This window comes from Scylla paramamosain, chromosome 17, assembly GCF_035594125.1.
Source record: "Scylla paramamosain isolate STU-SP2022 chromosome 17, ASM3559412v1, whole genome shotgun sequence".
In the NCBI taxonomy this organism is placed as follows: Eukaryota; Metazoa; Arthropoda; class Malacostraca; order Decapoda; family Portunidae; genus Scylla; species Scylla paramamosain.
In genome coordinates, this window is record NC_087167.1 from 9,390,237 (window position 1) to 9,462,325 (window position 72,089).

The following is a 72,089-nucleotide window of genomic DNA, read 5'->3' on the forward strand; positions in this document are numbered from 1 at the left end:
CCACATGGTTGAACAGTATCCGTCGCACAAAACTGTAACCAGATACAATGGAAAGCGGAAAGGCTCATTGATAACATCAGAAGTGAGCACCAAGAGCTGTACCAGACACTGTTGATGTTCGTAGTATTGGAGCCTTTATGTATGGATCCTTAAGTACATCATAGATGGTTTGGCATGTCTCGGGAATAATTGCAGACAGACTCTGTTTAGATATTCTTGTGTATTGAAGGGAAGTGTAAGAGTACCCGGTGGAAAGGTACATCTATGTTGCCTATAGATGTGCTTCTGGTGATATGCTTTCCCTCATACAGGTGTCCTGCTTCATTATGAAAGGTTTTACCTTCTCCAATAAGTTGTAGAAACCATTTGGGTCCATCCTCTTTTAGTTTGTGAAATCTGACTCATAATACGCAGTTATGTAAAATGGTTGCATGACTTCCCCTTTCTCCGTGTTTTTAACCAGTCCTTTTTGTCACCTTATCCTCACACAGTGCAGCAATTATTATGCCTCATAGTGCAATTTTCTAGGTTTTGTTTTTTTATTTTCTTATGCAGCATGGTTATGTACCACACTAGATGCTGGCAACCACCACCTGTTGCCAAAATCCACACTAACACCGATGTAAATACCTGTGTGTTGCTAACGGATGTCAGCTTCGAACATTCTCTTCCGGTCTTTGTCTGGTGAAGAGAATAGAAAATGTGGTTTACATCTTTACCTGGTACCACTGTTTGTTGCCATATCAACTTCCCTCATTTAAGCACTTATGACATAATCCTGCTTTGCCTTATGATATGGTAGCAGTGTTTGTCTGATGGACACTGTTCAACCATGTGGATGCACCTTAAGAGTGTGAATGATTTGTGTATGAATGTGATGCTTTGTCTGGAACACCCCATGTGGGATTGCTGGCTTGGTACATAGATATGTAGGTAGATAGAATAAAACTGATTAGATTTTTAGATTACAAAAAGGATAATATTAAAACGTTTAACAAAACATCTATTTATATGACTTTATAATATTTTAAAACATAAAACAAGTTTAACAGAAGCTGCCAAGATAGATTTATACATGTCATTTCATCAAAAGATACAGACTGGAATGCTGACTTGAGGTTATGTTTAGCTCATCAGGATACTGGCACCTTGCAGGCTGAGGACAGGCATACAGTCTAATCCCCAGGGTACAATTCTGACACTTTTTTTTTCCTCCAGCATTAGGGAGTAGTGTCATTACAAATGGTTTCATAAAAACACTTAGGTCATGATTACAAAAAGCAGATACTTTACAGGCCTTTCTACAGTGCTCGCATCTAAATATAATCAGCACATTTAATGTATGGGAAAGGGAATTTATATGCATCAGATAAAATAACAATAAATGTAGCTCCTTAGATGATACATACATGTTAGTGTTTCCCAATGTGATTGAATTTACTGATAATAATACATCATGCTTAGATCACTTCCACTTAAACAACCAACACAGTGTTATTGCACTAAAGCCTACTGAGTTGTGTTATTGAAAACCCAAACTAAAAAACTAATTCATAAAGTGCAATTCAAGCTCAAAGATACAGACTTCAGAAATCTGGATTTCATAAATATCGTCGATATCCATACTTGACCTTGACCTGAGCCATGTTGCTTGCAATTGGTCTCTACTCATCCTTCCATTTATTTAGTTCTACAATACGATTTATATTGACTGTTTCAGGCAGTATGCAAATATTTTCATGACTGCCCAGAATGCATAATGTGCTGCTGACAAGAGCCTCCAAGTGGGAGCATACTGATATATATCATGGAATTAAACACCAACAGGTATGTCACTGCCAGGATTCCCTGATCTTTCCATTTTAAAGTACAAATTATCTTCATTTTAATTGTTCAATTAATTTTGTTCAAGTGGTGTGCGCTTACTTCACTAATGGTAGGAGTGATGGGTTGTGGCTGCACACTTGTGGGTGCATTGGAAGTTGCTCTAATTATATTCCTACAATTAGGCAAGATGTCATGTCAAAGTTATCCACCTTTAAGGAGAATTTCAGCCCGATATATATATATATATATATAATATGAGGTAGATACTTCGTTCAGATGTATCAAATCTGTGTGCCAATATATTACAGGTAGGAATGAAGGTACCAAAAATCAGTGGAAAATTAGATTCTGAAGGATTTAAACAACCTTATTATCTTAATATCTTTACCTTTGAGCCTTCATTGCACTCCTAATTAATTATGTGGAAAAGATGTCGTCAAACTTTCACATTACTTTGAAGAAAACAAGATCAATATTTTCTACATTTTGAAATTTATTTCCCACCTAAAAATTATCAGTACCAGTCAGCAGCAAAGAAATGAGTTGCTCCATATTTCTACACACCCAACTTTATTATTACTCTTAAAAATGAAGATAAATATTGCAGCACCACACAGTTTCCCTTTAACTCAACACATTTTCTCCTTCATAAGATAATTCAAATGCCTATGGATGTAATTTGTATCAAACATTTAATGTTAGTGAATCTTTCATATTCATTTTATATATATATATATATATATATATATATATATATATATATATATATATATATATATATATATATATATATATATATATATATATATATATATATATATATATATATATATATATATATATCACACACACACACACACACACTAAAAGTTAACTGAAGATGCAATTAAAATTTGATTCAGAATTTAATGAGCTCATGGTTGTCAATCTTATCAAATGATAGGAATGTGCTGGATCAAATTGAGTTAAAACATTCCCAGAGCACCATATCATCTTGACATGACTGCCCATTTCCTTCAATTACCCACAGCCTAATGCCACAGCATACTTGGTGCTAGGTATCTGGTCCTGGTAAAAGTCAAATTCATGGATGATGCTATCCTTGCACCTTGAAGAAATTAAGCCTCAAAGAAAGTGATGATAAATACAGCTGTAGCTGTGATGCAGTTATAATCACAAGAACAAAAATAAATGTCATTAAAAAAATATTAAAGAGGACCAGTTTGGCAGATTATCACACATCCCATTTAATAATAGCTAAAGTAAAAGAAAAATAGATATTTCTCCTTAGTAATACTTATAAATCACATTGCTAATCATAACTTGTGTAAATTAATTCCAATATTTTTTTTCAAATTCCTGTGAACGGGAATATATAATGATGGCTTTCTTAGAGACGGAGCCAAACGATTTGTACACGAGCCAAAATATGCACTTAGTTAATAATAATAATAAAATCCAATTTGGTCATTATTCTCTGTTAATTCTCTTAAGAGGTGAAAGAGGCACCACCAAAGTGTAATTCATAAAGACAAAATAATACTTTTAGCTGTGAATTTTTAAAGCAACTTGATCCTGCCAATATCCAGCCCTCTTGATTGATATTATAACCCCTAGGAACTAAAAATGGGTTGGATGAAGATCCACTAACAAGTAGGGTTATAATAAAGCATCAAGGAGGAGGATTGAATATAGGAGCCATTGTCTTTTTTTCCTGCATTCATCTACTAGTTTGTGTGCAACTACAGCATGCCTACTTTATTGCCTCGTGAGAATAAACAGAGCTTAATATTTGTTCTCAGCCATTTCTTTGATATATTTTTATCCTAAAGTTAATGGGTGGAGCTTTGCTAATGTTAACAGGAGATAATTAGTTTGAGATGATAATGTCCTGAAGACAAACTTAGTTTAAATGCTCTATATGATGAAGTAGCAGTTGAAAAAGGGTATAATAAGAATACGGGAAGACTAAGGATAATGAAGGTTCTTTTACATTCATCTATATGGAGAGATCACGGATAAGTGATTACTTCCACACAGATCTCCTAAGTCAATGAAATGAGCTCCACTACACATGAACTTGAAAATAAATTAAGGGACTGTATACACCCCCTGGAACCCCGCCTTAAAATTCTCTATAAGAATAACTCATTACTAGCACGTTTATACAGCACTTCACTCAGAGTACGAAAAAAAGGATGACAATTACAGCTAACACCCCAGATAATGCTCCAATGGCTGCCCACTGTCGCCGGTCTGAAATGGAAAGTCAAATTCCATTATAAAATGGTTTATGCTAGAAATAATAAAAAGCTGTTCAGATTGATGATTACCACCCCTCTACATTTTGAAATGAGGCTTATTTTATTAATAGGAAATAATATAAAGTAAAATATATGTTTTGAATGTTTGAAAATTCCCAAGAATTAAGTAATGCATATGGCCTGGCATGGACTGGATGGTGATGGTGGCAATGAAAGGTCGAGAAAACTCCCTATGAGCATTTCTCTATAGTGTGTGTATATACTGTAGGGAGGTTTCACTCACCACTGGACAGATGCATGACCTTAGCCACTTTACTGAGTGTGTTCTCCATCTTGCTCTGTGTGTTCTCCATCTCATGGCCAAAATCATCCAACATCCTGGAACAATTATAAATTGTTGTCACCAATTTCATGTGGGTATCATACAACCCTTACAATGTACCATGCAACTATGGAGATTATTGAGGAAAACTGAGTTAGGAGAACCTTGGATAAAGGCCACCTCATCTTGATTATGTTGTGCATTTCTGGTCCCCATGTTACAGGTCTATTAAAATCAGTACAAAGAAAAATGACTAAAAAGATACAGGGATGAGTATTCCTAATGAAAGGAGATTTAAAATTAACATTCCTTAGAGAGACTAAAGATAAGAAGGGAGCAAGTGTAGATATTTAAGTGGTGAAGCCTTATAGGGGATGTAATATAAGCAAAATTCTCAGGGTCAGTAATTAAGATAGGACAAGAAATAATAGGTTCAAGGTTGACAAAGTTTTAAGTCATAGGAAGAAATTGGTTCTAAAACAGAGGTAGAAGAATGGTATAGATTCAATATCAAGCAAGACACTAAGGAGCTCAAAAAGAAGATTACACAAATTTATGGATGACAATGATACAAGGATATTGGTAGATATGTTTCATACAGGGACTGCCACATATAAGCCTGACAGGTTCTTGCAGCCTCCCTTATTTTATGTTCTTATGTAATATGAAGAACATGTCATGCTATTGTTGCCTGATTCAACTTGACACCCAATGGCCTGTGTAATGTATGCTATACTCTATCATGATAACCCTGGTAATGCTGCTACTGACCAATGTTCTTGTTTATGGATTGACCCAACTATTCCATGTATATAATTTAGTGACTAAGTTAATAAAGTGATTGGTAGGAATATCAAGTCAGTGTACATCTGGAATTTGGAAAACGTTAATACTTGGCCAGTTATTAGACAAGAGCATTGGTCAATAGCAGTGTTACCTTGTTATCTCTCTCTCTCTCTCTCTCTCTCTCTCTCTCTCTCTCTCTCTCTCTCTCTCTCTCTCTCTCTCTCTCTTTCTTGGCAATAATGTTGTAAGATCTATTGTTGGTTGGCTGATGGTGGGTATATAATTTCCAACAGCAAATGAAGACTTACACAGCCTGTTCATCCACCTCTTGTCCAATCTGGCGGGACATGTTTTTGAGGGTGCCCATTGATGATGCTATCTGATCAAGCTGCTCATCCTGCTGTGACATGATCATCTGTTGGGTACAAGAAGGGTGAGCTCATATGATTCATAGGAACTTCTGGAAAAGCAAAGTGTCACCAGCAACATGAAAGTCGTAAAGTAAGGAATAGGTCTAAAATTCTAGCATAACATTGCAATTTCCAAAGCAATTTTGACCATAACTGATGGGTCCATGAAAGATACTACAGGCAGTAGTTATAAAGATTGCTCCAAAATTTTCTCTTCCATTATCTAACAGGCAGGCACACACTATATAGCAATATTTTCAAGGATGCCCCAAAATCTGCCCACAAATCTCATCCCAAGTTACTTTTCTCATGAATAATTCTTTTTAAATGTCCTGTAACTTCTAAACCATGGCATTAAAAATATTTGGCCATATAAAATTTTTAACTTAAAATGACTTGATCCTTCATATCTTAGAATACATGACTTTCCTCCCAGGGCAACCTGTATATCTATGCCATATAAGCTCTTTAAAAGTTACCATAATGACTTCTCTGATATATTCTGTAATTTGGAACTTAAAGAATTCTTTAAGTCCCATTCTTCATTTATCATATATATATATATATATATATATATATATATATATATATATATATATATATATATATATATATATATATGCACTCTGAGATCCAAATGTAATAAATGTATTGAAAACTAATGAGCTAAATTTTAGGTATCTTGATTAAATTCTAAGAAAGCAAGGTGGTAGAGAAAATTATGCAAGTCCTAGGGCATATGATAAAGATTAAAAAAAATTCTTGCAATAGCCAACATCATCCCTTGGAGTTACAAGGAAGAGAAGCATTACTGTTCATAGCTAGGATGTTTAGATAATATGGATTAAAATTAAACCTTTAATGTGTACAATGATCATCACTATGATAAAAAAAAAAAAAACTGTACCTGTTGCTGGGCCATTGTTCTTTCCACAAACTCACTGTTGGGACTATCTGCCTCATTGACCAGCCTGCTATAGCGCGTGGCTCCATGAGTCACTACCTGAGGCATCTTGAGGGGGCTGCTGTCATCCACTGGCTGTGGAAGGTCACGTGTTAGCATTCCCAAGAATTAACAACATAAATTAACTATTATGTGAATATTTAGGTTACAATAAGGTGTATAGTAAAATTCTGCCCTACTACACATTTAAAAAATGCATAAAACTGATGGATAAAGTAACATTTACTCAGTGTGTTCCAGGTCTTGTCTAGTTACAACTGGCACTGAAGCCTACATGTTATCCTTTTTTCATTTATTTTTTTTTTTGTTGCTTTATGTAATCACAACTGGTCATACTGCCTCTCCCTCTCTACTCATGTTGCTACTTAGACTGTACTATCCCTTCTCAAACCTGTTTGAAAATAGTCCAACATGAAAGCTATCATCTTAGATTTACTCTCATCTTATCCACAATGAATCCCAAATAGTTCAACCTTTTTTTAACGTTTCAGGCCTGCTCCCACTAGCCAAACTACACCCTGGAACTTCTTAGGCTGCCCTTCATGCTTACATTTACTATTTCCTCACTGGCTTTTCCCCACTCACATACCTCTTTCTTCAAGTTCTTATCTTCCCTCATTTCTCCTCTTCAATCATTTGTTTCTCTACTGCAAAATTACACATTAATCTCTTTGCCTTACTGGCTGGGCTACACTTGTACCTCTTATGTCTCTTGCATCCCCCTCTTCCATTATAACATTGCCCCCCCTCCCCCCTCCCCCCACCTGTTTCCTACATCCCAGCTCTGGTTCTACATCAAACTCAATCCACCATTCCCACCATCATGATGCTTTCTTTTGACTTATCAATTCTTATTTATTCGTCTATTTATTTATTTATTTATTTTCATGCCTGTTATTATTCACTGGAGTATCTAGCTTTCTATTCCTACAAACATAATCTCTTCACTCCAACTATGGCCCTTCACCTTAAAATCTTAGTCTTTGGTGCTAATGAAACACACTAGGCAATGCACCATGGTGCCATAAATTAAGGGGTGCTGTCAATCTATCTGCATCGAATTGTCACATTGATCCAACTGTTTGTTTAGAAGCTATTTATTAAAAGATTATGCCACATGGGGTCTGAAATGGATGGTAGAATTTTTCATCCCTTTCCCAGAGCTTACTAACTCTATCAGATTCCCTTGATTGACACTGTTAGATAAGTTCCTTGCTGCAGTCACAATCACTGATGCAACATTATCATCAAAATTTTTGCTATGATAAATGAAAGTATTCTTTAGATAATAATAATAATGATTTAAAGCAATTCTCATATTTTGATTAAACGTATATCAACTATTTTGAACTAAGTGAAATTGTCATGAGAACAAGAGAACACACACTAAATGCACTGACTGGACTTCTGCTGTTCATAGCTGGCACTCTAGGAAATTGTACTGGTAGAACACAGGATAAACTTGGTATTCTGGTACTGACTACTGGCACTATTCATAGAGGTAATCTAGTAGTATTTTCACAATAAAAAAAAAATAATAAATTTAAAGTGAAAATGAGGGCTAAGTTCAAGCAAGATAAGACTTAAAAAAATAAATAAATAAATAACTAAATTTAAAGTGAAAATGAGGGCTAAGTTCAAGCAAGATAAGACTTCCTGTTTATGACTAGCAGTGCTGCCACACATTTTTAAAATCTTCATATCTATATTTATTACAGTACATATATTTCCAGAATATATGCCACCATTTTCATTCTGCTAATTTTGTCACTAATTTTCATTCTGCTAATTTTGTCACTACAAATATTGAGTGTTATGATGAACCAAGGTGAAACTTTGAGTAGAAAATAACGAAAATAACTATTGCCTTGAGAGAGAGAGAGAGAGAGAGAGAGAGAGAGAGAGAGAGAGAGAGAGAGAGAGAGAGAGAGAGAGAGAGAGAGAGAGAGAGAGAGAGAGAGAGAGAGAGAGAGAGATCCCCTTATTGTTCTAATCTAGATATAATATTATAATCAGATCAAGGACAACAAGCCTTCATCATGCACAATAAATAATGTGCAATATTCAAACAACAGTAACAGACTGCAGCAAGGACATGGCTAGCATTACTTTGAATTACTAATGAAGAGCCACTTGATACTACTTGCTAAATCCTGACATGAACCATCAAAGACTGCCAAACAAAGCAATAATGCCATCTGTATACAGGTGGGACTCTGTAATATACACACACTTGTATATTCTCTGATTCACTAAAGGTATTCTGTGATTCAGCAAATGTTGTAAGGCCATAAATTTAGTGCTGCATATAAATACTTCTTGGTACAACTCTTAAAAAAGTGCTAAAGTAATGCAACGCTTCAGTGCAGGTGTGACGACGTTCTCATTACATTAATTCTCTAAACATTAATCCTATAAGATTCCTTATTATGAAAACCTGGGTGAAATTTAAAATATTAAAATATAACTGATTAAAATTTTAATGTGTCAATTATATGATTTTTTCATCCATGCATCTGAAAAGTGTGCTGTTCATAATATGTGTAGATTATTACAATTTGCTGCTAAGGAAGAAGTGCTCTAGTGAAACAGAAAGGTAAAAATAACCAAACATTGATCTACAAACAGCTCAAGGGTAAGCTTGATAAAAAGGCACAACTTAAAAACTGGTCATGTACAAAGTGCATAATGTAATAAAATATCTCTTAAATTTGAAAATAAAAATGTGCAAAAATAATACATGACAATAGTTCTTAACTTAAAATGGAGTGCTTCCTTCGCCACTGACTCTTTTCCAGTTAGTGCTGACCACTTTAGCCCTCTAGGCAACAATATAATGAGACTATACAGGCAACGATATAATGAGATAAAGGATAACACCAAAGGTTGTCTCATGCACAAGAAAATGAGCCATGAAGATCTTGTGTGAAAATGCAACATCGTAACTACTTTACTTATTCTTCATTAACTAGGATTCTTAATTCTTTCAGTACCACAATGGGAAGGCACTCTTTTAGGTTAAGAAGAGTCACGCACCAACTCAGATGCAATGAAAAAAATGTGAATGTAAAAACTTCATACAAAAACTTACCCTTACTCTATAGACAAAAATCTTGGTAAAAGTTGCAAGAGTGAAAGAAACAAAACAAAAAGTGCAGTTCATGCATTACCGTGTCCTTGTCTGGTACCTGTCTGGCAGTCACGTCTCTATCCTTCTTGGTCAGGTTGAGTCTCTCTTTCATAGACTGTAAAGAAATGGCATCCAGTTATTCAAATCATAAATTACATTTTTTAGATTTATACAAAAGCATGTCCTTTCAAAAGTAACACATATCATTAGACTAATTACACTTTACAGTAATGGTTCCAGTATTTTCTGCACAGAAAGCAAGAGTGGTTTAATGTTAGACTGCTGAGTGAAGGCAGTGAAAAGAGAACTTAACAGCATCAGTTATGAAATGAAATGGCACAAAGGCACATGGATGGCAGAGATCTAGAACAGTGTAAGCAGTGAGGTAAGCAGGAATATTAAGGTATGCAGAGATCTGTGTATATGCACCTGTAAGTGGAACTCAGAAAAAGTTGGAGATGGAGAAGGGTAATTTTGGTTAGAAATGTAAATAGAAGGTTTACCAGTTGTTAAATAGTACATGTAATAGGAAGTAGATGAGAGAAATGAGAGGGAATTACCTGACACACACGTACAAAAAGGAGGCTGTTACGAGCCAATGCTTTTCAGTAAAAAATTATCAACAGGTACATTCAGAGAAATGGAAATGAATTTGGTGAATGGAGAAGGTTGACAGACTATATAGCAGTGAATGAGACTAAAAGAAAGGTGTATTGACATTAAGACATTAAGAAGAGAGTTTGAGGGGTTGTCAATATGTTGCGTTGGTTAAGACAGAAAGAAGGGATAGATAAGAGAAATGGTAGTAGAGGGAAGGTGAGTACAATAATGACTAGTGAATGTTTAATCAGGAAGATGGACAGAAAGGAATGTGAGGTTTGTGAGACACTGAAAGGAGTTAAGGCAGAAGCCTGAGAGACATTAAGGGGTGTTTGATGTATATAAAAGCTGCAGCAAAAATGGTAGGTAAAGGAGATCCAAGGTCAACAGCATGATGTTTGGTGGTGGCTATAGAATAAGAAATGTCTCACTGGTCAGTGATAGAGGGAAGATGTGACTAATAGCAATGAAAGGGTTAACTGAGGGATAAATGGAAGCTCCTGCTGTGAAGGTCAATGTGAAGCAAAGGATCTCAGACAGGGAAAGATTGTGCACACCAGATTTTTGCAATTAATAGCAGAGGAGTACTTAGGGAAAGTGTGTGTGAGAGATGTGGTATGAGTATCTGTGCAAGTGGTGTGAACTGTGGAGTAGTGAAATGAGTGAAAAGGTACACACTTGAGACAGCAAGGCCAAATTGAGAGGAGGAAGAGCATAGAGTTTGTAAAGACAGTATGTGAATGAAGTTGAAGGTTCTAGTAGGAAAGGAAGGCCACTTGTAAGATGAAAGGTTAGTGCAAAGGAGTACATGTGTGAAAGAGGCGTTAGTAGAGACCACATGCTTGATCAAGCAAGAAAGGAATGTTTGGATAAGAAGTGGAGGCTCTTCTGTCATGGCCATGCCCTTGAGGGGGGATGCTCTCTGACAGATAAATAGACAGCATCAACTATTGGGAAGAAAAAGTGTAGTAGAAGGGCATTATGAAAGATGAAAATGATCCTGGGGCATAACTTGGCTTTGTAACTGACAAATAAATGTCTTCTGAATAGTTGGCATTACATCTCTCTCTCTCTCTCTCTCTCTCTCTCTCTCTCTCTCTCTCTCTCTCTCTCTCTCTCTCTCTCTCTCTCTCACACACACACACACACACACACACACATACAGTCTATGGGTAGTGTGTATGTTCATAATTAACAATACAATTTACTTACAAACATGAACATTCAATATTCAGATATTTTATAGCATGAATTTGAAAGGCAGATTCAGTTCTAGAAATAATTCGGTGATTATACAACACAATTTCAAGAAATGTACATGGTGGCTGCTAAACCAGAGAATAACTGCTACAGAATTGAATAAAAAATGGCATGAAACCATTAACTACTGATCTCATTTACAGAAGAAAATAAATGAATAAAAAAACTTCATTCTCCTTGGTGTAACTTAACTTTTCCTAACTCATCTACACTCCTTATGTTGAGTCCATTAATCTCCCTCTCTCATGTTGTGTTATGATCCATATCACTTAACAAAACCCAAGTTGTGTTAATGCTTGGCCTCACCTTCACCTCCTCTTTGGTGTGCTCGATGAATGTCCTCCTTGAAGACAGTTCACCACCGTCGATCTTGAACTTTCTTGGGTTCTTCTCAACAATACGTGGACACTCAGAGTTAAGGAGCACAAGAAAGATGGTATAGAGTAGCACAGCCGCAGTAACATACATGGACAACTCTGCCTCCAGGACCTGGCACACCAATGGGGGGCTTGGGGGTGGCCACCCAGGGTCTTCGGCCGTGGGTGGAGGTGGGGGATTACGGCACGGGGCCAACGGGGGGAGGAGGTCCAAGGAGACAAAAAGGTCCGACATGTGGATGGAATATGACTACAAAGCCCTACAGCATTCCCCAGCCTCCACACAACTGTTACTGATCTTACCCACACCTGCCCCACACCCACTGCCAACTCAGCGGATGACTGGGGATGGAAGGGTAACTTGCACAAGCCGGGATGGAGATAGGCAGTGGTAATATCACCATGTTGCCATCATTGCTAGTGCCACCACCCTGACAACATCTTGAGTGGTGGTGGTCAAAGGCCCCAGGAAAACTTGGGAGGGACACCATAAGAGTCTCTGGGGAGATGGGTGGGGAACATACAGGGAAGCAACAGTAGGCATGAATACTGCAAAACCTTTACAATATGAGGTACATGACAGGCTATGAAGCTTTAGCGGGTGGGGCTGGCTGGCTGGAGGTCAGGCTGCTTAATGCATCACTACTTATCATGTCCAATTCACATGACAGTCACCACTTGACTTAATGGTCTCCCTTAGGCCAATTTTCTTTGTGGTGGGTAAATGTAATCATCAGTTTACAATTTGTCACCTGTGTTTGTACTGCATGACAGAGAAAATCTGTGTGACACCAACCACAGCACACAGACCCACTAACTGACCACCTCAACACTTACACCAGTTCAGTCATCAGAAAATACATTATTACACTTCTTTGTTTTCTAGTATATCAAAGAATGATTATGAATTTCAAAAGCAATTATGTTATCACACACCAAATTAATTTTCTGCAAAGGAATCATACTGAAGATTATGAAGATAATGGTCATGGTGTTGTGCTTGTGGGTGTGCAATGCTGAGTACCCGTTGCACATTACATCTTGACATTAAACGCAAGCAGCTTTCTAGGAAAAAAATCACTTACAACTCCTTAATACAAATATTAATTTTATTTCCCTCTCGATGGAAGGCCTACCATTGTTAACTTGGCCACACAGCCGTGAGGAAGCCAAGGGCGTCATGCTACCTGGCACTCACGGCCATTATCTCTCTTGTCAACCGGAACACTCTAGTCCCTATCAGGCGTATGTCACTCCGTACTCTCCCTATCAGCATGCTTTTCTTATCTCCTTCCTACACACACACACACACACACACACACACAGCACAACGATTGTCTGCCTAACATACCCGCACTTGGTGAACTTTACTCTGAGCCAGTAATTGAGCTTCGCAACCTCGTGGCCGGGAGCAGCAGTTACTCCCGAAGGTTCAGGAATGCTGAACAGCTTCATGCACGCCAAGAATATGCTGATAAAACGCGAAGTACGAGTATATGTGCACACTACATTAAGTTTCCACGAAGTATGGGAACTGCGCAAACGAAGGAAAGTGAAGTATACATTACCCACGGGGTTGCTGGGGCCATGCACATAACTTCCCCGCACCATGGCACAAAATTTGTTTGATAAATAATTAAATGAGTCCTTGAATAGGATTATGAAAGATAAAAACAAATACGAGGCAGAATTGCCCGAATACTTCGGCCGTGATATCTCGTCCGTGATGACTTGTACTTGTTAACACAACAAGATGAGCAAAGAAAGTGAAACTACACAAGTGCGCACTCGAGCTCCGTCGTGTGCACACAGTAATGTGGCAACGGCAGATTCGCACACTTCAAACTTTATTGAGCGATACTGTAGCGTCTACGGCAATGGCACCAGAAGTGATCATAAATAGTCACAAAACTGAAGTCCACGCACACTGGAGAGAGAGAGAGAGAGAGAGAGAGAGAGAGAGAGAGAGAGAGAGAGAGAGAGAGAGGAACGCCATCAGACGGCATCCAAGTATGAGTGAGTGGCTTGCGTCTCTGAGGGGCGGCGGGGGGCACCCTGTCACCCTGCAGCTGCAGCGGCGGGGCCAGCGATGGGCACGAGGTCAGGCGCCCAATACCCTCCAGGGTAATGAATTCTGCACCTTAGCGCCCCACCTGGTAGTCGCTCCCCGCATTGTTGTCATGCAGGGAAACATGACTCCGGCAACAACACCCTCGCCACCGCGTCAGCACAACGATTGAACTTTACAGCAGAGCAATCCTCTTAATTATCCAAACACGGCCGGCGACTCCCTGGCGCCAGCGGTCATCCTCTATTTTTCTTACGCTGCAAAGATCGCTAATCACATTCTCAACCCTTCACCTCCAGCTACCATAAAGGACCACGGATGAGTGAAAACCGTGGCCACCAGGACCTGACCAGCATTAATTAGGAGTATCCATAAACCACTGAGCCCGCCCAGTCGTGTCGAGTGGGAAGTACTAGCAGGGAGGTGGAGGGTCGAGTTCTGCTGGTGGCGGGCGTAGGATAGACATCACGTCACCTCGAGCACCAACTCAAGTAGGAGTCTCTGCGTTACACCTCCTCCTCCCCCTCACACTAACTGCCCAGGTTTCTCAAGGATCGAGGGGGATTTTACTTACTCATGATTATTTTTAAGCCCTGAAGTAAGAAACGCGACACGCCAAACGCGCTCGTGTGTGTGTTAAATAGATTTTACTGGAAACATGCAAATTATTTGTTAAAATAATAAATAAAGTAGAAGTCTTCAAGTAATAATGATTATTTTAAGATCTCACCTTCCCCTCCTCTCTCTCTCTCTCTCTCTCTCTCTCTCTCTCTCTCCAATCCAATATGATTATAATAATTTTAGAGAGAGAGAGAGAGAGAGAGAGAGAGAGAGAGAGAGAGAGAGAGAGAGAGAGAGAGAGAGAGAGAGAGAGAGAGAGAGAGAGAGAGAGAGAGAGAGAGAGAGAGACTACCTGACGTGTATATATATATATATATATATATATATATATATATATATATATATATATATATATATATATATATATATATATATATATATATATATATATATATATAATTTAATCGGTGACACTTATCAGTTCTTAAAATTGACAGCTATACCACAAGTTGTGTGTGTGTGTGTGTGTGTGTGTGTGTGTGTGTGTGTGGCCAGTGATTACTCAGAGGAGGCGGGGCAGTCCTGTCCATAAAAGGCTATACTTTACTACTTAACACAACGCTTAGAATAACATCATTAGACTGGCACCAACCTTTTAAACCATTTAGCACTGCATGGCTCAGATTTTATTCTCTCCACCACCATCACCACCACCACTAGCATTAACACCATTTCCACAGTCAAGAACAGACCGCCAGCGCCACCACCCGTTATCACCTCCATCTACCACTATTACCATCATCATAGCCTCATTACCACCACTTCTACTGACACCACATCAAACACCATACTCCCTTCCCACTACTTACACATTCATCACACACCAACTCCACCTAGCCTGCGTAGATCACCACCGTTATTATCTATGGCGTCTGAGTCACTGCGCCTTCATCATAAATAAATACACAAATGAATATATAATTTTTTCATTGTGTATCCGCCAAGGCCACATATCACATAAATAAATATAAAAAACTAAAGTATATTCATCACCATTACAGCTTTTTATTTCACGCTCCGACTATCAACAAGAGTTTTGCATTTTTAAGATTCACATTTATTATTACTATGTTGTCTACATGTGCAGGACAGGCTCATTGCATTAAACTTTCCATCCCCAGTGTTGCGTTTCCTAATCATTATCGCTGGCAGGAAAACACACACACACACACACACACACACACACACACACACACACACACACACACGAAAGAAAGAAAGAAAGAAAGAAAATGAATAAATTAATGAGAGAGAGAGAGAGAGAGAGAGAGAGAGAGAGAGAGAGAGAGAGAGAGAGAGAGAGAGAGAGAGAGCTCAGACGATTAAAAGTAAACATATACTCACTGAGTTAAATCAACACCATCTAACTAGTGAGACGCGCAATCTTCATTCCAAAGCCTTGACAAACGTGAAACACACACACACACACACACACACACACACACACACACACACACACACACACAACTATCCACATCTAAATACTTGGAAAACACACACACACACACAATTATCATTCCAGCTTCTAACACAACCATCAATTCAAACTACAAGTGCCACCCAACACATATGACAAATAGAACTGTTTTGTGAGTACTAATGGCCAAAACAGGCTTCAGAAATGCTGGCTGCTATAACTTATATCCTGCAAGTCACGTGGGAGAACTCGAGGAAACACACACGGTCATTCTCACAACAAGATTGCTTCATCATCTTAGTAATTCAGAGCAAACCCACAATCTCAGTTTACACAGTTCAGCTCGGGACTCGCCGCGACCACCGCTATCACCGCCGCCACTCATCCTAGTAATCCCCATCGGACGTCTAAGGAGCAAATGAACGCCTCCCCCGTGACTCCATCGCCACCTCGGGACATGGGAAAGCAAACAAAAGTGGGCAGGAACATCGGGGCTTGGCAACACGACCCGGGAAATCTGCGCACTGGTAAATAGTTCTGGGAAATTGTGGACACTAGGATTCGAATGACGGTAAAAAGAATAGAGGAAAGAATTACGTGAGAAAAAAATGGTGTAAAAAAAAATTGGATGTTCTCGGAAAATAAACATGGTACATTTTTTTTTGCGTTTGTTTGAAAAAATTAAATACATAAATAAAACTTACGTAAAAAGGGACAAAGGGAAGAATTACGAGAGAGAGAAAAAAAAAGCAGCAAAAAAATGAATGTTCTCGGAAAAAAAAACACGGTAAAATTTTTCATTTGCGTATTTGTTTGAAAATATAAATAAATAAATACATAAATAAAACTTACTACGTCTTTTCACTAACATTTTTCCCTGACATCTTCCAGTACCATTTTCTCTAAGGGTACCATAATAATATTCGGAAAGACGCAACTTGCCATAGTAACGACGCTATACTTCAAAATCACTACACAATTACGGCATTTTGGTACCTATTTTCCATACACCCACCACCACCACCACCATCACGTGACCCTCCACCAGCACGTATTAAACAACAGCAACTGAGGCACACCAGAACACAGAGCAGAGGGTAACAACCACTCCAACACAGCGCTGATATCGAGCTCTTCCCTGCAAATACCACCACCACCACCACCACCACCACTAAGGGGCTTGTTCAAGTTACATGATGCTTTGTTTTGCCAGCTGGAAGGGTAGGGGAGGAGGGGAGGGGGAAGGAGAGAGGAAGGGGCCAAGATGGAAAGGGAGGGGGGAAGAGGAGAGAGGGATGGAAAATGAAGCGCACACACACACATAGCAACTGATATCTATTGTTTAAAGCATCATTATTATTATTATTATTACTGTTACTACTACTACTACTACTACTACTACTACTACTACTACAATAAGGTTTAATATTGATATATAACGGCTGCTACAGAAGTCAAGATGCTAGTAGTAGTAGTAGTAGTAGCAGTAGTAGTAGTAGTAGTAGTAGTAGTAGTAGTAGTAGTAGTACTAGTAGTAGCAGTAGTAGTAATGCCGATTGTGACGTAACAACCACTCTCACCACTAACATCATCACGAGAGCCTCTAATTATTGAAGAATGTGCAACAGAGTGACGGGCCTGGAGAGACTGCACGGCTGGGGGATGCGTAGTAATAACATACGTACTGCTTGTGCAAGGCGTGTGTGCTTGTAACGAACGCTAATGGCCCTGTGCTGGCTGTCCCTCGGTGGGTGGGCGGGCGGGGGAATGTTTGGCTGAGTTGAGGCAAGAAGTCGAGGAGGACAAGAAGGAACAGGGATATAAATGGAATGTGATTTAATGTAAGAAATTTAAAGAGAAAGAAGAAAAAATAATAATATAAAAAAAGAAACAAACATCAGAAGAGGAGAAGAAAAAGAAAACGCAAAGGAAATCATTTTAAAACCTATTAAGAGGAAAAATAAGAGAGAGAGAAAAAAACGCGAACCTACTACAAGTGCGCTTCTCTGTCGGAAATGGACAAAAAAAAAAAAAAAAAAAGGTAAGAAAAAAGTCTTGCCACATCAGACCCTCATGAAGGGGAGGGGAAGAAGGTGAAGGGGACGGGGAAAGGGGAAGGGGAGGGGAAGAGAAGAGGAGGGAAGAGAACGGGATAAGAAGAAAGGAATAGGAGACAAAAAAAAAGGAAGGGAAAAGAAGTGAAGAAGGGAGGGAGGGAGGGAGGGGGGAGGAAGAGGAGGGGAGGGGAGGGGAGGGAGGGGAGGGGAGGGGAGGGGAGGGGAGGGAAGGGAAGGGAAGGGAAGGGAAGGGAAGGGAAGGGAAGGGAAGAGAATGAGAGGGGAAGAAAGGAATGGGAGACAGAGGAAGAGGAAGAGAAGGAAAGGTGAAGAAGGAAAAAAGAAGTGGGAGGAGAGAGAGAGAGAGAGAGAGAGAGAGAGAGAGAGAGAGAGAGAGAGAGAGAGAGAGAGAGAGAGAGAGAGAGAGAGAGAGAGAGAGGGGTAAAGACTAGCAGACACAACACCCCCCTTTCCTACACACTGCAATGGCGTCCCAGCATCTAACAACAGCTATCGCACAAGGAATGTTCTTATTCACTTTATGACAGGCGTGTCTCTCCCAACCTTCGCCCTCCCCCGCCCGTCACCCCTCGCCCCTTCAGGAACACAACACACCCGCCCACTCACGCCCACTTCACTACCCTCCCGGATTATGAAAATAAAGTCGTCTCTACAGTCTCTCTGCACGTCTTCTGATTTTACGCGCAAGTAGTGTAAAAGACCGTATTTCCCATCATAATACGAAACGAACAGTGATAAGTGAACCAGGCTGATAATGCGAGGAAACAGGAACTTTTTTTCATTTTTTTCGTTTCCTGCGCTACTAGTGTGTCGACGGATGAACGGTGCAGAGGACGCCGCCGCCAGCACGTGATGCTGTTAAGCCGCGCGTACGTGGTGTTATTCCAATGTTCAGGGAAGTACGTTTTTAAGCTGCTTTATAATGCTCCTAACACACACACACACACACACACACACACACACACACACACACACACACACACACACACACACTCTCTCTCTCTCTCTCTTTCTTTGACGCAGTGATGACTAAAAGGCCAGTGATTCATGACCGTGTAGCAACAGAAACGCAAGAGGGAGGAAATGGGAGGGTGCCAGTGTGCCGCCCTTCGTCACGCCGGCACCTGCGTCAAGAGGTCCGCCAGGTGGGCCAACAAGGGTCAGCGTCTCCTTTACCCAATACCAAGAGGATGCTAGCCTGCCACACCAGCCCCTCTCCCTTTCCTTCCCTGCCTGCCTGCCCGCCTGGCCTTCCCTCGCAGGAGCCTTGTCGTTGGCTCACTGCGCCGCCACTCACTCACTATCTCCAAACAACACCAACAATGAGCTGGTTACAACACACACACACACACACACAAACACAGTGTAGTCATTAATTAATTCTCTCTCTCTCTCTCTCTCTCTCTCTCTCTCTCTCTCTCTCTCTCTCTCTCTCTCTCTCTCATACATAAACACACACACACACACACACACACACACACACACACACACACACACACACAACACTAAGGCATACTGCACTGGTTGCACGTGAATATACGCACAATAACAATATAATAAAGCGTTGTGCGAGCAGCAAGTTTGTTTTGGTAAGTACCCATCACGATAACCTGGCCACCCGCGGGGAGACTTTCCACTAATCCTGAGGAATGGTGGCAGCCCGGCGCCGGCCTGACGCGTGCTGTCCTCTGAGGAAAATACTACGTTACTTGAAACGCTAGAAGATAATCTCTAGGGATTGGCTTAAAACGTGGAGTGCCAACAATGTTGTGGCCATCACCCAGAAGATGGACGTGCCGGGCCTCCCGCTACGCCGCAGCCGCCCGCAGGAAAACATGACAGCGGCTGAGTCTCATGTCAGGTGTGTGAGTGGGCCCGTGAATGATAGGGCTGCATGCAATAACTCTGCGCTGCTAAGTACTTGTGTATACGCATCAAAAGTAATGTTTGTTACGATGCTTTTTATGCGTGACTTACGATCGTGCTGATATTAGAAACCCTCCTTGTATTAGTAGTGATGGTGGTGGTGGTGGTGGTATAACCCGAGTGAGTAATCATGTGTGAATGACGCCATCACCTAACAGCCGATCACTGCCCCCTCCTCGCCCGCGTCAGGAACAATCAGGGTGAAGGGCGGGGGAAGGGTGAGCACCTCAAGCTAAGCGGCACGAGTGGCCAGGCCAACCCTTGTCCCTGCTGCCTCTTCTCTCCTCTCCTCCTCTCCGATTCTCTATCTTATCTCCTTCCACCTCGTGTCCTAATTTCCCCCCTCTCTCTCTCTCTCTCTCTCTCTCTCTCTCTCTCTCTCTCTCTCTCTCTCTCTCTCTCTCGACCGGTTCCTCCTCTCCTCCATCCTGTAGTTACGTGGTGAGTCCTCCTCCTCCTACTCCTCCTCCTCCTCCTCCTTTTCTCTTCTCTCACTACCTGGTCACGCCTCGAGGAAGACCTTGGGGATGACATTCAGCTACTTCCTGCTTCTCTTCCCTTTGCTACCTATTCGTAATCTTCTTCCTCCTTTTTCTCCATCTCCATCTCCTCTCTACCACCTCCTCCTCTACCTCTCTATCTCTTCTCCACCTCTACCTCTCCTCTCTCCTCCACCACCACCACTATCATCCCACCTCTCTTCCTCCTCCTCCTCCTCCTCACCTTTCCACCTTCACCACCACCTCCTCCTCCTCCTCCTCCTCTTCGTCTCTGGTCCGGGATGACACTTGGGGCGGCCATCAGTCTCGCCGCCACCACAATCACACCTCCCACGCCATCATCACCACACCCAAGCCATTGCCTGCACCTCACTCTTCACCACCACCACCACCACGCAGGGCCACGTCGCCACCACCACCACCACCAACACAGATTAGAAAAAAATGTTTAATGCTAGATAAATGCCTAACAAACTATTCCTACTACTACTACTATCACCACCGCCACCTCCAACAACAATAACGATAACAATAACAGCCATAACAAAACTTTAACCACATCGGCAATGAACAACTTTCACTGGTGTCACATTCCTGCGTCTCTACAGCCTTCACCACAGCGCATGCTACTTGGTTACACTTGAGGGAAGCCAAGGCTGATCGCCCTACTTCGGCGAGGGCGACCACCTATCACCGGCCATCACTCCTACACCCATATTCAAGAAACTCGTTGCTCTCTCACCCCGACAATTTTCAAAGGCCGTAACGATAATTAGCAGGGTTTTCAAGAGTGTTTCGCCTGTTAATAATGTAGAAATCTTGTCCCTAGAACCATAAAAAACGCCTTTATATGCCCGTCATTTCAAGTAGAGCCTTTAGAGTCAAGATGCGGCACAGAGAACCATATTTAAAACAGTTCTGCACTGCACCCCGACTACTTTCAAAAGGCTCTATTTGAAATTACATGCTTTTTATTGTATTTTTTCATGGTTGTGATGACATATTAACAAGATTTCTACATTATCAACAGGAGAAACACTCTTGAGAATCAGGCTAATCATCTCAGTGGCCTTAGAAAATAGTCGTGGGTGAGAGAGCGAAGCGTTTCACAATACGGCCAGAATTAGGCTTGAAGCAGCAACACAGTCCTCACACGAGCCCCGAATGACGTAAGCAGCCTGATATGCATGACGAATGTAAACTTGTAAACACCAGTCACGGGAAAATAATGACGTGGAGTATATGCAGCGTGGTTTAAGCGGTAATTGTCAGCCGGTGTTTGTTATTTAAGCTTGGAATATCCTCTCTGCTCATGTCAACGTTTTATATTCATGTCAACGTTTTATATACAAGTCGGGAATACTAAACATGCATTACGATATATAATTTTGAAACATACTCTGCCCACATTGACGTTATATAAGCCGGAAATACGTTCACGTTAATAAGGCAACCGTGTGGGGATTGTTATAGCACACTCTTCACTTACGCTACCATCGATTCATTACGAAAGTCGAGGATACAAAAACCGCCACCGTAAGAGTCCTTGTGTTATGACGTAGTGTTACCAGTCCAAACATTTCCCCTTAACCCACGTCAACCACATCAATCACAGTTTAATGACGACACGCCAGATTAAACACGTGGTAAGTGCATTCCACCGCCTCTTCAATACTGCTGCTTTAAATGCGCGGTAGTTTATCAGTCCGGACTTTTCTTTCTTCTTTTTTGTTCACTCAACTTAATTCACATTCACATACTACCTACTGCACTGTCGGCATTTCCGATGAGATCAAGTAAGTCCTTTAAACGCATTCCGCTGCCTTCACTTTTCCGCAGCCTTGACAAGGGAAACTTTGAACACTCCGCTGGCGAGGAAACAATGCCAACCTTTCTCTGATCTCACTTCATTCACATTTCTTTCCATTGAGGCAACATTCCAGATACCTACGAAACAAATTCATTCATTATCCACTTGATTCCCATTCCAATGATATTCCAGATAAGATGGGACTCGTATAAGAGGTAAAATTACTCTTTATTAAGTTTCCATTCCAGTGACGACTTTCCAGATGAGATCAAACATTCCACTGTCTCTGCACAACACTGCACTACCACCGCGTGACCGAGGGAAGGATTAGCACGCCCGTGACAAGGAAACGACTGAGGCACGCAGGGCAGGAACACGAGGGGCTGGCGCGGCGGTGTGGCGGTGCAGGCAGCGAGGGGCGCGCTCACCCATTCTTCCAGACTTCGCCGCCTGCCTGGACCCGAGGAAACTGACTGACTGACTGACTGGCCGACTACACACACACAAACACACACACACACGTACAGACGGTGACTCATGTGCACTTTCCGGATAGCGTGGAGGCACTGAAGAGGAACACGATCTCTCTCTCTCTCTCTCTCTCTCTCTCTCTCTCTCTCTCTCTGTCTAACTATTTTTTCCTCTTCCGCCTCCTGGTATCTTCCGTCACAAACCACATTTCTTACGCTCCTCCTCCAGGCGAGACAGCAACAAGGGAGAAAGCAAGCGACACTTCATTACTAATCCGTCAACCCATAATTCAGTTGCGAGACAATGAATCACAAGAGCAGGGACACTAGACACTACCCAGCTGCAACAAATGACTGATCTTGCGGCGACGTAATCAATCAATCAGTCAATCAATCAGTCAGTCAACAGGTAAGAGAGCGTGAAGACAGGAACAATCACAGGAACAATAGCGACAGGTGAGCATCGAAAGAAAAAAATAAATAAATAAAAATCACACACATGAAAAAGAAACAAAAGCAATCAACAGTAACAGGTAAAGATAAGATGACAAATTAATTACGTAACAAAGAAGAGACAAACAAAACTGGATAACGACAACACTTAACCACCGACTGCCTCTTTAGATTGGCTAACCACACACACACACACACACACACACACACACACAGCCTCCTCCATCTCTTCACACCTGACTCCTCATGATTTCCGTTCTACTAAGTGGCTTTAGATCTCTCTGGGCGGTGATTTGCGATCGTTGGGGAGGAAGTGATGAGGCTGGCGGGGACTGACGATCTTTTAGGCATGGCAATTGATGTCGTTGGCTTGTTAGGGATCCGACAGGTGGTCTGCGTCGTTTACAGGTGAAGTTATAATCAAGAAATTCCTTTGGTCACCTTGCTTGGGCGGACTGTTATGAGTGAGAGAGAGAGAGAGAGAGAGAGAGAGAGAGAGAGAGAGAGAGAGAGAGAGAGAGAGAGAGAGAGAGAGAGAGAGAGAGAGAGTTAACAGGAAGTAGTGTGAAAGGAAGCATTGAAAAGACAAGCTCTCTCTCTCTCTCTCTCTCTCTCTCTCTCTCTCTCTCTCTCTCTCTCTCTCTCTCTCTCTAGATAGAATTCAGCGTTATCTGTGTTATCAGTTATAAAGAGACGGTGATAAGCGACACACACACACACACACACACACACACACACACACACACACACACACACACACACACACACACATACACACACACATACACACACACACACGCACACACACACACACACACACAGAGAGAGAGAGATGAGGGCCACACCTGGAGACGGAGAGAGAGGAGTGGGAGAGGAGAGGGAAAGGAGGGAAAGGAGAGGGAAAAGAGTAGATGGGAAGGAGGCACTTAGGGTGAAGGAGAGGAGAGGAAAGGAGGGCAGGTAAGTACTGTACTACGAAAACACACAAACACACACACTCTATCTCTCCAACCACACCGAAGCTACCACCACCACATCGCCGCCACCACCACCACCACCACCTCCTCAAGCAGCACGGAGAACGCCTGCACTCCGCTGCCACACACGTGAAGGTATCGGATGTAAGCTTGCAAATATCTGCTCCAACAACCTCCTCCTTCACAATGGCGGTAAGGGGACGCCTCAATGAGGACGCGCCCACAAGAAATCCATCCATTAAGATCAAGTATGGTAGATTACGTAAAAGTTATTAATCTTTTCGCTCTTATTTACAGGATAGGGAAAAAGAGATAATGTTCATCGAGCCGCCTTTTTGAGTTTAGTGAATTTAGTTCATCGATACTTACAATACCATGAAACTACTTTTTTTTTCTTTTTAATAGAGGATTTTACAAAACACAACACATAACTTAGACTTTAAGACAATTCTGAAGTATCATTTGCGTTTTCATCCGAGTCTTAAATTTAGATGAAGTCAGTTCGTTAATTTCACTTCAGATTCATGGTGTACAGATCTCAATTTGAAAAAGCGTCGTAGTTCTTGTCGAGAAATAGATAATGAATGTCTCGAAATTAATCATCCGCGAGACTAGACAAACCTATCAACATCAACATCTAATCTTAACCAATATGAGCTTAATTGAAAAGGCTACGATAACGGATTCACTGAGTTTAGGGGGTGCCAGCATAGTATCCTAACAGACACAAAAAGATGTCTGCATTTCGAATGAGGATGTGGCTGTAGAAATTTTTAGTACTCAGAGATAGTGCGACTTTCTCAAGACGGCCTCTGTCATTTGGTAAGGTTCCACGTAGCGCTCTGTGGTGCGGCGCGGCGGCTTCCTGTCCCATTGTGGTTGCTGTATAGGGTGGTTCTGTCTGACTCAACGATTCATAGACATAATGAGTGGACTGTATTATGATGATTGTTTTGTGTTTGATATCCTGTCAAGAGTGAGTCATATAGGTGTGTGTGTGCGTGTGTGTGTGTGTGTGTGTGTTAGTGAGAGTAAGTAATAACTATTTTGTTTACACGTGGTCATATAAAATTTCGTTCATATAACAGAAAGTGGCTCCTGGGAACAACTTTCATATTGCTTTCCTCTTCTCCTCCCCCACGTAAGCTAGGCATGTCTGGTCTCGTGGGGCAGGGTGGCTGTGTCGTTACGGAGCCAAAAACAGAAAAATGGATAAAAAGGTGATCTTAGTCTCAGCCTCACCTTTCCTCACCACCCATCATTCATTGCTACAAAAGGATATCTATGGTCTCCTCCAGGTCCTCGAGGTCCCACTCAATGGATCGGAGGGCGTTGCGCAGCTCAGTGTTGGTCCAGTCGAGCTCCTCCCTGCTGGTGGCCACCACCACTACCCCGCCCTCCTCCTGCTGCTGCAGCTCCCCCCACCGCTGGTACAGCCCGCGGGTCTTGTTCAGCGCCTTGCACACCTCACTGCGGGCACACCAACACGAGGCATTAGCGCCACAAACACATCACAGAATATCAAATACAAGCAATAATGTAAGCAATAATGAAGATAGACAGTCAGCGTCGCAAGCACAACAAAACTATGCATATGATCTTAACACTAATATCAATAAACCTTATAATGTAAATAATAATCATGATACGGCTGTCAGTCACACACACAGCAGCATGTCACACGTATCACAACAAAGACGATAATAATACAATTAATAGTAATGTAAATAATAATCATGCTGCGCCACATTATCCTGTTGTGGCGGCGAAAACCAATCAGTAAATCAAGCAATCATAATAATAACAGTAACCACCACCACCACCACCACCGTGACCCCTGCGCACCATGCACAACCCAGCGGCGCCCCTCACCTCCACCACCCAGCGAGGCCCCACGAGACAGGGCGCGGTGAGCCAGAGGGAGGCAGTGCGCTGAATAAAGACGCCTAACGTGTGCATAAATAAACACCTGCCAGCGAACTGTTGAATTATTTACCTAAAGACACAAACACAAGACTGCAAGCAAATCATCTGGTAATTATGATCGTGTGTGTGTGTGTGTGTGTGTGTGTGTGTGTGTGTGTGTGTGTGTGTGTGTGTGTGTGTGTGTGTGTGTGTCGGTGAGGGGGGGGGTGTAAAAACAATCTCTCTCTCTCTCTCTCTCTCTCTCTCTCTCTCTCTCTCTCTCTCTCTCTCTCTCTCTCTCTCTCTCTCTCTCTCTCTCCTGACATATACAAGCACAGTCGTTCGTCAACACTTTCACCTCAGCGGTCTGATCCCCAAATGGTGTTACTTGGCAGTGTCACTCCGGCCGTGGCATTATCTTCACCCGCTTCAATACAGGAGTGGGGAGAGAGGGAGACAGAGTGGGGGAGAGAGGAGTGGGGGTTCGCTCAACACTGCCTGTTCCTATCTGACTCTAATAAGCCTCAATTCCATTACTCAAAAACTGCCCCAGCCTGTCTCAGCCCCGCCTTGACCCACTCCCCAGCCCCGTGTCTCTATGCAGGGCCGCGGACTCCAGCAGGGGCGCCGCGCTTAAATCTATCTCCGTCATCGCTAAGTCGGGCTCGTTTCGCAACAGTATATGGCTTATGAGAGCACACACACACACACACACACACACACACACACACACACACACACACAAAGACAGAGATTGATAGATGAGCACACACACACACACACACACACACACACACACACACACACACAACAGGTAGTTCAGAGGAGTCTGTCTGACGTCTACTCCGTTTAATGTCTCTTCTCCTTTATACTTCAATTTTAACTCATTGGAGAAAATAGTGGAAACTCAGTACGTGTATGATTGCCCGTGTGTGTGTGTGTGTGTGTGTGTGTGTGTGTTAGAGGAAGGGAGCGTTGCGGTGCTTGGTGTGTGATGTGCTGAGTGGCGGCGTGTGTGCCCAGCAGGCCGTGGTGGTGGTGGCGCCGCCGCCCGTGGTTTCGCTGGCAGGCGGGCGGCGAACAGGCTGGTTGGTAAGGACGTGACGCCGCGGCCACTGTTCTGCGGGTGCCGATGAACCCTTGGCCAGCTCCTGGGGAACGTGTCTCCTGATGACGACAGTCCCATAGGAAGGGAACCAGTGATGCGTTGCGGAGGTGAGAGTGAGACGATATTATTCAGCGCAGGACTTGGGCGGGACTACTGTGGATTATCAAATAGAGGCAAGGTGATGGGCCTTGTTCTGGCGGGCACGAGGGGGGGAAGGGGGAGGGAGATGGGGCACGGCTACATTCTTGTGTAGGAGGAGAGTTGGGTGTGCGGGGAGCGACTGATTGAAGATCCTTGTGTCGCGGACATCCATCTGGGGACCTCTAGGTGGGCACCGACTGACGACCTGACAAATATTACTTGCCTCGCCACCACAACACACGCATCAGGAACTCTTACACCTCTCACCGGGTTTTTATATGCTGAGACAAAGAGAGTCTTGTGGAGCTAATGCCTCAAGTATCCAATTTCTCCACCTTTCAGCTCGTGAAGATATCACTTCTGAGCCCCACTCTTCCACTTCATTACACACGATCAGCTCAGCCTTCGACACAGACCTTCGCGGGGAAGCTTTACGTCTTGGTCTTTACTCGAGCAGCCCCAGCAGTAATGTTATGCATCCATGCACGGCTGCGGCAGTTCCTCATCAGCTGCCTCCCATCATATACGCAGTCAGGCTGTGCTTCTTGGAGCTTCCGCACAATAAGCTAGTCACCATGAAGCCAACACGGTCCGCCTCACTGTCTGTTATTCTCTTAATGACTCCACACCTCAGGAACAGTTACATGAACCTTCTGTACCTCCGAGCCACAACCAACACACCACACACCAAGAGTCATAATACTGTAAAGCCTTCAGTTCTGAAACAATTCTGTCGGAGCAGAATGATCGCCATGATCAAGTGAAATTTAGTCGACCTTGACTGTCACGCTACTACACAACATTTCCCCATGCATGTGCCTGCCATCCTAGGAAGCCTGCTGCCCCGCCATCATCTTGAGGCTTCGCGCTAAGAGTGGCTCAGCATGAAGCCGAAACTATCCGCCTCACTGTCCATCATTCCGTCAATACCTCCACGTCTAATGACCGATTACATGACTCTTCTGTGTATCAGCAACATAGCCAACAGTGTGGGCGTCGCGTTACCTTCATGATGGGTAAGTTAACTGTCACCTACATTACGGCATGAACACCTCAGCAGAACTCTGATGACAACTTACTCCTCCCTGGAGTTCTGATTTCAAAACCAGTTATTCATGAAACGGCTCACTTTCATGATATAAATATTTTGCTTGATAATACTTAGTGCTTTCTGAGGATTTCCTGGTTATCCATATAATGGCAAAAGAACCTGAGTATGTGGCTTTCTGGCAGAGACACTGAAGGTGATGAATAGACAAAGACTCTCGTAACAGCCACAATACTGAGGTGACGTAAGGTCACAACCCTCGCTCCACATCGCCGCCATGGCCGATGAGGGTTGCTGGATGGCGCGTGCGTAGTTACTGCTAAGGGCGTCAGTGTCCTTGTGTGGATAAAAGCACTGGTTACTCCTCACGACGGTAGTGTCTGTGTTGATTGAGGCAATGAACGGGCTGACCTGGAAGAAACGCCCTCTCAAAGGACACAAGCTTGTATGATGAAGGCTGAATTGTAAATGAAGCTGCATTAGCCTGTAAGAAGCTGTGATGGAATGAAAAAGCTGGTTTGAAATGGAAAATTATTTGAGTCAGAATGCGATTTACTCGGCGGGAGTGGAAGCAGGTGAATCACAGGGTGAAAGGATATGATCAGGATGAGACAAGCGCTGCTGCGCGGGACTAAACATGGCCAGGCCGGGAGACGTGACGAGGCTCCACAAGGAAGCAGCAACAGCTAGGAGGTTCCTTCACCACGTACTTCCTGGAGGCGAAGTAGAGGAGATCAATAAAGCTGGAGTAGCGGAAGGCATTCACCTCCTTGAAGCTCTTGCGTACACTCTTGTTGCGGGCGAGGGCGGCGGCACGCGCTGGCGTGCCTCCCGGGGCGTAGCGCGAGGGCACCCTCCTCACGGCCACAGCTGCCATCACACCTGCGTCCAGCGGCTCAGTGGTCCAGGCGGCGCTGTTCTCCGGCACTTATCACACCACACTGGCGATGGCTCATTTCACATCCTGCGACACCTCACTTTGTCGATTACACGTGTGTATCCAGTCAGTCAGTGACAGGTGCTTCACTTCTTCACTTTTACTGAATTATCGTTGTTTCATTTATGTTTACTGATATTTGTCCTGCATTTATGATTTAATGTTGAAATTTATATTTATAAATACATTTACCCCGATATCCCAGCACGCTGCCCCGCCTCACGCACGACTCCCGCATTACAGTTCACTTAATCTGGAGCCCTGACGCAGCAGCAGCAGCAGCGGCTGTAGCACGCGTCCTCCCTTAAAACCGCTTCTTCACGGGTCGCCAACCATTACATCGCTCGTCCTCACTCGAAACACGTGCATGTACACAATAACACTACATCCACTACAGCATCCGCACTGCTTTACTGAGGCGGGGCAAGCAGCACTGGCTGCCTCACACGCACTGTACGCACACACACTAACACACACACACACGCACACACACACACACACTGTCCGTCACTTGGTGCATCCAGTGTCCGGGTCGGCGCGGCACCAACTCGCCAGGCACGGTCACCACTACCACAGCCCGACTCACACTGACCCACGCCCGCACCCGCACAGAGCCACCCACCTCCCGCCCACCGGCCCACCCTCCACCCACCTGCCCCTCACTCCCTGCCTCGCTGCCCGTCGGTGGAGGGGAGGGCACGCACTGCACGGTCCCTTCACCACCATCTCCCTCCTCCACCCGGCCTCCCTCCCTCCCTCCCTCCTCGTCATCCTTCCACAAGCCTGGTCTGTTTTCTGTTGCAGTGATGAGTGGAAGAGGAGGAGGAGGAGGAGGAGGAGGAGGAGGAGGAGGCAGGTTGGTTGTATCCATAGTGTTACTGGATGTATCATAAAGATGTGAGTATGAATGACGTACATTGTTGTATGACGAGTGGCGGTGGTGGTGGTGGTGGTGGAAGCTGTATGGTAATGACAAGGGGCAGTAAGTGATACAACATGTGCCGCCCCCTGACACATCCCTGCAGCCTGAAGGGTGTTCACCTGTTTCTCCCGGGGCATTGGTGTCTAAGTGTGTGTTTTAAAATGTTATGTTGTGTCTCCTTCATCCTCTACAGTCCCCTCCTTATTGTTTTAATAGTGCCTCGTCTGTCTGTTTGCTTGTCTGTGTTTATTCAGCAGCTTAGTCTCTCTCTCTCTCTCTCTCTCTCTCTCTCTCTCTCTCTCTCTCTCTCTCTCTCTCTCTCTCTCTCTCTCTCTGCAGTCTTTCCCAGTCTCCTCCTTCTTCACTCCCCTTCAACCTGCCTTCCTAGTTTTTTTTTTTTTTTCTAATCCTAACACCTGGTCGCTTATTCCTCCCCACATTTTTCTTCCCTAATCGCATACTTCTTCCTCCCTCCCTCACTCCACACCACTTACTGACTCCTTCCTTCCCTGCATCCCATCATTTGCTTGCTACCTCCCCCCCCCCTCACTGCCTCCCTCTCTATTCCCTCCGTAAGTGCATCCAGCCTGTCAGTCTTTAAATGCTTCCCCGAGGTGGACTTTAATAATCTCGACGAAGGAGTGGTGGGAGGGAAGGGAGGGGCACCCTGAAGTGAGTGCGCCCAAGACGAGCTGCTTTCCCGGCTTGTCTCGGAGCTCCTTCATTGCGAATTCTGAATTTGCCTTCTTCGTGCGTGACGCTCACTTGTTTTGCCCCCCGACAAGATCTCTCTCTCGCTCGCTCTCTCCGTGCATGCATGTATAATAATCAGTGCTGCACCTCCTTATCTTCCTCTTGTGTTGCCTAAAATAACATCATTTCACTGCCTTCCTATGTTGCTTGTTGTGGGAAATGCAGTACGCAAAATTCAAAATACGTGTATCACAGGAACACGCATATAATGATCGTAAGTTTTTTTCTCTACGCTGCTTAACCTACCATCTCCACTTCACTGCCCTCCTGCACTAGGTAACCTTGTAGCAACACCAGTACGCAAAACCCGCAACAGCCTCAAGTAAGTAGCACCGGTTCGCTCCAGCGCATTCGTGTTTTTTTTTTTTCAGCATGCAGGTGTAAGAGAACATTCTTCCGCTCCTCGATGTCGCCCGCCTGGCTTGTGTGCAGTAACGTACGTGTGTAACATAAAGCAGGGCAGGTGGCAGGCAGCGCATGAGACAGCGGCGCCGGGACTGTGCAGCGTTGACAATGGTGCTGTGGGTGGCGAGGCGTGTTTGTTGGTGTGGCCCCTTGGAGGATAAGCAAGGTCACACTAGCTTCCTACCCACCACCAGCTGCTATGCCGGGCAGGTTTTTCTCGCCCCCCTCTGGCCCTCCAATATCCCACTCCTCCCCATCACACCAACCTATCTCTGCCTAGCACTCCTCACCTCCCATCCCACCTGGCCCTAAGTATAGTCCCTCTCCCCCATGTTCTGTCTTACTCCTCTGCCACCCCCCTCTTCGCCCCTACCACCTTCCAACACACTGCCACACTGCCGCTGCTTCCCTGCTTCTCCCATTACGCTGCATCTCCTATCCCCTTCCAATACACGGCTCAAGCTTCTCCCCCACTCCTAGCATGACCTCCTGCCTCCCCCTTCTACCCCAGCTACACTGAGCCATCCTCCCCTGCCTCCTGTTACTCTATACCAAGCCCTCACTCCCCTCACGCCTCCCAACATCTTCACGCAGGTCTTTCGTTCCATATGGCCACGACTGCACATCTTACAGAACAGAAGTCATATGAAGGTAACATCAATAACGTAAGTTCCTAATTGGTTGCGGAAAACACAGTTAAGTTTACGATCATTACAGTGTACTGACATGTATCACCTGTGCTTGTCAGTGAACTAAATAAAGCACAGAATCCTGAAGCCTGAATGAACACTTGTCTCCTGCACTTTCTGCCACGTAAATTATCATTCTGGCTAGTGATAAGAAGGTGGGTTAACAGAAAACATTATATTTAGAGCGCGACTACAGGGTGACACGGCGCCAAAAGATAATAAATAAATAAAAGTTAATACGACCAAAAGTAAAGTAGACACACTCGGCTTGACTGCGTGAATGACTGATCCGATGCATCACAACAACGGGATCATTCGGCGCCACTCATACCGGGAGGAAACAAAGGGAACAGAAAGCAAGTCCAGTTTTAAGCTCCTCGTGGTGGTGATGGTGGTGGTGGTGGTGGTGGTGGTGGTAGACAGCCAGGCAAGCATACATATTCCCACCCACCCGTCGCCGCGCAAGGCATCCACAGTAACAAGAACAGGCTGCCCAAGTAGTACACACCCCCGTCATGGCGGCGTCCCCTAACTCTCCCAGCCGATCTAATAAAGTGAACTCTTGCCCCCCGCCCACACCATTCTCTTGCTCGGGGTGTATCAAGTACAACCCTCGGACGCGGAGAGGTGGAGACAGCAGTTGGATAGAGAACCCGTCTTCAGGCAAATTATATGTAGGTTCGTAAGTCTAAACCATGATTTTATCTTATTTATTTATTTTTTTTTTAGGTGTTTCATGATCTGTTATTACCGATACGCCTTAATCCGTGCCATACCAACACCAAAATCACACATAGCGCCATTCATAGACACACCAAGCTCTTCCCCTCTCTCTCTCTCTCTCTCTCTCTCTCTCTCTCTCTGGGGAATAAGACTATTGTACACTCAGCGATAACATTTCAGTCCCTCCCGTCGCCCCCGTGCAACCCGCAGCAATAACGGGGCCATGTGGCGTCTTGAGATGAGGAGCAATACAACACTACACGTAAAATAGCTGCTTAAAGTGGAAGGTACTTATAGAGGTGAGCCAATTCGCATTCCTCTGGGTCGCCTCGCAACCGTGAGAGCAATGACGCACGCCGCATCGTGTGTGCAGGTGTCCGCAGCGTCGTTCACCTGCTCGGCGGAATGGACTGCAAGTATGCGCGTGTGTTCCCATTGCACACCGTACTGTACGCAGCATAATTAGGGAACGACTCAACACCAAAACGATAATTAATATGTGGGTGGATATTTTTAGTCAGCCCCTCTCCTCACCATAACCACAATGTTTCTTGTTTTGTGGACGATCAATACACTGATATTCAAATAAAATCAATCGATTGCTTCTGTTCAGCGTGAGATGCATACTGTAATAATGTTTCACTCATTAAGAACGTTAACTTGATTATCACACACACTGTTTTTCCGCCGAACTTGTAGTGCCTTGACACAATTTGATTCCAAACGTATTTCCCGCCGTGGCTGCTCCCAACCCACCACCACCACCACCACCACTAGCTGTTCTGCCTCACTATGAAAAATGCATTACCCGCTGCATGGAGAGCAGTACACTTCAAAATTTTCAATGTTGTATACACCAGGTTTCAAAACGCATAAATCAAGGAAGGAAGCTCTTAACACGAGAGTAAGCTTACATTTGCATGAGAATAAATTTATAAATTTCACATACACACACACACACACACACACACACAATGCGTTACAGTGTGCGATCAATGAATTACTCCCATGCAGAATACGAACACACTCCGGCACTGAAAGGTTAGCATGTGGAGCAGCAGATCCGGGTCCATCACCAGGACAAAAGTCTGCGGAGCGTGTCTTGGCTTTTCCTAAAATCACAGCACATTCTGAGAAACCCTGAAAATTTTGTCTTCTGATAAAATGAAGAAGTTTAAATTACTTTATGCTGGTCGGTGAATAACTTCGGTTGTATTACGGGAAAGAGTGTTGTACATAAGTATATGAAATTGCACATCTGTGCTGAAACTACTATTTTTTACCAAAACACCCAGTAATGAGGTCCTGACCTTTCAACTTCACTCTTCCTCGTTCTGTATTCGATTTTTATTTACTTATTCATTATTGTAAAGCAATTACCGTTGCTTGTTTTCAGGTGTATGGTTAACGAGAAGTCCCCCACGTCCGTCTCTCTCTCTCTCTCTCTCTCTCTCTCTCTCTCTCTCTCTCTCTCTCTCTCTCTCTCTCTCTCTCTCTCTCTCTCTCTCTCTCTCTCTCGTTCACTGCCTACGAATGTTAGTAGCAGGCTTGCGGGTCTGATATATTGTGCGAGATATTTATCAGGCTTTCAAAATCCTGAGACACAGCGGTCCTTGAGACTTTAAATGTTCAAGGCACTCGGAAGGCACTGTGAATGTTCATGATTTACAACCAAGAACGTTCACGCCATCAATCACAGAAAAAATAAAAAAATCAATCAATCAATCAATCAACTGAGTGATGTGGAGCTGATGCGATGAGTGTTTGAATGACACACGCAACAGAGACAGCCCAGCACACAGCACAGATTTCCTGTCCCTCTCTCAATAAAGGCGGCGACGTGATCACCGAGAGGCGGAGCTTTGCTATCTATCGCCAGCTTTAAAAGTAGTTTTAATATAACTTTGAGGTATTGCTGCCAAACTGTTAGATTATTTACCACAATATATATATATATATATATATATATATATATATATATATATATATATATATATATATATATATATATATATATATATATATATATATATATATATATATATATATATATATATATAATCTTTTTATTGCACTTGTGATAAAATTGCTCACAATCGACAGTGTTTAAAAATACACAGTTCACAATCCTTGCTAACTTCGGCAGACTGGCAAAGCGTATGTTCGCGTACCAGAGGTGATGGAAAGGATTCGCTAACAAGTCACGCAACACTCACAATACTGAGCAAGCTATGGAGCTGTGAACGGGTGCCTGTGAGCCGGCGAGGAGCCAGTGGTGTTGTGCAACCTTTGATGCAACGATGTTATGACCACAGGGCTGGTCTGGCTTCCGTTCACCGGGTTTCCCGTTCACTTGGGACAGGAAAGCTGTAACCTGATTGGTTCATTTTATTAGGAAAACGCTAGGATTGGTGTATGCTCCCAGTGTTACACGATAAAGAACTACTTGAAGTTACAATATGCGCCGAATCCGTTATCCTTTATTGTTAATGCAGCGCACAGTCGATTTAAAGTGTGGCTCAAGATTCTCACAGGCTTCAGCACTGTACGTGCATCACTGTTATCTTATTCTCTAACGCCAGTACTTCTTCTCATGGTTGGCCCCAATGCAGCCTTCCCCATGTGTACTGTATTGCGTCAAGACAGTGGTTCCCAAACTTTTCTGGTCGTTACCCACTTTCCATTCATGATCCTTGTCCATCTCCCTTCCCCCACCCTTCCCCGTGACTACAGTGACTCTACACTCCTTCGCTCATTAGCTTAGTATAAAAACCACTCTAACAAATCCTGTAATTTTCTTGATTCCTTTTGTTATTTTTTTTTTGTTAAGTTCACGGCTGACAAAAATGCAACTTAAACAACAATTAAAATTAAACTAAACTTAAACCTAAATACTTATTTATTTGTTTTCCATAAATATACTATCTCTCAACCTATCTATATACCATGCTGGCAATCCCACATGGGGTGGCCAAGACAAAGCACCACACACACACACACACACACACACAGACAGATACTCTGGTGGAAAGGGACAGTATCATGGACAACCATACTAGTTTGGGAGCCTAGGAATAGCACACCTGGCCACAAACATCCACAGCAAGACCCAACACCATAGACTGGTTCACCCCTACCCCTTCATAATGAGACTGTTCCCTACCCACAACTACCCCAATCCTGAAACCACAACCAAGTACACCCACACCCCTCCTCAGAGGTTGATGGTGAGTCATTTTCATCCACTCACCACTGTTGCTTTCCATTCACCTCTATAACACAATCACTCTTGCTTGCTGCACAGCCATTCCTCTCTCATTCAGTGCTCTCTTCACATAGTTTACCCACTCCCAAGTACAGCCCTCCTCTTGACCTCTCATCGCACACACCTGACCACATTCTTCTCTTCACTAATTTCCTGTCCTTCATTCTCTCCATGTGCCCAAACCATCTTAACCAGCTTTCTCAAAACACCAGTTCTTCTAACCACTTAATTTCTTATTCTGTCTGTCCTTGTTACTCCACACAATTCCTCAAATATTCAATTTCCATAATATTTAACTGTTTCTTCTCTACTACTCCTGTGTTTCATGTTTCAGCACCACATGGCACAGTGGGCACCAATATTTCCTCATATATCCCTCTCTTGACACTCATACTCAGTGCCCTGTTTAAAGATCTTTCAATCTCCACCAAGTACTTTTTCTGCTTCTTTCACCCTGCACTTCATCTGCCTCAGCTCTTCTATCCACTATAACTTGAAACAATCCACCTCCTCCATCTCTTCTCCATTCAATCTTATATACATACTTTTATCACTATTTCTCTTGAGCATTTCATTTCTTTATTTTTACCAACATTCACTTCCAGGTTCCTCCTACAAACATGCCCAAACTCCTCTACCAGTCTTTTAAGCTTTCTCTGAGTGAGCCACTAGAGCTGTATTATCAGCAAACAGTAGCTGACTCAGATCCCATAGCCTTTCCTCTCCACTGATCAAACTCAGCCTTTGCCTAACACAAAAATTATAATTCATAAATGGGTGGATATTTTTAGTCAGTCCTTCTCTATTCACTTCCTTTACTACACCATCCACATAAAAGTTGAATAATCACGGGGACATTACACAATCCTGATGCAAACCTCCTCCGACTGGGAAGAACTCGCTCACACCATCACCAGCTCTCACACATGCCCTGCTACTTACACAAACTCTTCATTTCTTCCAATAACCTGCCTCCAACTCTGTATGCTTTCAGGACATCCCATAGTCCTTTCCTGTCAGTTCTATCATACACTTTCCCTTTCCCCATAAACTTTTCACACAACTGCCTTGCTGCAAAAATCTGGTCCACACAACCTCTTCCCTTTCTAAAACCTCCCTGTTTCTCTTGGATGGCTTTTTTCTGTCTCTTCTCTTACCCTCCTTATTAGCAAACCTGGTACCTGATACCTGGGCAATGAAGTATAAGTATTTCTGTCTATCCCCTTTTCCATTTATACTAAGGAACTACACATGCATTTGTTCAGTCCTGTAGAACCTTACCAACCCACTACTACACACATTTGTTCAGTCTTGTGGAACCTTACCAACCCATCACTCTTCAAGCACTCCAAAGCACATCCAGCCAAACCAACAGTTTTCTATTTCCTCATTTCCCTCAAAGTCTCTCGCACTTCCTTTCTCTCGATTGGTACACTGTTTTACTCTAATAATGAAATGACTCTATATGGATATTTAGACATTTTGCACAAATAAAAAAATATTTTCAATCACACTACTAAGTGTTGCATTTATATGGTTTTTTATATGAAAATTCTAAGTTGGGCTAAAATACTGGAAAACACATCCTCCTTTTTGTTGTGAAAATGTGAAATAAAAAAATAAAATAAATGCAAGTCTTTCAGAATTCATCCTTATTTTCTCCATTCCAGTTATTATTTACAGAATGCATTTTTACACTAAGCATCAACTGTACAGAACACATCACTCACAATGAACATCTACAAGTATGAACTATATCTGTAGATAAAATGCCAAACTGCTGAAGAATTTAAAAGTGCACTTGGATCAAAAAGCATTGATTGTTAACATTATACTGTATCCATACAACCATACGGCTCTGGCCCGGTGTGGCTGCTGGTTAAGAGTGGTCAGTCTATGTGTGATGCTGGGTTTAACCTGAAAATGAACATGGCTTGTTGAATGGAAGTCCTCCTCTTATAAACTGACACCTGATTTAGGAGAAAAACAGATAACAATGGTAAATGGGAAGGAATGCTTTACAGTACCTCTGTTAACTATCATTTATGCATCCAGGAATACAATACATGTCTGTCATAACATAAAAACAGAAATATGAAATAAGAAAAACAAGGCCAAATAAAACTTATTAAAAATTCAATCATTTGTTACATCAAAAAGCACAGATCCACTCCATTTCATACATCTGCATCTTTGTGTTACAGCTGTGAGAGAAAATTTATGTCAAAGTCCTTGACTACAATACAGAAGTGTAAATCATAATTTTTGGAGTTCTCTTAAAAAATTAACATAGTTTCTAAGGCACCATATTGGCTAGCTACACCACCTGCAAGATTGATGAAAAATAAAATCAAACTTTTGTGGTAAAATTTTAAATGAATGTGCAGCATCCACACAAGACATGTGAATGAGGCCTCTGAGGTACCTACCCATTGAATCCATTTCTAAATATCGGTTTTCAAAGGAGAAAATTCACAATACTCAGTCAAATTATGAAGTATCTTATGCACAAACTGTCAACTGATTTGAAATTCTCCCATTTGTATATAAGAAAGCAGAAGGTTGGGAGGCCTAGCACAGGTACCCCCCCTGATCCTGCCCAGGCAAAACTGTTCATGATTCTTCCTCCATGCATGAAATGTTTACTACATTGTTCACTTCAGTTTTTACAGCATCCTCTTCATCTAATACCACTCCACACCAAACCTGTAATGGCTATGTTGCAAATCTGGAGATAACCATGAATGATATGAATATGGCTACTTCTAAACTCAATCCATCCTCAACAATGGGTCCTGATGATATATTGTACACCCCCACATATCAAAATCATGTTTTGAAACATTACACATCCTCTCATGGTGATAAATTGCCTTTAATTTGGAAATCTTAGTTACTGCCATCTTTATATTTTTTTCTTATGCAAGAGGGTCATTGGCCAAGGGCAACAAAAAAATTGTATAAAAAAGGCCCACTTAGTGTTCACTTAAAAAGGGCTCTTGTCATGACCCACTTATGAAATCTCATTAACTTTTGTGAGTGTGAGAAGCATGGAAAGAATTGCTGTGAGGCACATAATATATTAATAAACTGAAAGTCATATTTTGTTGAATTCTGACCAATTCTGATAAATAGAGATCAAATGAAGACCAGCTTTTACTGACCTATAATGATATCAATTATTGGATGGATTGTGGTTATAATGTTGATTTAATCCTGCTTGATTTCTTTGAACCATTTGATATAGTATGTCTTGATATTTTAATTAGCATAAATTACAGAACGCTGGCATCCCTGGGAAAATACCTAAAGGATAGGATATGAGACTTCTAGACTAATAAACCAATAAAAGCTGTTATTAACCACTCAAATGATATTGCCAGATTCATACTTAGCAGTATTCTTGTGGGATCAGCACTTGGGCTCCTCTTTGTTTCTCCTTTACGTAAACTACCAAACATATCAATTCCCCAATCAAAATTTTTGCTGACAATTTGAAATTGTGTACATGTACTAATGGAGAATTTCTATGTAGATGCTTCCAGCTGACATGTCATGGGTTGTTGTACCACTGGCCTGGAAAGCGCCCCTTTTACCTGGACTCTCCCTTATTCATACAAGATCTTTGTCAGATTATCAGTACATACTACAACCAATGTAGTCAATAAACTTCATAGCGAATATTTTGGAGATAAACACAGTTGTTGTATTCATTTCCCAGATTGTTTAACATTTTGCAATACAGCAAGATTTTTCTCTTGTATAAAAGGAAAATAGACCAAGCCAAGTCCTGCCTGGCCTCTAAAATTTTTTAGCTTTCATTAGTCTTTGAGCATATGTACTCATCTTTATCATAAATTTCATCATTAAGTTAAGATTCAGGACAGAAGACATCCTCAGGCTGAGATGAGCTTTCTTCTGCTGTTATCCCACTTCACACAAGTTGGCAGTGAGGAGAGATTTAAGAGCTGCCCCTAAATACAAGTTTAGTTGGGCACAATATCCACCTTCAGTATATCAGAGGAGAGATACAGGCAGTGTAGTATGATGGCATGCTTCATAAGTAAACAATACTAGATCAGAGCTACACTACAGGTGAAGACTGTACCTCAATTGCCTATTGTATATTCCACATACAATTCACTATAGGAACTTTAAGCTGGCATGCTAAAAATTAGTACATTTCTGAGACATAAATGAAAGTTAGATCATTTTAAAGGCAAAGCAGAACTCATTTTGGCCTATTTTTTTTCAAGAGGGAAAAACCTTGTTGTATTGTAAGATGTTGAAAGATATAACTTGATTCTCAAGGAAATACAACTAAATTTTTGCTATGAAGTTTGTTAACTACATAATTTTTGTGTGCTGATACTTTGACAAAGAGCTTCTTGTACAAACATAAGAAAACCAAATTAATTGAGTGCTCTTTTCAGGTCGATGATGCAGTGCAGTGGTGTTGGGTACTGACAGAGAGCTTTCAAAGTCCCCCATTCTCATGTTAATACAACTGCTGGTATGTCTGCTTATCAACATGATATTCATCTTGGATAATCTCACCAATAGCTGCTCCTCACAGAGCAGCCAAATTATGCACATATGGTGATGAATACTCACTGTACAACATGTGAGTGGAAGTTTTGTCTTGAAGTCATGTGTGGTTACATTACTGTGACATGATCTGTCTTGCACTGCATCACAAATTCCATGTCAATGAGGTTTGCTTGGAGAGATACAGTGCAATGCGTGTGCTAATACAATGGTTTCCAGTATGGAATGGTGCATGCTCTCTTGTATCTATTTTGTTCATCCAACGAGAGCTGTCCTTCTGATGGCATATTAGAACATCATTAAATGTCATTTACTTCTGGCCAATATGTTAATTATTTTCAGCCACTCACAATACACCAGGTGCATGGGGGCAAAGCCCCTTGGCTAGATTAGTATTTGGAGGGTCCAGTGGAGGCAAAGCTCCCATGGTTAGGTTAGTATTCGGAGGGCCCACAGGAGGCAAAGCCCCAATGGTTAGGTTAAGTTACTCTCCTTAAAATGGGTCCATCCCTGGTTAGGTTGACTTAAAAATTTCCCCAATTTTCAAAATGTGGTGTATCATCCTTAGACTTTTTTCACAAATGTTCAAATTTAGCATAATTTGGCCTCCCCCACCCTAAAACCCTACTTTCCCACCAGGTCCCCAAGCTTACTGGCCCTGGAGAGGGACGGCAATATAATACACAAGGAGCCACTAATGATAAGATATAACATAACCTTTTATTCAGGCTTTCAAAACTCTTGTGGATTAAAATGAACAGTAATAAAGATATCCATCTTTGGTTTTCTAGAAAAGTAACTGATTAGAGGCTTATGAGTCATACTGGCTGTTATAACTTAGATGATGCCCCTACACCTCTGCGGAACACTGCTGCAGATCTTGGTATTACAGTTGATAAGTTTATGATTTCACCAGAACATTGCAAACCAAGTCAGTAAGGCAAGCAGTGTTGCAATCAATATCCTCAAGGCCACAGTAAACAACCAGGCATCTTTTATGATGCCTCTGTATACCCCTCACACATGTACATCCTCTTGTTGAGCATTCTTCCTGCTTGTGGCACACAGAATACAAAGTTGATTTGAAACTGACTAAATCAGTCCAGAGGTGATGAATACAGAATATCTGAGGCCTTGAAGACATGAATTATATAGAACGTTTGAAAGCCGAAGATTTCTATTCACTGAAAGGCAGACTTATGAGACATGTAAGCGGATTTTTCATGACCATTACTCAATATCATTCTAAACAAGGGGAAGTGTATCTAAGAATTCTTTGGAGCAGATTTCCTTAGACATTAATTATTTCAAAGCTTCCTGCAGGTCAAGGAAGTTGAGAAGTACTGGGAGTCATGAGGAAAGACTTACTGAGCAAAGGAATGTGATCACAGAAAGAATGAATCTTGGAACAACCTCTGAAATACACTGCTGAAGTCCAGTCAGTGTGAGAGGCAGCCATTTGATGACAAAGGCTGTCTAGTATAAAGACGGGACTTGCCGTTCAAAAAAAAATATAATGCAACAATGGTTTGGATGCGAAAAAAAGGCGAGTTGTAATTAACCTTTTAGTTCAATAACAATTTTCTGGGCAAGGAAGCCTGAAATATTGTGTGCACCTCCATAATACATTAAAGACCAAGCTAAAGATCTGGTTAGGAACTGTCAAACAAGACATGCAGCTGAACTCACACCCTACCCTTGTTTGCTCACTTCTCGCTCCCTCAGCTCTATAAAACCCCTGCTGTAGTTTCCCAGACAGCCTCCCAGGCCGCAGTGAGCAGGCAGGCGGCCCCCACACCACCACACAGGTAACAAGAAAATGTTCGACTGCTGGCCCACCACGTCCAGTCCCTTCACCCTCACAATACTGACATTTATACTTACTCTTTAACCACAAAAAATGGGTCTTCCAGCGTCATGTCCTCATACGGCGAGACGTTGACGTCGAGACTCCCCCGTTATCACATGCACCACTGCGAGTCACCACAGCACCACAACACTACACTCCCAATGTAAACACGCCACTGTTCCAACACTGCCACTCTGAGTCGCTCACACACTCACCTCTCTGCTGTCATATGATCATACACCTAAGAAAATAATGTCTTCATTTTCCTTGTCATAGAGTCGCAAGAAATTCTGTGTAATTGCAAAGAGCATCGGCATGGTAGATAAAACGTGAAAAATAAGAATGTGGGGAAAATTATAGATGTATGGAATATATATATTGAACATGTAACTTTTTTTTTTTTTTTGACAAAACATAAACAACTATTAGACATCAGATTTACAAAGAAAATATATGTTATTTCTTGATATGTATTTAATTATAAACCTATCAACCGACAAATATACAGCTCCATGCTAAACACTACGAGTTCCAGTGAGTTATTACTTTATACATATGTTGCCTTTCTCTCTCTAATTGATTATAAAAAAAAAGTGCTATTGTTTCATTTTGCAAAATAGCTTACTTTTTCTTTGACAGAAATCTGTATACGTCACTTTAGCAGTCGTGTTTTTCAAAAGATCCCTATTTGTAGCACCGAGTTAAGATTACGCGCGAAAAATGTAAACAAATCCTTGTTGGCGGTGCTCCTTGGCTTACTGTTTGGAGTCTGCTGCTGGACAAGGAATTACTGGTACGCGTTAAAACAGTTGAAATATCATTAGTGTGATTTTGTTACTTTGAATATAATGTGTAATCTGAAGGACTTGCAAATAAAACTTAAAATAGTGAACGGTTTTCTAAGTGAGTTATTATGAGAGGCTGGCACAGGGCATTAGACATGGGAACCGGACTTTTATTATTCTCAAGAATAACAAAATATACAAATAAAGTACCTATTTCAAATTAATATGTTCGTGCTTATATATTTACCGGCTTTATATACTAGAATAAATCCCACGCATTATTTTTTCTAAATAAATGTAAACTAAGACAAAGATATATGAAGCATAACTAATGTGTTCTTGAAGTATATTTTCTCACATACTATTTTATAAGCTGAACCTGCTGTTCCTAAAATTGAGTTATGGTCACAATGATCTTTTCTCCCTGCAGTGGTGATGGAGGATGCAAGCAGAGACAGTCCCGACATGAGTGAGTGTGATGACATTGACTTGGATACACTGGCTGCAATGCTGGACGAGGACGGCGTGAGTGAGCCAGAGGACAAGGCTGTGAGTGGTCCCAGTGGCTCAGAACCCTCTACCCTGAGTGAACTGGGTCTTGTGCTCTCAGATGAGGAAGAGGACCATCCAGCTCCCTCATGCACCACACCTGTTTCTGCATTTAGTATTGCCTTCTCCCAGTCCAAGTTTTCTAAAGCACTCCCTGAAAAGATGCAAAGTGATACTACACCACCTATTGATCCACTAGAATCTGAGCTGAGGGAAATGGAGGCCCGGGTGAAGCTGCTGCGAGAGAATCTTGCCAAAAAGAAAAAGTTGGATTCTCATGACTCCAATACGTTCACCAAACTAACCACCACATCTGACGAGGCAAGGAGGACAAACAGTCGAACTCTCTCAGCCACAGAGGAGTTAGAATTGCATAAGAGACTGAAGCGTAAAAGTGAACTGCATTCCGGAGACACAGACTCAGAAGACGAGGAAGACAATCGTAACCCCATGGAGCAGCGCTACAACTCTCACGGCCGGGATATAAAACACAGGATTGCTCACGAGTCTAAGGTCCAGAGGAATGTAAGGATGGAGAAGCCACTGCCCAGTAAGAGTGGGAGTGCTGTGGATAGACCGGGATGGAAGGATGGTGAGGGAGCGCTGGTCAGCATTGGCAGGAGTGGTAATAAAGGTGGTGCTGCATCCTCCCAACATACAGATGAAAATGTTACTTTGGATGCATATTCAGGAATCAGGATCATGTGAGTAGGAAGTGCAATTTATTGTATGTACATTAGCAAGTTGCATTTTTTAGTACTTCATTAATTTTATTTATTATTGCAAATGGTCCTGCTGGTCATTCCTTTCTAGACAGTGAGATAACATTTAGTAATTGAACCTCTATTTTTTCTTTTCTTTCTTTGTGAAGCAGTTCTTGGAACTAGGAACCTAGTATGACTATTGTCAAGTGTTTCCAGCTCTATCCCATTAATTTTGGTATCTGAGGATACACATGTGACATCATTATCAGTGTTACCAGTATTATCAGTAGGCAACACCCTCATCTGTTGATTAATCTGTATATTCCTGTCTTTTAAAGTGTGTACCAAATAAATTTTGCATTCTTTTATTATACAGATTATACAGAAAATTTATTTGGTATTTTACAAATATTGGTTTTAAAGGGATTTCATATATATATATATATATATATATATATATATATATATATATATATATATATATATATATATATATATATATATATATATATATCAGATACCTCACTCCCTCTGAAAATATCCCTCAAGGGGGTGGCCATAGCAAAAGAGCCTCCCTATCCAAACATTCTCTTCTTGCTTGTTCAGGCACTTAGCTTTCTACCTTCCATGTGGCTTTGCTCTCCTGTTACCAGCTTTAACTTTGCTTATATACACTTTTTTGTTGATCTATAAGCAAATGTTGGCAGGAGAATGCCGTTCCTTAACTCTATATCCATAGATACTTTTCTCCCATTCACTTCTGCTTATCTCACCTTCCATCTCACCATGTTAACCTAGCACTGTTCCAAGATGCTTCAACTCACTCATCTCCATTGTCTCTCCTACCATAACCACCCCACACCTTGCCACAGCTGGCATACTCACCCAGTGAGATATACTGATACAGTATACAGATAATCCTTATGCATAATTTTCTGGGGGGTTTCTTTTAAGGTGTACTTAGAGGGATGTATTGCATGTGTTTCTTTCTATTATGTATCACTGTCACTCATTTTTATATGCACAAATGCTTTCATTCTGTATAGTTTTTACATTTTTTATATATCCATCCATTTATTAATTGATTCATTATTTTTTTGTACTTATACTTCTTTTTAATATCTTCAAGAGAATAATATATACATTTATCTTGTTAATTCCACCAGCAAGCCACTGGTGTCTCAGGAAGTCATGCGGGAGAGAATGGAAGGAAGACGCATGGTGCGGCTGTCCACTATTAAACTTCATCTCCGTGGTGGGGAGATTGAGGGGGACTGGGCCACCATAGCTGTCCTTGTTGCCAAAGGCAACCCCAAGGATTCCCAGAAGGTGGGTGTTGATGCAAAGGATTACAGGATTTGTCACAGCTAGATGTCTGATAATTGCACCAGAAAGTGTGAGTGTAAAAATACAGTGAAGGAAGTTGACATCACATTTTATATTCCTGGACAAGTATTGGATGTGAATGAAGGTTATTATCATGAAAAAACAAAATATGATTTTTGACAAAAAAAAAAAAAATTAATTAATTAAAAATAAAATGAATAAATAAATAAATAAAAAATAAAATAAAATAAGTAAATAAATACATAAGTAAATAAATTGAGGCTTTGGTAGTAATGGTGCTTAATTATCCACAGGGATCAAAATACTGCATTTGGAAGCTGAGTGATCTGTCAGACTGTACCAAGACTGCTGCACTCTTCTTGTTTGGCAGTGCATACAAGGCTCTGTGGAAGCATAGTGTGGGCACAGTGTTTGGCATCCTCAATCCAAAAATTATGAAGGACAAGTATGAACAGGATCTCTCTCTCTCTCTCTCTCTCTCTCTCTCTCTCTCTCTCTCTCTCTCTCTCTCTCTCTCTCTCTCTCTCTCTCTCTCTCTCTCTCTCTCTCTCTCTCTCTCTCCTCCTCTCCTCCTCTCCTCTCCTCTCCTCTCCTCTCCTCTCCTCTCCTCTCCTCTCCTCTCCTCTCCTCTCCTCTCCTCTCCTCTCCTCTCTCTCTCTCTCTCTCTCTCTCTCTCTCTCTCTCTCTCTCTCTCTCTCTCTCTCTCTCTCTCTCTCTCTCTCTCTCTCTCTCTCTCTCTCTCTCTCTCTCTCTCTCTCTCTCTCTCTCTCTCTCTCTCTCTCTCTCTCTCTCTCTCTCTCTCTCTCTCTCTCTCTCTCTCTCTCTCTCTCTCTCTCTCTCTCTCTCTCTCTCTCTGAATCATTTGAAGGACTACAGTAACTTTCTCTGCAGTATCATGGTATTGCTTCTTTAAAGAGCTCAGTTTATAGGAAGATGAAAAGTAGAGGAAGACTGATTATTGTAGAGCTCACTAATGAAAGGAATGGAGAAGAGATGCTGTTTTTGTTTTGAAATTTTTACACAATATCTAGATTAGCAGCTCACCAACAACCATGATATATACTGGCTGTCCTGCATGATATATACTGGCTGTCCTTGCCTCATCCTTTACTATAAGTCACATCCAATGTCCTCAGGCCTGGTGATGGATTCTCCGACATAATTTCCCTTTCCATATTTGAGCCCCAGAGAGTCATGATAATGGGCATGTCCAAGGACTTGGGCTGGTGTAAGGGCAAGTAAGTGACCACAAATGTTTTACTGTATTACTGTGTTTACTGGTAATTTTTCTCTCTGGTTATAAATGGTTTTAGATTGTTATACAAAAATCTCTCATGACAAATACATGTTTCAACAAATTTCAAAGATATGTTACATCTTTATTCCTTTGCAGGACTAAGATGAATGAACCATGTCAATCCTTTGTCAGTATTCTTACTCTGTTCTGATAAATGCTTTCAGACTGTTATACAGAAATCTCTCATGACTATGTATACATGTTTCAACAAATTTCTAAGGTATGTTACATCTTTATTTCTGTGCAGGACTAAGATGAATGAACCATGTCGATCCTTTGTCAATAAGTCTTCCTGCGAGTTTTGTGTATATCACATCCAGCGGGAATACCAGAAGACAGCAGCGAAGCGTGCTGTCATACAGAGTTCTTTCACTCGTGTAGACCCCAAGCGACGCCTCCAGGAAAGGGTACTGGGGAAAGACCAGGTGAGTGCTTGGCAGGATGGTGCCTTGCTGGGATTTCTTTCTCTGTCCTCATACTTGCTATCTTCCCTTTATATTTCCATTCAGAGTAACTGAAATTAATATCCTGAAAATATTGCCCCCTTTTGAAGTGTTTCTGATAAAAAAATAAGGCCATTTTATTGATTTTACATGCAACAATGATGTCAGTGGAAGAGTAAACACATAGATGTCTGGACTATGTATAAGGAAGGTGAATCTTGACAGTCTTGTGAATTATTTGCTAAAAATATGAGATCAAAAGTATTAAGATATAACTACAGCATTAATAGATCAAAAGACTATAGAGAATTGGGTATATTAAATAAAGTAAAATTACTCTATGATATATTAAGGTGTAGTGAACTGATACCCCGTGGTAGACCATAAATTCTTGAGATAGGAAAATCTTACTCTTTCATCAGCCATTTACAGGCAGTTCACATATGCTGTATACAAACTGCTTCTGGCATCATTGGTGGACTGCCAACCTCCAGCTACCATGCCCCTATAGCTCTGCACATTCCACCCAATATTCATTACAGTAGGCCTTGTATAACTAAGGGGTAGCTTTGTGGGTGTGTATCAATAGTCAGAGTGTTAGCTCACCTCTGTAACTAAACAATACTTGTTCCTCATCTTTGTGGAATAACAAATATCACTTGGCAATTTTTTTCTCATAATTATCTTGCAATTAACAATTTTTCAGGTTAATACATTTTAATCACAAAAATTACATGCATTTAATTGACTGTGTCAGGGAAAACATGTTCTGGCCACATACTCTGCAATCAGGTTACAAGAATGCTGCTAGCATATTCTCTGCATTTTGTAAAAGATTATTTAAAAATGAGGAGATTGTTGATTCTTTGCTCAGTATTTTTATTCCTACAATGAGACTGATCATGGTTTCTGGTCTTGGCAATCCTCACCATAGTTTTGCCTAAAGGTGCTTATTTAAGATATTTTGAATAAGTCCTGATACAAATACACAATGGTTTCTATGCAGGTGTTTTATGGTGGACAGCTGTACACTTCTCCATCATCTGGGCCTGCCCCAAAGCAACATCGAGCCAACAGAGCCAAAGACTTAGCCACTCTGAACTCCCTTAAAATTCAAATGAAGGCAGAGGAGCTCAAGGCCAAAGACAAGTTGGATATTCCCAAACACTTCAATGAAAGGGAAACCTCTGCTATCAAGCACATGGTTCAAAAGAATGAATTTCTGTAAGTGACACCACTTGTATCCTAAATATAAAAATGTTTTGAAACACCAAAGGCTTCAGATAAAACTGAGATATCTTCTGCAATTAACCTGGATGAGTTTTGTTCATTACACTTTAATTACAGTTGCATGATACAAATTTGGCTATTTTTCCCCCATAAATGGCAGAAAATGGATTTTAACACTTATCAGCCCTTAGTACATGGTAATATCATTCCTTCTGCAGATAACTGGTTGCACAATACTCTATAAACAGAGTCCTCATGCCTGTGTAGCAGTTCACTATTGTTTGTAAGATTGTCTCCCCACACAGATCCATCACTATCTTGCCACATATCTTTTGGGTGATAGTCTCCTGAGAGGGTGGGGCTAATTTCCCTTCTTATGCAGAGGGATTATATTTGCCTTTTTCCCATATTGTTGGTACTTTGCTTTGATTTAGGGACTCTGAATATTCTAAATAGAGGTTCGCATTATTCGTTCATGGATTCTTTTAAGACCCATTTGGACATGTCATCAGATCCACCAGCCTACTGTAGATCATGCAGTGTGGTGACCTGCCATTAGGTGAACAAGGCATACATATGCAAGCACAGTAAGAAATCTTTCAAAATTCTGATGATGGTGCACTGGTACCTCAAATATAATAAATAGATATAATTTACTCCTATATGATAAAACTTGTTAGGTGTATGTGTTACTCTTCTTTTGATGCCTTTAGCACTAACCATCTCATTCTTCACAAGGGGTGAGAAATTACTGGCACCCACCCCTGGTGCTCGGAACCTCTTGAAGCACATGGTCAAGGAGGACACTGAGAAGAAGCTGGCGACTGGAGCCGTCCGCAGCATTACTGCAAAAGAACTGCTAGACATGACACACCAAAACATGCTGTCTATGAGGAGGCAGGTTGGTAAAAATCTTAATTTTCATTATATTATTGATTAATTTATTTTCTTTATATTATTTTTATTATATTCATTTCATTTTATTTACTTGTTATTTTCTTTTGTGTTGTATGGTGGTAAAACATGGAACATGGGAATTGTGGAGAAGAAATGGTTAAATGTAATAGAAACAGTATTTGAGGAGTGTGAGTGGAACAACATGGAGGGACAGAATAAGAAATGAAGAGGTAAAAAGAACTATTGTTTTGAGAGAGTTAACTGGATGGGTAGATCAGTGTGTGTGTTAAGATGGTTTGGGCATGTTAGAGAATGGAAGACAGGAAACTGGTTAAGAGGAAAATGAGGTCAAATATCTATAGTGGAAGGTTAGGAGGAGGTACATGCCTGGAGTGGATGAACTGTGTGAAGAGAGCAGTGAATGAGAGAGGAATGACTGTGCAGCAAGCAAGAGTGATTGTGTATGATAGAGGTGAATGGAAAGCAGCACGGATGAGTGGATGAAAATTACTCAATTGTCAACCCCTGAGAAGGGTGTGGGTACTCTTGGCAGAACCCATTGGTATATGGACCCAGTTAGAGTACAGGGTGCTCTATGGAAGTATTCTGCCTCTGTTGTGGTCTCATTATGAAGGAGCAGGTGTAAGCCAGTGCATGTTGTCGGTTCTTGCTATGGATGTATGTGGCTGTCTGTGCTATGCTTTCCCATCTTGCATCTTGGCCTCTATTGGGGAAAAGACTGATTCTCTCATTTTGTGGTATGTATGAGTCTCTGTTTATCATGTCCCCTATCCCCATCTCCACAAGTGGAATTGACGATTATTATTTTGTTTTGTACAATGAATACTACTTAAACATTCAAAATAATTTAAGCTTCTCAATTAATATGCTTCCTTCTGTAAGCAGCAAGAGCAGAACCTGAAAGGAAAGAAATCTTTAAGCTCATCGGTGAGTCTCTCCTCACTGTCCTCAGCCAGCCAGTCACCTACAGAGCCTCAGCTAGCCAGAGGAGTTAAGCCAGGGGAAGAGGTAGATCTTGGGATCTCATATAAACAACTTGATGCTGCCAAGGTAAGCCCATGCAATATTAGGGTAATTATTTCCTTAATTTGAGAAGTATGATACCTTTAAAATTACTTTGATAGAAATATGAATATATATACAGTGTATTTACCTAGTTGTGGTTTACATGAGGGGAGTAATCTCATAGTATCCCATCTCTATATCTATCCAGTTTGGTCTTAAAAGCATGGACAGTTACGGCATTGACAACGTCTTTTCACTGGGTTCATTCCATTTGTTCACACTTCTGTGAGGAAAACTATACTTTTTGATGTCTCCTCTACAGTTAACTTTCTTCTTCAACTTCTTACTGTGCCCCCTTATACTTTGTGTGTCTAAATTTATAAAACATTCTTTGTCCACATTTTCCATACCATTTATCATTCTATAGATGTTTATTAAATCCCCTCTCTCTCTCCTTTTTTCAAGGGTAGGAATTTCCAATATTCTTAATCTCTCTTTGTAGGTCAATTTACTCAACTCCAGAACCATCTTAGTGACTGCTTTTTGTACTCTAAAATTTTATAATATTCCTCTTTATATGAGACCACACTACTGCCACATATTCCAATCTTGGTCTTATCATGGAAATCAACAACTTTTTTATCATTCCTTCATCAGAATATGAGAATGCCATTCTTATTCTTTTTAACAAATTCATCTCTCCAGTAATTTTATCAATGTGTCTGTTCGGAGTCAAATTTTCAGTAACTGTTACAAATGGATTTTTGGTCAGTCTTGACTGTCCTGTCACTATACAGCTTCCTTCTTGTATTTAGATAATTTTCTGATGCTTCACTTTCACCTATGCCATGAATAAACTAGATTCCATTTTGCATTAGGTTGAGCTTCAGAGAGAACATGGGAGGACTCCTCCATAATGAAATGTGATGAGACACAGAAATGTATTAAACCATTATATCTTATATGCATATGTATTGCTTAATGTGGACCTTTACTGCTTGCCACCAGTGTTATGTTCCCTTTGGACTGTCCACTGAAACAATGAAAAATTTATCTGTAGGTGAGGTAGTTTGGCAGAGAGAAGTATTTGACAGGGATCAAACCTCTAGCAGAACATTCAAAAGGGATGCAAATTTCAACAACTTAGTAATCAGACCAAGATAGTCACCATGGCCCAAGTGCATTTTTGGTTAACTTTGACTCATCTGCCACTACATTTAAGGTGCTGCCATTTGTTGTACTGGTCAAGGGTTCAATTCTAGGTCCTGGCAAATGCTTAACCTATTTTTAGATAAATTTCTCAATCTTTCTGTGAAGTATTGAAGCCAGGGCATTGCAGTAATGATGTATGTTTTTTTGTATTTTTATCCCAAAAAGATGGTATGTACTTTCACTTGGATTTATAGTTGAGTAAAGCATGTCAACTAGGTATGAGTGAAAGCTGTGTGTTTATTTCAGGCAAAGGCAGTGGCACTGATCCAGAGAAAGGGAGGTATTCTTTCTGCAGATCCCAATGCAGTCAAGAATAAGGACAAGGCTGTGCTTCCAGAATTTCAGAGCAAAGTACAAAAACGTCTCAACTCTTCTGATGATGATGGTAAAGTGATTTTCTCTCCTTTTTAAAGCTTGCTGAAATATTGTCCATGATAGTAGAAATGAACTGTTATCTATGATATTACACCATATTATGGTCTTGTTTTCATGTTGCTTCAGGATATGTTAATTCATGTATATGGGAGATGAACAGAATAGGGATGTGAGTGAATGTAAAGTCTTGTGCACCAAAGCTGCAGGAGGGATGAGAGCATGCAGTTAGCAAGTTCATAAGAGCAGTAACCATGGAAATAATGGTAGAAAATAGCAAGAGATGCAACATTGCAGTTAATTGAGAAAGGTTGAAGAGAGTCAATAAGGTGTTTGGCATCAGTGAGGCAAAAAGTCTTGGCTCCACCTTGTCAAGAAGAGCTGCAACCAAAGCCTTCCTGATGTGATAGGCATACTCCATACAGGAATGAATACTGCCCCAGTATAGATTGGGCAAATTTGAGGGGGATAAAAACTGGAAAGAGAGTTGACAGATAATGAGGGAATACCAGCAAAGGAAAAAAAATGCAGGCATATTTGCCATGGCCACCCCCCTTGAAGGAAGTCCCTAGAGGAAAATGAGGCATCAGCAACAGGAAATACAATATTATGTGGTTAGAAACAGTAGTTTTTAATTCACCCTATAATATGTTTTCTGGAGACAAAAGTTAAGCATTTTCTGCATTGCAGTAATTTGTCTGGACTTTTTGTCTTTCATTTTTTTGGAAAAATTGGTAAGTTATAGGAAATATCTTGCATATTAAAGAAGATTTTGCAATATAACATTATATTTCTTCCATAGTGACTGATTCAGCATGTAAAAAATCTAAGCTGACTGAAGCTGTGAAGAACAGCAAAATTCGGTCCAGCCTTGGTCCATTGGATATAAATTCAGATAAATTCAAGGACATGATGGAGAAGAAGTCTCGTCACAACAATCTTATTGATGTAAGTTGGCTTGCGATTCATTATTGTGCACATACAGTTGTACACTAATGTACATATATACATCCTTTATTTTTTATTCATATTTGTTCATTTAGTACACAGGTAAAGTTTCTGAGAATCTGCAGCTTTTTTCTCATGTCTAGGACAAAGTTGTGACATATATTACTGTAATTCTAATTATTTATTTTGTAAATAAATTTGGAATGAATTTTCCCACAAGAAATATTCTGTGAATCTCTGTGAGAGTTATAAAACTAATGCCTTTTATGTTTTCATATTTGCAGGTGGTAGAGAATCAGGCCATGGAAAAGTATTACCAAGGTTTGGAGAAAAGAGAGATGTTGGAAGAGAAGCTTTCTTCTGTCATGGAGCTCAGCATCACTGCCTATGTTTGCATTAAGGTATCCCTTGTGTTTACTGTGTAGAAAATAATATGTAGAACAAAATCTGCCTCACTGTCACAGCTTTCTTTACTACAACAATACATTGCAAAATATATTTTTTTGTTTTTCTTCAACAGTGTAAATACATGTCTGAAAAGGCCTCAGATCTTTGCAAAGAAGAGAATCATCAGCTAAAGACTGTTACTGCTAAGAAGAGATTTTTTGAATGCAAGAACTGCAAACAACGCACATCATCTCTAGACAAGCTGCCAAGGAAAGCTTGTGCCAACTGTGACCGTAGCTCGTGGTGTCGTGTGCCCATGGGCAAGGTGAGTTTTTGCAGAGGGATTTAGGACCTCAGTTAGATGCATAATGTTATCATGTGGACTCGTATTATTCAGTAATATGGGTTTCATGAAAGTGTTCATCTGAGGCATTAATTGTCATTGAATCTAAGGTGCAAATTAGTGAAAATAATTAAGTTTATTTATTTATTTTTTCCTGAGACATGAGGGATGTAGCCAGTGTCTGTATTTCCTGCATGTCATAAAAGACACCCAAATGGGACACATTAAAGAGACTAGGGACCCTCTCCACTGTATATATTCCTATGATAGGAAAAGAGGTAGATGGGTGGAGTAGATCAGTTCTGTCCAAATCCTGATAAAGCTATCATTTCTTGGCTATCCTCTATTAAAGGGATGTCAGCCTGGTGCACAGATGGATAGATGGTACTTAGAAATTTTTAATGTTTTCTCATTTTCATCACCCTGTTCAATATTTATTTGATATTTATAAGTTAAATTGCTTTCCTAAAATTTTACTTTGCTCAAAGTTTAAAATTTCAAGCATATCAGTATTTTTCTTTTTTGTCCTTTACCTTTCCCTCTACCTCCACAAAAAAAATTCTGTAATTTTATTTCTTCATTTGAGGGGATAGCAGACTCCCACACACATAAGAGGGCAGAAGTTTGTGTATATATATATATATATATATATATATATATATATATATATATATATATATATATATATATATATATATATATATATATATATATATATATATATATATATATATATATATATATATATATATATATATATATATATATATATATATATATATATATATATATATATATTAATTTTTTTTATTTATTTACAGATCAAAAAAGGACCCAAGCTGGACTCAGAAATATTAAGTCTGAGAGGGGATGAACTCAAGCATTATAGTGGCAGCAGTAATCAAGTGTATCTTCATGTTTAAATGGTGTTGCAAAGTGTGTGTGTGTGTGTGTGTGTGTGTGTGTGTGTGTGCGCATGTGTGTGTTTACCAAGCTATAGTATAGGACCTGAGCCATATTGTTAAGGTTTTTGCTGCATATCTTTAATTTCCCTTTAGTTGATGTACTTTCCTTGCTTCTAACACATTTTTTGTCTACTCCAGATATTTTTATTGGAGAAGCTGTAGTTTTTAGATCATTCTAAAACTTTTCCTCTTAAATTTCCAGCTTTTTTTTTTTTTTTTCCTTTTCATTAATTTATTATAGATTACAATTAGGTTTTCCATTTTGCTTTTGGTCTTTCCTTTTAATTTTTTTTTAGCTCTGGTGTCATCTTAGTTATTCTTTGTGCTCTTTACAATTTCTTGATGTTTTTGTGTGAGGAGACCATGCAAATTGAGCATATTCCACTTTTAATCTAATTGTTACAGAAATTTTGTTCTTTATCACATATTTTTCAACAAAATGAAAAACCTTCACTATGTTCCTCACCATCATAAACATATCTCCATATATCTTATATGTTTTTTCTGATGATAAGTTACCCAGTACCACTATTCTCTTTTGATCTTTGTCTTCATTCACTTTTCTAATTACCTAATTTTCCCAACTTAAAAGCCCATAAAGGTCTGTTTACTTTCTTTCCTGATTTCATCACATTCCATTTATTCTCCTGAAATGTGCATTTTATATTTTGTAGTCTATTCATATATCTTAATTAGAATAATTTGCAGATTCCCACAATCATTGTGGTTTTCTAAACAATTTTATATTGCATATGTGGAAATAATCATGTAACTACTTACTCTTTCAAGCATATTTACTCATTGAAGCACACAATTTACACATACAGGAGGTCCCTGAGTTACACCGAGTTCCATTCCTAAGCCATGGTGTAAACTGAAATTCAGCGTGAGTCAGAACAAGTCTAGGTAAACACCAAAACTGACAACACTTCCTTCCTCAGTCTATCACTGCATGACAAAATATTCCTCTGCCATGCTCACATACTAGTTCTTTGTATTTTTTGTTAATTTTTATCTGATTGTAATACATAGTATATATTTTTGTTTGCTTTCTTTCTTTAATTTTATAAAAAAAAATGTGTTTGGTGTAGTATGTGTGTGGTGTAGTCTAAAAAGTAAGAGATGAGTATATTGAAGGGCGTGCTGGTTCCCTCAAGGTGAGTATAGCATTGAAAAAAATAAAATAAGAAAATTAATAATCACCAAAGAGAAATTAACATAACTACAAAAAGGTTTAAGTTGAGACCACCATTAACCAAGGACTCCCTGTACTGAAAATATCACCTGTTTTAACACTGATTGCTGTGGTACTTTGTTACTTTCTTCACTCCAGTTTTTCGTCTCTTACCACCATTCTCACTTCTTTCTATTAGTTTCTTTTTTTTCTTTCTTTTTCAGTCTTCTCATGTTTTCTATTTTCCCTTCAGTCTTCTCGTATTTCCTAACAGATGAGGGGTTTCCAGTTTCTTTGTTCTGTCCCTTCTAGTTGTCTCTTACAATGTAAATGTAAAGGTAGTATTCTTACAATGTACAAAGAATGTTAAGGCAGTATTCTTTACAGAATGTGTGACCAGGCTGTTCCCTATTGCAGCAGAAATGCTACTAATTTTTATCTTATATGGTGAAAACTTAACCCCCTGCTATAGACATTCCTCTGTCAAGTGATGCATCAAGGTACCTGTGTTTTTTATTGATATATTATTTTTTTATATTTTTTTTCTATTTATTTGTTGTTCATGATGTACAGTAAAACACAATATACACAGGTGTACTTGGCTTACAACCATAATTTATTCTAGAGTTTGGCACTGGAAGCAAAAAAAACACTTGAATGGAAAGACTATTCTAAAAAAAATAAATAAATAATAATAAGAAAAAAGAAAAAATATTTTGTCAAACAGCAGCAAACAATGGATAAACAATATCTTCTATCTACAATGTATACCATAGTCTTTACTCTTAGAAAATGTACCAGTAAAGTCATAAAATCATTACATATTTTGCACACACCCAAGTGATGAGTTTGTCATGTGTCAAGTTAGCCACCATAAGTAGCTAGAAAAATGTAATGTTTTTTGACCAGGTAGTGTGTTGGTTGTAAGTCAAGTATGTCATATGCAGAGTACCCTCACAATTTATATATAATTGAAAAACTGTGAAAGAAAGATTTTTGTCCATTAAATGAAATATCAGGCTAAATATGAATATATATAACTATAATAATACATATAACTATGTATGTATTGTTTGTGATTTAAATTAATGAAAGGAAACTTTGTAGTGGCTAATAAATTAAAGTTTCTATATTCTGTGACATTACTTTTAACTGGAGCTTCATCACTTCTGCTATGATAAAAGAGAAAATCCATTCTCAGGAGCAATTTTTATATTTATATTTATTTTTAAACTTAGAAAAATTTTATAACTTATTAATAAAAAAAAACTTGCACTTTGTTGTTTTGTTTGTACGTCTGATATTTAGAAAGGATGAACAATATGAAAAACTGTGATATTACTGTTGTTCAGTATCTGACAAACTAGCTTTTACTACCTCAAATGAAACCATTTTGATTAAGTAATGAACCAGGTACAGTTGTCATAAGTAGTGGTGTCACAAAATCCAGTGAATTTTGTGAATATCACATCTATAAATTGAATAAAAATGTATGTACAGACCAAGAAGAGCTATGGATGCAACAGGAGGTAGTTGTCAACCCTTTCTTTATAGTGAGAACCAAGATGATTATTCTAAAATAGTGAATAATCATCTCCTTATTTTTCACTATGTTCTGCCAGACTGTCCAAACCAATGAGTAACTTTTGGATGATGGACAGTAATGAGGAGGCAGATAATGGAACCCTCATGACAATGCTCAGGAGCGCCATGCAGTGCTGATGTCACCTCAGCCTCACAGGTGATTTCTGAAAAGAGCACAGTGCTGCAGAAGATAGATAAACTATAGTTTAAGTTATTGGGTGTAGTAGGATTTTCCACAAGGCTACCAATATGGAGGAACATGATAAGAGGATGAGAGCAATTAAAGTACATATGAGAGGTGCAGTTTGATTGTCATTGCAAGTGGTGTGAAATGTGAAGTGGTAGAATGTATTGAACATAATGAGATAGCTATATTGACTGGATGAAGAGCAGAGTTTATAAAAGAAAGTGAAAGTGATCATGTGCTGAAAGAAGGCCACTTACAATATGAAGGATAGGGTAAAAAAGTACATGTATGAAAGATATCTTGTTTAAATAAACAAGAAAGGGAATTTTTGGATAAGGAGAGGTAAATGCTCCTTTGCCATGGCTCCTCCCTCTGGATACATTCCTGGAGGGAATAAGGCATCAGAAATACTCATAAATTGATTATTACTAGCGGTACTGCTCCTCCAGTATTACTTCCTAAGAAATTTACTGTAAAAGTATACATCCTTCCTCCAACCATCTGCCATACTTGTACGCTTTCTTACTTAATCTCATTTACTTTTGATTTTCTCCTTTAATGCAATGTTCCAGACTCTTCAACTCACTGTAACTTTCTCCTCTGAGCCATAAGTGTGGTATCATCTGGAAATATCAACCGATTGAGATACACACTCAACTTCAACATTATTGCATTCATCTTCTTTATGCCATAGCATGAAGAACAGAAACCTACTCTCATTAACTCATGCTTCAACATACTATGAAAATTTAATAGTCTACCTCATAATCCATACTGTTAAAGTAGTCCTCAATCTTTCCCTCTATTTTATAGTATGCTCTATCAAAATTCAACCCACTCTTCAACCCACTGTTTAACTTTCTCCTCTGAACCATAAGTGTGGTATCATCTAGAAATATCAACTGATTGAGATACACACTCAATTACCTCAACATTATTGCATTCATCTTCTTTACGCCATAGCATGAAGAACAGAAACCTACTCTCATTATAACTTGTGCTTCAACACACTATGAAAATTTAATAGTTTACCTCAAAATCCATACTGTTAAAGTAGTCCTCAATCCTTCCCTCTATTTTATAGTATGCTCTATCAAAATTCATGAGAAACCTAAAACAGTATCTTTATCAAACATTGTTCACACATGTGTCATTGTTATCAAACACCTGGTCCAGCCATTCTCTCCAGCTCTAAAACCACAGTGCTAACTAGATTTTCTATTTCCTTTCCAGTCTTTCTGATCAACATTCTACCATACACCTTAGTTACAACACTCAATAAATTTGCACCTCTTAAACTCACCTTTATAAAAGGGAACCCCAAATGCACTTGGTCAGCCAATTAGCACTATACTGCTCCTGACACACGCACACACACACTCAGGACCACCAAGAGAACTGAAATGTGATGCTGCAAGAATTCTTTAGGGCCCCCACCCCTGCAGCCAGTAGGTAGAGATGGGGGATCCACATCTCTACCTCTGGGTCCCTCAAAGACCCCATGGGCCCCAGTGCAATGCACTGACTGACTCCTCCTCTCTGTGGGTCTACACACACACACACACACACTGTGCTTTGATGATAAAATCATACTTTTGTTTTACACTTGCTCTCCATTGCTGTCTTAGACTGAGTAAGACATCTTGAACAAAATTTATGTTGTTTAGGAACATATTAAGTATGTGATCTGAACATTATTTAATTCTGGTGCTGTATGGAAATTAGTTTTAAAAAATAATGTCACTCTCTCCTTATCAGTTTACCATGTTATAATTCATGTCACCTTATGAGGCACAACATAACACTCAGGAGAGCTTCAAATTACTGATATATTGTACAAAGATGACAAAAATATGAGTCAACATGGTGGCCAGACATCTGAATAAAAATAACATCATTCTTTTAACCTCCATTGTAAGTAATATTTGTTTACTTTTATTCATTATATCACTGCATTATTTTTCTCATTTCCAGGACCCAATCAGATACATGTGAGCTCCATGTAACATCAAAATAAAAGAGAAACAGTTAGATGGAAAAAAATTACACATGAAAATGTGAAAAACCGACAGTGATAGTATGGAAATAATGATAGATACTAATAAATTCATCAGATCAAGTATTATGTACGTCACAAAGCTATTTTGACTTGGTTATGTCACACCATAACAAAGTGAAGTCAGAGATCACAACCAGCAGTCTCAGCCAGCAGTTTAATACTCATATGTAATGTACTTAGTTGTTTATATACCTTCACATTGGTGAGAATATTGAATAATATAATGTACTTAGTTGTCTATTACCTTCACATTGGTGAGATTATTGAATACAAACACCAAGTTCATACGTATTTACTAACAAATATACAATTTTTAACTTAAAATAGTTATTTCTTCACTAATACTGAGTAATACTCAGTTGTGGAGATAAATGACCACCCCTGATTACATCATTTTCATTTTACAGCATGGCTTCTTGCATCACACCTGCCATTACCTGGCCTCTGGAACCTGAGGCTGCCAGGTATATTTTCCCCTCAGGCTGCATTGTCACCATATCACCCATTTATACACAGAAAGAAAACCTATGAGTTATATACTTTTGAATAAATAACCAGTGAAATTAAAACACTTGACCTAATCATGAACAAAAGTATGTTGTTACTACAACTAAACACACTAAACACAACATAGATGAATCCTCAGGAAACATATTGATTTGCCATTTCACACAACAACCAATTAAAACTGTGGGACATTATCACTGCTTTCCCACCTTGGAGAAAGCCTTTAGGTTACATTCTACTACTTGCCATCTTTTAATTGTCAAATAATAGTCATAACTTTTAGTAAATGCTTATAAAATCATTCATGATGGAATTAGAATTCTCTGATATGCTCTGTCAACATTTCCTCTTTCTTCCATGAGGCACATTGGAGTGGTAGTTTCATTGGGCATTGTATTTCATGGCTTAAAACTGGTTGAATTAAAGATAAGCAATTTTTCTCAGCACTTCAAACAATCCACTTCTCTCTTTAAAATCTGAGTCAAGATTGTACTCTATGGGGGAAAACTGGAAACACTCCCTAAGTAAGCAAGAAAATGGAGAATAATTATCACAGTCAGTATTAAATCTGTGATCTCTAGTCCTAGCACACAGATCATTGCTTAGTAAGACACACAAACAAAAACTGCTATCTTGGCCATGACAAAACCCTTCCTGTGATATATGAACTAGGTGCAACTAGAAAATATTCTAGTTGAACCTGGTAGAAGAGAACATACATTAAGGAAGGCAATTCAAACCTTGTCCTCAATATCTTCATGATATCTTTCATAACAGACTCAGCTGACTTCAAGCAGAGATTGCATCTGTATGTAATATTCACCTGGGATTGATACAATGTAAAGTAACAAGTGGTTAGTTACTCCCCAAGAAGTCAGATAATTATATCTACACCTAAGTCTTCCAATCATTATGCTTGTGCTATTCAATACATTTCCTTTCCAGAAGAAAGAAATAAAAAATTAATGTCTCCTATCTAGACAATAATGAGATCTCTATTGTTTCTCTCTTCTTTATAGTTCAACATATTAAATTTGTGGTCAGTCAGGAGTCACAGCGGAAAAAAATGTGTTACACCTCAATAAAGCTTAACATAAACATCTGGGCTGATAAACAAACCTTTTAAGAGAAAATGTCAAAACTTCCAACTATTAATGAGAGCTGGTTGAATAGATAAAACTGGATACAGAAATTCTGCAAAATGTATAAACCCTTACTTTACATACAAACTTAGTAACTAGTATTAGAGGGTGAACTTCATCTTACTTTGTATTTTCTACTGTAAGGATTATCACCCCTTGTCAAACTGTGAAATGATGGATGAAATCTAGTCCCGTGGAATTATTTTCTAGGATATTTGATAAGGTTATCACTTGTATTAACGAATGTGGGGCATTTCAGCTGACAACATGGGCCAGTTAAATATGTTTGGTTCCCAAAACATCATGTTTGAAATCTCTTTGGTCATTGGCAAAGTGTTATTTATACACTGAACATATGACAAACTTTTTTCCTAAGATATCCTAAATATCCGTAAATTTCTGTCTTGTCTTGTAAGTAGCTAAAATTTTGTCCCTGACCTTTTGCCTCAGTTAACATACCATTGAATTTATATTTAAAAAAAACACTGACAGGTTGTCTGATGATAATGTCAAAGCATGGATTTTAGACACTCCAAACACTTTTGTAAGATTTGGAATGCATACTTAATCAGTTTATTCTGAATACAGTGGTGCATAATGATTAAACTTAAAAAAAATAATTGAGATCTCGCTTTAACACTAACAATATCTGTGCAGTTAAAAGTGTGTAGAACTGCTATGTACAGACTTATTATTGCACCATGAATTTGGTCATTATTTTATTTCATTCTCATGCATTCAGAATTAGAGAGTTTATAGAAACTTTCCATATACTCAGTTTACAAAAATTATAGATATCATTTACCTTATAAGAATTACCAACCTAAAAACTCTTTTACATATAAAATAAACTTTTGGGAATTTATAATCTTTCTATTAAAGAAAGATATGTCAGATTAGTATATAAACTTATATAAACCAATTCATAATATAAAAACAAATAGGACTAGAATTATGAAAATTAATAATGTTATCCATGCTTCTGTTAATGTAACTAAACAGGATATTCTTAAGGCATTAGGTTTCATGAGACCCAGATCAATTTATCTATCTATCTATCTATCTATCTATCTATATATATATATATATATAGAGAGAGAGAGAGAGAGAGAGAGAGAGAAGAGAGAGAGAGAGAGAGAGAGAGAGAGAGAGAGAGAGAGAGAGAGAGAGAGAGAGAGAGAGAGAGAGAGAGAGAGAGAGAGAGAGAGAGAGAGAGAGAGAGAGAGAGAGAGAGAGAGAGAGAGAGAGAGAGAGAGAGAGAGAGAGAGAGATGAGAGAGAGAGAGAGAGAGAGAGAGAGAGAGAGAGAAGAGAGAGAGAGAGAGAGAGAGATGCATGTTTATGCAAACTGTTTTTTGCCAAAGAATTAGATATAATTCAAGAGAACACAGAAGAAAAATTACCCCTTGCATCCTATGCAGCTGTTTTACCAAATGAGAGTGAGAGCTGAAGATAGAATGGATGACAATGTATTCCTAGTAAATTAGGGGGATTGGTGTTCAGAAGTAATACACTAAGCACAAAAATTGTTACTAATAATACTCACTGTAGTAATATAAAATACTGAAAACAAGCAAAAATTATCACAAACTTCAGGTAAAACATTACAGCAGAGACATGTGTTTCACATGCTGTCAGCAATGTAATTCTGACCAAAATGTAAACAAACCACACAGTGCATTGGTCAGAGGTAGAGGCAAGTTATGTTGCTGACATTTCCCTAGCATTTTCTACTGGTGTTTCAGAAAGTTTGAACTGATGGAAGAAAACCAAAGAAGGCATTGCTACGATATAAGTTTAAGATTGATGTTAAGTGCTATATGAAAAAGAACATGGTAATAAGGTAAGCTGCAAAGAGATTTCTTTTTCATGAGGCACCTTCCTTGCTCTATGTAACTCCTTTCCCTTCCCTTAAATGTGTCCAACTTAACCAACATCCAACTTAAAGGGGTCTGACTTAGTGAGGTTTTACCACATTTTCCTTTGAAGGTTAACAAAATGTTACTATATATAATTATTTAGTGGATTTCACTATACATTGTGTTTACATATACAAAATCATATATTATTCCCTATAGACTACATTAAAATAACTTTCAATAATTCATTATTAAATATAACAAAACAATTTTTGCTTAAAATTTTTTTTGTAAATACAGGATGCAACATGTTGACACATTTTACATGCCGCCAAATATGGTGTGTACATGTACATGTGTGTGGCTGAGAATCCTTTGACTGGAATTCTGGAATCTGGACACTTACATGACCCACAAGTTTTTAACTGCTGACATTTATCTAATATTTACTGACATTTTCATACCAATATAATACAATAGCATCATAACAATATAAGTAATATTACTTGTCATATACAGTAGTATGTGTTGAACTAACATTTGAAGTCATCATTGGTGGGTGGGTAGATGGGTCTCAGAGTGTGCTTTATCTTCCTTCCCAATTTCTCTTTTCTTAATACTCTCAAAGAGTAAAAGCCTCCAGATACATCTCAGCTTGGTCTCACTGAATATTCATATCAAACATACATACTTCATACAAATGAAATGAAAACTTAGTCTCTGCATATCTTGGAACCAGGAGATCAATCAACCTTCTAACAATCTAGGCCAAGGTAACTTACTGCTGTTCCAATACAGTCACCTTGTCTTTCACTTTCAGTACATTATTCAATAATTAACATTAGATGGTTAACATTATATAAGAGCATTTTGCAACAGGAACTTTGCAAAGAGTCCTCCAGCAACTGGTGGAGATCCAGAACTCTTGGAGCCAACTACTGAGAGACCAGGATAATCACTATGAGGAACTTATTGAGTGCAAGATTTGGGTGCTCATGAAGTCTGTGAAGGAGTGCAACAAATAGATGGGGTGTGAGTAGGACCAGTGCAACCATAGGTAGGTAGGGATAGGTAGGAACAGACTCTTTGTTAAACATCACAGAAGTTGTCCTTTGTTCATTTAGTCTAGGACACTCCCCTGTTGTTCATCTGATGAAATATTGCCAACTTGCATGACAGCAGGTACCATCCTGATTATGTGGTGCTGATGCAAATATGGATGATATATCTACGTAAATTGCATGTTAGACGACGGCACCTCTGAGGCAGAGTAGTGGGAGGCAGAGAGCAGTGCGTTTTGGGGAGGAGTGATGCTCGCTGCTAGTGGTTGTGTCAAGCAACCCCAAGCAAGCAGTGGAGGGCCATATCCAGAATGTTGGCATGTCTCTTGTTGAATTTGGTGCTGCGTGAGCATGCCTAAAACCCCAAACAAACTCTAAAAACTAAGTGCTGTGGTGTTGCTGTTTAATTGATAAAAACAGTGACATATTCCTGACATCTCTCCAGTAACCAGAAATGTGGAAAGTCTCACTAATAATATACAAAAACACCATGTTACTTTATTTCCCATAACAGGTAAATTCTCCAATTGTAACTACCTATAAATAAACTTGTTACTAGTGCTTTAATTTAAACTTTCTCTCAAGCTTACTAATATAACGCTACCTTAACTGATTAAAATGTTCTCTCTGTAATGCTGCTACCTTACATGAAAATGCTGCTACCTGTTGACATTAAATGATTCCCTGCAGTGTTATTTGGAACATAAAAATGGTGGCATGCTGTTGGAATTAATTGACATCCATGATATACTGGTTACAAATGGCAAATTTCATGATGTTTAACAAAGAGCCTGTTCCTACCTGTCTCTACCTGCCTATGATTACATCCTGATGAGGAGTATGTTTCCTCTGTCTTCCTTTTCTAGGGAACAGCAAAAAGTGGCACAACAAAAGCAGGAGATTGAGGACCTCAAGGCTAATAAAAACCTTCTCAAAGAGGAAGTGCAAGCCCTGAAGGATTCCAAAAAGATCAATGAAATGGCAATCCAGACTAAAGAAGAAAACTCAAAGCTCACCTTCATGCTGGCACAGGTCATTGGCACCTATGATAGAGTGGTCCAGGAGTTGAAGGAGACTAAGTCCCTGAGTATCTCTGCCAGCACTGACAATACAGAGATCATGCAGGAGCTTAAGGCTCAACTGGAAACAAGGAGTGCCCAACTTGCAGAGCAGGACCACAAGATTCAGGATCTGCAAACTATGCTGGTGGAGGCATCAGAGTACTGAACTAACAAAGAGAAGTGTTCTACCATGGAGAAGATGCTGGAATCAAGTCAGCTAACCAATATTCATCAAATGAAGCAAATCGATGAATTGGTGAGCCAATTGGAGAGAAGCAGGGGCATGTTGAGCCAACAGACACCATAGATGGAAGAATGAGAACAAGACATTGAAGATCTGCACCAGCTGTTGTCTCAAGAAAGGAAATTCAAGAAGGAAGAGTTGTTAAAAAGGAAACATCAATTGACTAAGATGGAAGAGGATCATATCAGAGAGAAGAGCAAGTTGCTTCTGGAAATGGCAGTACTGAAGAGGAATAAGCCAGCAGAAAATGGTGCCAATGCTGAGGCAGTAAAATTACTTTTCTTGCTTATCGAGAAAGTCTCACAGCTCCAGGAGGAAAAGGAGGCACTGAAGAAGAGTGAAAAGAGAGAGAGAGAGAGAGAGAGAGAGAGAGAGAGAGAGAGAGAGAGAGAGAGAGAGAGAGAGAGAGAGAGAGAGAGAGAGAGAGAGAGAGAGAGAGAGAGAGAGAGAGAGAGAGAGAGAGAGAGAGAGAGAATGAAACCAAAGAAAAAAGATAATCAAATAAAATCACTGGAAGAGAAGTTAGCCATCATGGAAAAAAAAAACAGTTATCTGAGAAAGAGACAGATATCAAGGAAGAAATGCAAGAAAAAAAATAAAAATAGATAAACTTAAGACTCAAGATTAAAAACTCAAGCTAAAAGAAGAAAAGGTGGCAGAGACTAATGCATGACAATGAAGCATTATCAAGTCAAGTCCAGTGCCTGAAAGTTGAGACATCAGAACTAAGTGATGAGCTGCTCACCATCAAGGGGCAACTCAGGCTCCCTGTGGCCCACTGCAGTACCTTGATACAGGAGGTAAGCAGCCTCAGGAATCAGGAAGCCAGGCAGTCCACCTCCTCACACATCCCTGTCCCTCAACTCTCATCTAAAACCTTGCTTGATTTTAGATGAATTTGCTGAACTGTATGCTAATGAAAATGTTCTAAATGCTACTAAGCTATGTTGTTTGATGATGTATTTTATGTTTGTTTACAATATTTATAATATTTTCAATTTATAGTTACATTTTCTAAATATACCTCATTCATATGTAGATATGTATAAGCCTTATAAAACTAAGAAACATTTGAAATCCTGAACACTTCCAGTCTCAAGCATTCCATGTTCTCAATTTCTTTGTGTGTGTGTGTGCATATAAACACAGTTATAGTGACATCCCTGTAACATACAGTACCTATTTTAACTGATAGCAAAACTCTATCAAATAGAGTAATTTCTATATATAATGGTAGTCTCCAGACTGTAATGTCTGTGACTCCTATATTTGTTCACACATTACAACTATTCTGAAATGAGCAACTGAGGAGAAAAAAAATATGAATGAGAACTCCTCTTCATTGAAAAGATCTGCTTTCTGCTGACATTTATGAAGAAAGTGGAAAACAAAATGTGTTCATGGTTTGGTGGACATGATAAACAAAGAACAAAATGAGAGAAAAATTGAGTGAATCTGTCAAACAATACAGATTCAAATAGAAAGTGTCCCACTGAATAATGAGATAGTACATTGACATGAATACTCAATGAATAAGCTTCAGTTTATATAAGCTACTCTGCCATTTCATCACTTCTCACTGGACATATATTTGTGGCACAATCATGAGCATTACAGTTCAGTAAATTAATCCATAAGTCTTTAACAAGCTGGTAAAAGCAAAAATTGTCATCACTTCTGTCTGGCATAGTCCTACTGCTACCACCCACTCCTTTGCCAGAGCTGCCAGCTTACATATTCATATTGATGTAATCATTTCATTCCTACCTAATCTCCTTGTTTTACCTGGAAATTCAACAAAAGATAAATAAAAAAAAAAATTTTATACGTATGTAATTTACGACAAAACATTAAAATCTGGTCACGAATTATTGTTGTAATGTGAGTGGTTGCATACAACTGTACCAGACAACAACTAAACTGTTTAGTGGGAGGTTTCTGATACAGCACTGTAAGGGCATACATAAATGCAAATATGCACACTCACTCACACACACACACACACACACACACACACACACACACACACACACACACAATGATTTGAATACTTTGTTCACATATGAAGTCAGAGGTATTAAATTTTCTAGTTAGGAAAGAGATATCTAGGCAAGCCTTTCATGCCTCCATACATATACCAGAAAACAGAATTAGGAATTAGTAATGGCTTTATAAACTTAGACCTCTGCAAGAGTGGGTGACCAGCATCCTTTCATCCTTCGTGTGTGTGTGTGTGTGTGTGTTTACCTAGTTAAAAAGGGGATTTCAGCTGAACTCATGCTGTTCAGTATACTGCATTAATATTCATCCAGCTTAATCATAAACTCATGGTTGCTCCTTTTACCACTATTGCCTTCAGTGGTGAATGATTAGGAAAGCAAAATTTCTTTAGTGCTGAAGTATCTAATTTTCTTGATTTTGTACTATGTTTCCACATTATTATACCAACCATTACATCAAGGTACATGCTGTCTATATACATACCTGTTACATTTTATATTTAAGTAGTATTACTCTTCATAATTAAGTTTTCCCTGACATTTAAATTACACACACACACACATACACACACACATAATATCCAAAGTGATCAAAAGTAATAGGACTGGCTTCACAAAATATTCCAGTATAATTTCAGTTATCCTTAAGAGACCTCTATGTAATAATGAATTCATTTCTCCCACTCTTTAAGTAAACATGAAGTACTCCAAGGTGAGGCTGTAGAAAGTTGTCAATTTCCATTTTATCCATGAATTTCCATCTCTAGAATTTGTCAACCCAATTAATTTATGTATAATGCAAGCTGTAATATAATCCTAGCAAAGTACAATCATGCAATGACTGTCCTTAGATTCAATCCTCTGTGACATTCAATACTTGCCGCTGTTTCGAGGCTCTTGATTGAAATTCAAGAACAGAAATTCACAACAATGTTGTGCTTGGGTTACATCACAGGATAAAAACCTATCTAATCCAGATTAAAATTGGGCTTTTCATGGTATTTTTAAGTCATAGGTATAAAAATTGGCTAAATATTCAATGGACAATATTTTCATGCATGAATCTCTAAAATGTACACTAACAGAAAATAAAGATTGATAATATATGATGGTTGAGAGGATGCAACTTTCCATAGTTTTTTTAAGTCATTACAATTATGTAAACGATAATGATGACATACAAGATGCTACTGATTTCTTTAAGACATCATATTTTCTAATAAGTGGGCCACAAACAAACCACACAATATGTGGCCAAGTCAGAACAATTTACAGCAGCTGTGGTTTGGTCAGAATGAATACTATGTTCTTCCATGAACTGAGTGCCAAATGTCAGCTGAGGCCACTCCCACCCCTCATGTTAATAAACCAAGCCACTGGGAAGGGAAGAGGAGGAAGGGAATAGCAAAGGAAAAAAAAAGGAGGAAAGGAAGCAGGCTGGAATGAAATAGACAACATGACAGTGGACAAACCATGGGTAACATGTGGACAATACAGCTGGCATTTTACAAACACCGTATCTGCATTATTCACATTACTGTACATAAGAAAATGCATTACATACATTTATTTCTCTTTAAAAATATTAAAAAAGCACTTCAAACATCCGGCACTCATGCCATATTTACACACAATAAACCCCATCTAAGTTGGAGTCAAATATCTTGGATATCGGATAAATCGGACACTTTTGTGGCCTCGGATAAGTGTTGGATGTCTCAGATTATTAACCAAGATATAGGGGAGAAGTTGGACACTCGTGCACTTGGATAGACATATGATAACTCAGATTGTTTTCTGAGATATACAGGAGAAAGTTGGACACTTGGATAGACATCAGATACATATCTAATGTATTATTCTATTGTACAGTATCACATCTTGTGCTATTCCTAGTTATTCAAATGAAAGAATAGGAGAAAATAACCACTGACTGAAACAACTTTTGGTTTTAAAACATTTACAAGAACAGAAGAAATTGCGGTGAGGTGCATGGTGCTGTTGAAAGATGTGAGTGTGGGGATGTTGTGACGTGGTCAGTGCTGCCAGTGTTTAAGAAAAATTTTTCAAGATGCATACCAGAAAAGATGGATACATACTTGTATTTAAATATTAAATATTAAGTACATAATTTAAATATCAAATATCAATTTTTCCCCTAGACAGTGCATAACACACAATCACCTGTTGCTTACAATCATATACACACTGCCTGCTCTTTGTACGGCCTTTGTCCTGCTGCGTCACACACAACAGGTGTTTCTGCTTGATTCCTGCTGTGTTTGCTGGTTTTCACCATGGCTTCTAAGGCTACATCTAGTTTTCCCATGATAACTTGGATATTTAGACACCTCAGATTGGCATTCCCCAATTAATCCAACTTAGGTGGGTTTTATTGTATGTATGTGTATATATATATATATATATATATATATATATATATATATATATATATATATATATATATATATATATATATATATATATATATATATATTAATGATGTATCAGATACTAAATTCTAGAGCTCTACAGATGCAGAGGTGGAGCCGGATATGCATTTCTCACAAAATGCGATTGTAGATAAGATTATGGATGTTAAAATATTAATATTTCCAGATGTGGATGCAGTTGCAGATTTCTTTTAGTACCATATCTGCAGTTGTGGTTGCAAATGTGGATAATATTTACACACAAAGAAACAAAGTGCATCATATCTGTGACACAAAGCTCCAGTGAGGAGAAAAAGAGGAAACAGGAAAACAGAAAAAAAGAAAGAAATGAAAAAAAAAAGAGATGTAACAGAATAAATAAAGAATGTATAATGAATTTCAAGGATATAGAAGTAGATATAACTGGGGAAGGAGAGTACAGGGGGCAAGGAGATGGAGAGAATAGAAGAGGGAAGATGGTGGATGGGGGAAGGACAAGAAATCTATAAGAAAATTGGAAGGAATACAAAGAGCAGCAACAAAGTTACCTCCAAGTTTGAAGGAACTACTGTACAAAGAAAGACTGTGAAAATTGGGTCTTATAACACTGGAGCAGAGAAGAGAGAGAGAGGTGATTGATCACATTGTACAGAGTGATGACTTGAAAGGAAAAGTTGATTAAAAGTTGATTGGCTTGGTGACATAGGATACAAGAGTCTCAAGGGGACATGCCAGAAAACTGAAAAAGGATCCTTGTAGAAGAGATGTTAAGAAAATAGCTTTCCACATAGAATAATGGAGGTCTTGAATAATTTGGAGTTGGAAATTACTGATGCAAATATGATAAATGAATTTAAGACAAAAATTAGACAAAAATAGACATTACAACAGGACTGCACAATCATAGCTCATTTCCTGTATGTCACAACTAGGTAAATACACAGATCACAACCAGTGTTTCTTTGACAAAGGTGGATGAAAAGGCGGAGCTTTTGTTACCCAAAATGCAGTTGCAGATATTGATGCAGATTTTTTTTTTTCTTTTATTAAAATGCAGATATCCAATACATCACTAATATATATATATATATATATATATATATATATATATATATATATATATATATATATATATATATATATATATATATATATATATATATATATATATTAAAACCCTTATAACTCGACACTGTATAACTCTGAATTTTATATAACTCGGCAAGGCAATGAAATATTCATTATAAGAAATAAATTGCAAATAGAAATAAATAAATAAATAAAACAAATCATGCATCTTGATATGTTGCTGAGTTTTAACCACATCCTATTGTCAATTCAAGTTGTACAGTACAATACAGAACAGTGCAGTAAATTTAAATGATTGTGTATATAATGCAGTATCATGAAAACATGCGACCGATTCCCACACATCTATATCTTACCTCCCTCTGCTTGGACTACATAACTACATGAATAACTTGGCAAGGCAGGAGCCCCTATCATGCCAAGTTATAAGGGTTTTACTGTGTATATATATATATATATATATATATATATATATATATATATATATATATATATATATATATATATATATATATATATATATATATATATATAATTTCATAATAACTCACTCTATTTTAATCACATTCCAATTTACTACACTTATAATGCATATCAAATTTTACTGACAGGTGAAAAATAAATTACATTATG

General features: G+C 39.7%; 2 protein-coding genes across 10 annotated transcripts; one reads left to right on the forward strand and one right to left on the reverse strand.

The window, feature by feature from the left end:
• Positions 1–1,002: 1,002 nt before the first annotated feature.
• On the reverse strand, positions 1,003–42,760 carry LOC135108445 (syntaxin-6-like). 8 transcript variants are annotated; one of them, XM_064019477.1, is made up of 9 exons: positions 42,589–42,730; positions 29,173–29,543; positions 25,543–25,730; positions 11,870–11,964; positions 9,744–9,818; positions 6,517–6,648; positions 5,508–5,614; positions 4,375–4,469; positions 1,003–4,083 (listed from the first exon to the last, which is right to left on the reverse strand). In XM_064019477.1, exons 2-9 carry the CDS (start codon positions 29,337–29,339, stop codon positions 4,007–4,009), a joined length of 936 nt encoding a protein of 311 aa, XP_063875547.1. In that variant the 5' UTR covers positions 29,340–29,543; positions 42,589–42,730; the 3' UTR covers positions 1,003–4,006. The 8 variants fall into 8 exon arrangements, with proteins under 8 accessions (XP_063875547.1, XP_063875544.1, XP_063875546.1 ...); XM_064019474.1 differs by lacking the exon at positions 42,589–42,730 and adding an exon at positions 35,108–35,230; XM_064019476.1 differs by lacking the exon at positions 42,589–42,730 and adding an exon at positions 35,063–35,150.
• A 443-nt stretch (positions 42,761–43,203) lies between these two features.
• Positions 43,204–57,507, forward strand: LOC135108446 (protein MCM10 homolog). 2 transcript variants are annotated; one of them, XM_064019482.1, is made up of 14 exons: positions 43,204–43,346; positions 43,769–44,591; positions 45,758–45,920; positions 46,232–46,383; positions 47,075–47,176; positions 47,483–47,660; positions 48,685–48,902; positions 49,647–49,809; positions 50,709–50,876; positions 52,290–52,428; positions 53,218–53,363; positions 53,648–53,764; positions 53,884–54,075; positions 54,915–57,507. In XM_064019482.1, exons 2-14 carry the CDS (start codon positions 43,774–43,776, stop codon positions 55,014–55,016), a joined length of 2,658 nt encoding a protein of 885 aa, XP_063875552.1. In that variant the 5' UTR covers positions 43,204–43,346; positions 43,769–43,773; the 3' UTR covers positions 55,017–57,507. The 2 variants fall into 2 exon arrangements, with proteins under 2 accessions (XP_063875552.1, XP_063875553.1); XM_064019483.1 differs by having other exon boundaries at positions 50,712–50,876.
• Positions 57,508–72,089: the final 14,582 nt, after the last annotated feature.

Excerpts from the sequence above, each read along its gene's own strand:
- LOC135108445 (XM_064019477.1), bottom strand. The coding sequence starts at position 29,339 with ATGGCAGCTGTGGCCGTGAGGAGGGTGCCCTCGCGCTACGCCCCGGGA. Across the intron at positions 25,731-29,172 it reads CTCTACTTCGCCTCCAGGAA|TGAGGTGTGCAAGGCGCTGA; the intron begins GTACGTGGTGAA and ends GTGTGCCCGCAG. Across the intron at positions 6,649-9,743 it reads AGGTACCAGACAAGGACACG|CCAGTGGATGACAGCAGCCC; the intron begins GTAATGCATGAA and ends GACCTTCCACAG.
- LOC135108446 (XM_064019482.1), top strand. The coding sequence starts at position 43,774 with ATGGAGGATGCAAGCAGAGACAGTCCCGACATGAGTGAGTGTGATGAC. Across the intron at positions 47,661-48,684 it reads GGGTACTGGGGAAAGACCAG|GTGTTTTATGGTGGACAGCT; the intron begins GTGAGTGCTTGG and ends GTTTCTATGCAG. Across the intron at positions 53,364-53,647 it reads GTCACAACAATCTTATTGAT|GTGGTAGAGAATCAGGCCAT; the intron begins GTAAGTTGGCTT and ends TCATATTTGCAG.